At 40.3% G+C, this 72,089-nt stretch overlaps 2 protein-coding genes across 4 annotated transcripts; both read right to left on the reverse strand.

The window, feature by feature from the left end:
* Positions 1-587: 587 nt before the first annotated feature.
* lratb.1 (lecithin retinol acyltransferase b, tandem duplicate 1) lies at positions 588-27,629 on the reverse strand. 3 transcript variants are annotated; one of them, XM_034164135.1, is made up of 22 exons: positions 27,477-27,629; positions 27,223-27,310; positions 26,160-26,222; positions 22,593-22,693; positions 22,389-22,458; positions 21,744-21,874; positions 21,527-21,615; positions 19,018-19,117; positions 18,641-18,684; positions 18,467-18,544; positions 17,537-17,733; positions 13,188-13,252; positions 12,927-13,033; positions 12,744-12,846; positions 11,168-11,267; positions 10,023-10,062; positions 9,086-9,137; positions 8,425-8,533; positions 6,514-6,597; positions 5,861-5,978; positions 4,854-4,944; positions 588-3,341 (listed from the first exon to the last, which is right to left on the reverse strand). In XM_034164135.1, exons 1-22 carry the CDS (start codon positions 27,504-27,506, stop codon positions 3,267-3,269), a joined length of 1,935 nt encoding a protein of 644 aa, XP_034020026.1. In that variant the 5' UTR covers positions 27,507-27,629; the 3' UTR covers positions 588-3,266. The 3 variants fall into 3 exon arrangements, with proteins under 3 accessions (XP_034020026.1, XP_034020028.1, XP_034020027.1); XM_034164137.1 differs by lacking the exon at positions 26,160-26,222; XM_034164136.1 differs by lacking the exons at positions 26,160-26,222; positions 27,223-27,310; positions 27,477-27,629 and adding an exon at positions 23,563-23,986.
* Positions 27,630-29,010: 1,381 nt separating this feature from the next.
* Positions 29,011-38,456, reverse strand: LOC117504639. Its single transcript, XM_034164138.1, has 9 exons — positions 38,320-38,456; positions 35,227-35,294; positions 34,749-34,837; positions 33,604-33,831; positions 33,450-33,530; positions 30,583-30,688; positions 30,385-30,508; positions 30,178-30,226; positions 29,011-29,248 (listed from the first exon to the last, which is right to left on the reverse strand). The coding sequence occupies exons 2-9, from the start codon at positions 35,273-35,275 to the stop codon at positions 29,156-29,158; spliced, it is 819 nt and encodes a 272-aa protein (XP_034020029.1). The 5' UTR covers positions 35,276-35,294; positions 38,320-38,456; the 3' UTR covers positions 29,011-29,155.
* Between the last annotated feature and the right edge of the window lie 33,633 nt (positions 38,457-72,089).

The following is a 72,089-nucleotide window of genomic DNA, read 5'->3' on the forward strand; positions in this document are numbered from 1 at the left end:
AAAAAAAAAAAATACAGTAAAAATTTTTGCACAACTGTTCATATTAAAGAAATCAGAATTGCACTTGTTTGCAAGGAATCATTTTTAAATTTGCTGTCTCGTCAGACATCTTTAAACTTTTATTTTTTAAAGCAGCAACTTGTGGTTATAAGTAGCTTTGAAGTGAATAAAGATGTTCCAGTCAAAATTGTGGCTCAAATTTCGACCATCTGAAAAATGCTTTTTGTGTTGGGCACGGCACACTTCATCTCAGAGAAACAGAAAAGCAAAGGCTCAAATAAAGCCGCAACAATCAGGGGAAGAAAAAGAAAAAAAAAAAAAAGAAAAAAAAATCTCAGAGCAGGCCACTTTTTTTTTTCCTGTCACTTTATCCGTCTGGTAAAATTAGCATTTAACTCAGTATCAGCTGGAGTTTAATACATTAAACATTCCATTCCTAACAGAGATACAGCAAGGCACTAAACAAGTTAACCATAGTTTCATGAACAATGCTGTTTACTTCTGTCAAAATGTTCCAGTGACAGTAATATTCCCCATTTTGGATTTTTTATTTATTTTTTTAAAGAATGTGTACAATGTTTTTGGAAAACTATCCTTTTTATAGCTTCTGGCCTCTGTTCAGTTCTTGTATGGACTGGGTTTTGGCTAACACTGACGTCCAGCGTCTTTGGCACCTTTGCGGAATAAACGGATACCTTCATTGCAGCACTTAGGGAAAACTGAGTGAGGAATTTGAGTGTCTGGGTTTGTGACAGACCTGGATCAAGACCAAGATCCAGGCTTTTGATGACTTCCTGCAGTCAACCATCATTAGTGTATCTGTTCTAGCCTGACCCTTATACTGGATGACTGATCATATCGGGCAATATGCGCCTTTTACCAACATAACGGCATTGGTGTTATTTTTGCCGATAATGAAAACTTTTTTACAGAACAATGCAGAAAAATACTTCAGCTGTCAATTTGTAGTAACCGTTTACATGGCTGCCCCCCAACATCACCTTCTGGTCACGTTGGCGTCAAGAGACAGAGGCAAAGCAGCCAGTTTATGGGCATTTTATAGCGACAAGTTGTTGCTATGCCACCAGCTAGATGGGGTTAAAATACTTTAGGAGTTTATTTTACGCAAATGCCGAGTGATGCGTCATGGCAACTGCCAATCCAAGTGTTGGCAGCATGATGTATGTTGGTTGATTGTTGGGTATATTTACAGTTATTTACGTTTAAGCTGTAAAACATCAATCCACAGTTACATTTCTTTGTCATAAGGGTTATATAATGAAATGTTAGGAATTAATGCAATTTTTTAGATATATCAGTATTTTTTTTTTTTTTTTTTACACCCCAATAGTGTGTCTGCCCCCAAGGAACCCACATTGGTTGGGTTCTAATTGTGGAGAAACTGTTGAAAGATTCACGATGACTTCATGTCTCCTGGTTGTCAACACGAACCAGTGGCCTAACGTGACGACTGGGTGTATCCGATACTTTGTCTCTTCCGAGGATCCTTGGGGACTTAGAATGACTGTCAAAGAAATGGTTACTTAGTGAGACTCCGATGAGGAGTATTACTTTGCACTGGTGAGGAAAATCAGTGATATTTTTGTCCATGTTATGTGTTTCTCTGGTCACAGTGTTCACGGCTCTAGCAGCCGGAGAAGATCAAGGTCAGGACATTCCCCCTTTTCACCTGGCAGCAGTAAATACACTTACTTTGGAGAGGTTTCCATCCAGGATCTAAGGCAGTTCTGTCCAAGACCCGACTTGGACTGGAGACTTTCCATCCTGGCAAACTCATAGGTCACATATGTGCTGGACGACACTGAGGTCCGTCACCTCAAAGGTCTTGGAGATAGAAGTTGTATCATTCTGACACCAAATCAAACTAAGTAAATCCTGTTTTCTACTCTGCTGCCAGGATTATTTCTGCTACTGGAGAGAAATAAATCACACGTCATGGTTTTAATTGTGTGTACGAAACTGATTATCAAGGCGACGGCGTTTTCGCAAACGCCATCAAACTTCAGAGGAATTTTAGATTTTACATTTCTGACTCACAGTGGAAATAAAGATGAGAATCTCACTCTGAAAATGAGTTTACAAGTCATCGCAACAGTAGCTGAAAAATGCTCCAGGAACCTACGTAAGTCCAAAGCGCCAGGAAAGAGTCAGGTTTATTCGTGGGATGCAGCGGGGCGGGAGGAGGGTTTGGTGAATCTGAGGAGGAGGTGCTGTCAGTTTTCAGCCACTGCAGCGGGAATCTGTTTGCAATTATGGTTCAAAACAGTCCAAATGGAAGCCAGAACACCGGTTTGGTGGAGGAATATAACATTCCTGCGGCCCCGGTGAGCGCCAGGGTCGGGTCGGAATGAGGTGAACACTCTGGTGGACGACGCCTCTTAGGACTTGCAGCCCCTCTGATATGTGATCAGACCCTTTGTTTATTTCAACTCTGATCCCAAAAACCCTCAGGTCAGGAGCCGCATCAGACTGAAAGTTTTCAGCTTCCTTTTGGGGTCAGGTGACCAGCAGTCAGTCCAGAAATACAACAGTGTTCTTTTATTCAGCCACCAACTTGCCCAAATGTAACTGGCTGTAACAGTGATGAATGACGCTGCATCTTTCACTTTATGCATGTTTTTTTGGAGATATCAATCTTGGAGGTGGATCAAGCTAAGGGGGTGGAGCCTGGGCATTTTTAAAAAACATAACCCAAGATGACTATCCAAAATTTGTTAAAATTAAAAAAAAAAAAAAAGTGGGTGTGCCTTGTGCGGATTGGTCAGTTGCATCTCCTTCCAGGCTGGTGCTGATCATGCTTCCATGTCATATGATCTTTTTGGAGGACAGCACATTTCATCCAAACCCAGAGTGGCTGCACCAACTCCAAGTGGCCTTTCCAGCCTGGTCCAACAGGGGTCATGTGACCCCCACGTGATCAGTCTGCAGCTAGCGGACAGACTGAGGGTGAGAACTTATTTTTGTTCTTGTCACGCTTCCTTTTCAGATTTGTTGCATTTTTTGCCATCCTAGTTTAGACTTCCAGTTACCTATTCCCACTTGGCTGGATCACAGCTGATTAGTGAATTTGTTGGAGTAGATGTTGGCCCACACACCTGGACCTGTTAGTCCTGTCAGCTGTGTGGAGCCGTGGGTGGAATAGATTCTTGCACCTCTATGACAATCTCTAGTTTGTGTCCAAACAAAGTTTTCCTCCATAACCCGCTGAGGATCTTCACCTTCCTCAGATTGTTCCTCTACGTCTCTCAGTCCACCAGTGACTTGAGGTCCGGCAGTTCTTCAAACTCCAAATCCAGTAACATCTGGCCGTAAGCTTTACCCTGCAACAAAACAAGGGTTCAAAGACCTTCAGCCATGAGAAATCACGCCACTGTTAATCCTTCAAACCTGCTTCTCATTTAAGGTTCTTTTACAGTTCTCTTCAAACACTTAAAAGAAAAACTTTTTTTTTTTTATTGATCACAGCTGAAAGAGACAAAATGAGAAAATTAAAATCAGTTACTCATTTCAGCCATTTTTGTTTCAAGGAGAGAGAAGAAAAAAAGTGATGATTTCTGTGAATTGTTTCGACATGTCTAAAAGGATAAACTGGTTTAAGGAAGCAATTAGACATTTGTTAAGTATGATAAAACTGTTCTTAATCAACTCAAATTTCAGCGGGATTAGATCACACTATTGTGGTTTTGATTGCTGCAATGATGAATGTCTAGTTTGTGGTTTAATGCAGATCAAAATCCAACATTAAACCTGCTAACGCTGAAAATTAACTTGAAAAAAATGTTAGAAGCTCTTCCGATTGGTCACCGTTGCTAAAACGGGACGTAATCGTCCTGGATGTTAGCGTGTTTGAATCGCCACGTTGGGGCTGAAGTGTTTGAGGCGACGGATGTGTTCCTGGTTCTTTGATGTGGCACAGATTCTAGCGAGGTGCTAAGAAACTTTACAACAGCCGCTCCACGGCGGATGGAAGAAAAAGAGGAGGAGGAAGCACATGGGTGATGAAGAAGATGAAAAGAACCACATGGTGGGAAGACCCGAGCCGGAGGTCGTCAGGAGTCCCCCTCAGTTCCTCAGAACGCAGCCTCAACTCTGGAAGAGAGCTGGTTTCAATTTCAGGTTTGGGTCACATCTTGCTTCATCACCATGTTTGATCTTGTACTTCATCAGAAAATTTTTCAGGTCATTTATGGAAATGAGGGATTCAGAAGTGGAAGAACTCTGGACTGAACCCCTACAAACACACACGTGCCATCTTGTTTACAAAAATTTTAATACAAAAAAAAAAAAAAAGCCAGACTCTCCATTAGAAGTAGATTTTGTGCACTGATTTTCCACATTATGTCAGACAAATCACATTTATGACCATCACTGACATTTGTCAAACAGTTTCTCAACCTTACTGGCTCCTGAAACTCTAACGGGGTCATAACTCCTGAGTAATGGCAGCAGAGGGCGTGGCTTAATGTAAATTCTCCTCAGTATAAGTCAGCAGCATTTCACTGTGAGTAACAGCAGACACAGCACATGCTGCACATATGCACACAACAGCATGTGCTGTTAATTTACAGCAGGATTTTTAAATACCAAAAACAAGGTAGATGGCGAAATAAACAGTTAATAGTGAACGTGTTATTTTCGGAATATAAGTGACACCGTATAAGCCCCAAACTTCCTAAATAGTTAAAAAAAGATATATTACTGTATTTACCAGAGGCACCAGTTTTAAGCCAGATGGCCTCCATCCAGATGTGGAAGGAGACTGGGGCGTGGACAGGCTGGTTTCCTTTTTAAGCTTATAAACAGTGTAACTTTGACATTAACATGCTGGTTACCTGGGGGTCGCTGCGTAGAGATGCCACCCCGCCCCCGCCCAGTGAGCTCTGCAACACAAAGTTGAGCCCGTGGATACCAGGAAGAGAGTATCTACAAACACAAAACACATCTGTTACTATAGCAACATGTGCCACCATGTGCATCTGATTAGATTAGACAGAACTTTATTAATCCCTTGGGAGGACTCCCTCAGGAGGTTCCAGCTGCACTGTATAGCAGCACACAGGGCAAGAAGCACACAATCAAAAGTATATAAAAAAAAAAAGGCTGCAAAATACAAATACCAGAATAATCCTTGCTGTTGGCTTACTGGCTACTACTGTTCCTCTCCTTCCTGTCCCCTGTCTTCCTGTTACTCCTCCTCTGTCTGAGTTTAATGAGATGTTGCTGAGCCCTAGCGAGGGTGGCGGGGGGCTGGAAGAGTCTCAGATCTGTTTGTCCAGTCAGAAATCTCAAAACATTGGACCAAAAAAAGGGGGAAAAAAAAGCCATATTTATTTGGACATTGACAGTTTTTGGTGTCAATAACAGCATAATGGGGTCTAAATCCCTGGTAGGACGCAATGTTAAAAATATTTAAAAAGAGAATTTGAAGAAAAAAGAAAAGATGTAAAAGAAGAAACTGCCAGAGCTGCAGCGGTTAAAGCGTGAGCATGTTTCCGTCCGTGTGTGCTCATGCATCCTGCAGGTTTAACGAGCGCTGGAGGTGCTTTAATGATGGCGCCGAAGTTTCCTCACCATCAGTACTATAATAGCAAACACGCCACACGCTGAGTCACGGCTGAAAAATGTCCGTCGGCGGTAATGGAAGCGGTTCCGAGCACGACTCCACACAATGTCCACCTTCACCAAAAAACCTGCAGATTATAAAATGGAAGCCACAGTCCGCCCACAGTCATTGACACATTAAGTAACTTACTTTAAACAAGCTGACGTGTGCGCCTCGTCTTACACCTGGATGCAAACTCCCTCCACCTACAATTACAACAGATGGCGTCTCACTCACCTGGTGACGGCGTTCTTCACTCCCGGCTGAATGAGGTGAGCAAAGTAGTCCTCCACCACAGAAGAAGTCAGATATTTTTTCAGGTAGGGGAAGAAGAGAGGATGGCGAGCAATCACTCCTAAAGAAAAACAACGTGCATGAATGCGTTTATACTCATTTCATGAAATCCCCAGAAGCTGTTTGAAACCACAGAGATGGTTGGGACCTCTACAATCTAAAACTGAGGCCAGATTCTCACATGTGCCTTCTAGCAAAGTGTAGTTTTTCTCCGTTACATTTGATCATGATGGTGTGACAACAGGAAAAAAAAAAAAAAAAAGTCTCCCCAATCAGCCACTGAAGCCTATGTCTCCTTTACAGTTCTGGAGTTCTTGGTGGCTTCCCTCACTTGTTTCAATCACACACATTTTGCTCTTGGCAGTTACCAAACTGTCAGTTTTTAATGAATGATAAAGCTTAATGCCGGTGAAGTAATGAGGTATGAGCACACACCCAGTAAGGAAGCAGCTCAGCAGGAAAACTGTCCCTTCACAATAAGAGCCCAGTCTTCCTCCACTCGTTACTTGATTTCAGTCTAATGCCCCTCTAAAGCTGCCGGTCTGCAGGAACAAGTGTCCTAATATATTTGATCTTGACTGTTGTCAGTTTCTCACCGATGTTAGCGGTGTCACCTTTGTCGCCGCTCCTTGTGTAGGCGAGCTCCTCCAGTCTGTAGCGGTGACGTCCGCTGGGCAGGTCTGCAGAAACCACCACAAGAAATCAATTTAAGTTATTTATTCCTTTTTTTTATGTTTGGACACATTTTTGTTCTCAATTCACTGGGAAGACAACTCCTGTCTAGGCTATGTGCCAACTGTAGCTTTGGACATAAACATATTAAGTACCGAGGCCATACTTCTTAGTATGCAATGTCTTTCAGTCTCGTTTTTGACATGCACTATAGAGCAAGGTAGGAAACCAGGTCTCCAAAACATTCCAGAATAGTGTTTTGCATAAGCCACCAATAATTTGCAGTATAGACAAAAAGTAGTGGTACCATCCCCAGCCACACGTTCTATTCTTTCTACTCTAATTCTGGTTTTACTTTTTCATCCTGCTGTATGTTGTGTCCTGCATCATGTTTCCAATCATGGTTGTTGCTCAAGAGGCAGACAAACTACATTGTAAATTCAACCACAGCTGTTCGTAATGTACCATAATCCATCCAGCAGGTGGCAGACAGGGAATTTCTGATGAAAAAAAGAAAAAAAAAAAAAAGCTTTTTTTATATTAGATTAGATGAGTGAGAACTAACGGTCTTTTGGGAAGACTCCCTCAGGGAAATTGAGGTTCCAGCAGCATTGTGTAGCAGCACACAGGGTAAGAAGCACACAAAGTATCAAAAGTTGTAAATATGAATACCAGACATACTGATCAATACTGGTTACTACTGTTCCTCTCCTTCCCGTCCTCTGTCTTCCTGTTACTCCTCCTCCCCTGTACATGTATTCACATTTATTTCATGTTGGACCTCAAGAATACATGTGGGAGACCGGATCCTAGTTAATTTGTTGTTGTTTTGGTAAATTCCATAAAGCAGAATAAAAAAAAAAATCTCAAAGCACAAAAGATATTACAAATAATGCTATTTGGAGGTTCTATTATTAGCATACTTTTTAAAAGGCACCATTTCCCGGCGATTCACTCTGAGATAGACAACAGTCTGGATTTCAATCAGGTTTAAAGTGCAGATCACCAGGATTGAATCGGCTCCATGACAAAGCCTGGAACGGTTTTGGGTTAAGAGTTAAAATCCGGCGTCCTGCCATTTCGGTCCCAGTAAGGTTTTACTTCTCCCACTGGAACTGTCAACCACAAAGTTTATCGTGAATCAAAGCAAACTGAGTCGTCGGTTTGAAAAGCTGGAGGTAAACATTTAAATGAGGCTTTTTCTTCACAAGGTTTTGGGTCTGGGTTCTGTGGTTGGTCTGTTTGAAGGACCAGAATTCAGCTGGTGTTCTGGTGTTTTCAACTGGCACTCAGAAGAAACTCATTAGCGCGACTTTGAGAGCGTCTGAGAAACTCTGAAGAAAAGCCTGCGTTTGGTGAAGAGCCAGAAGGGGGCGGGGCCACCCACAGTGAACAAAGTTTTAATCCAGTCTGCTCCTCACAAGCGCCATCTTTTAGCATTCCGTTTCATTTCCTCTCTCACCACTTCATGCTTTTCCCCCCTTTTAATCCGCATTCTTCTCCATTTTCCATTACATGCTATCTTTGTGGCAACAAACCGTCAGAACATTTCTGTTCCTTCCCGTGTAATTGATCTCAATCACTGGATGAGCACAGACTGATAAATGTTCAGTTTATATGAAGATTTCTGGTCCATTTGAATTTTTTTCCCCACCCAGTCAGCTCAAATCTCTCACAAACACAGCTGGCTTGCTCGCTAACATGCTACTAGCATGAAATCAACAATGGACTCATACATGCTTTACAAGAAAGTGATCCAAGTGGTTTAAGTGCCATTTTATGTTTAGAATTTGTTGCATTGAACGGACCCTTTGCGCACCTGTCTGCTAACTTACCTGTGTCAGGTAAATCCTCTGTTAAAGTGGGAGGGGCTTCCTGCTCATCTGTCTCTGGCCCCGCCTCTGTAAGCGACTCCACCAGCTCTCCATCAATGTGAATGTCTACCTGCAGCCACGTCACTGATGAATACTTTTCGTAATTATGATGAACGCCTGAATTCTCCATTTACCAAATGGAGATTCAGAACTTTAGTCCATGAGCCAAGCAGGTATTCGGTGGTGCCGAAAATGATTAAATATCACAATCAGTCTCCGTAAACCAATGCCAACAAAAATGTATGATAACCATTTGTTGTTACCTTGTAGCTCAAGTGTTCAAAATAGTCAAAGTTATTATTATTATTATTTTTAGATGCCGATTAACTCGACCTATAATTTGCATCATGCTTTACCAAAAATGGAGCCAATTTCATTTTTGACACCTGGACACATTGTCCCAATTATCAACAGGACTGAAGCATTTTTAACTTTCAACCCTTTGTCATCTTTCGTAATCCCCCATCTGGCTCAGTCATCATACCTTTTTTTGTAGGCCATGGATAAATGTGGTTTACCCACTTTAGTGGGAACAGACTGGATCCAAATTAGCTACGGGCTCATGGACTATTTGGAGTTGGTTTACTTTTTTAACAACAGCTCTAATCCAAACCATGTTTACCTTCAGCTCAGACTTTGGGTGAAAAAAGAAAAACGGCTTCAGGACGGGCGACCTGGAACCATCAACAACAACATTATTTCTGGGAAATATAGCCAATAATACAAAATAATTCGATTTTTACACAGTGAAAACTGAAAACACATTAAAGAGCTTTAGCTGGTTAACATTACCATGCTAGTATACAAAAATAGCATATTAGCAGCTATGCCGCTTCTTCCGCAGATCGATCTCCAAATGCAACATTTTATAACAATTTATTAAACTAAAACTAGCTGCATTAGCACATTACAATGCTAACATTAGCATGTTAAAGCTACATCATAAATGTCTGTAATGAAAAATAACACTGATTCACTGGCATTGGGGTGAATGTGAGGCATTATTGTAAAGTGCTTTGAGCGTTTGATGCAGATGGAAAAGCGCTATATAAATGCAGTCCATTTACCATGCGACGCTACACATGCGCCGATTGGCTCATTACTGGTCAAATATTTTCCCATATTGGACCGATTACCATGACAATTGGTCCACAACGCATATTTTTTGTTGTAAACCAGGATTAGAAATACCAAGTCGGACATGGATGTACTCCATAAATATCTAAACCGCATCGGGAAAAAAAACAGATTGAAAGCTTGTTGAGATGTTGAAACATAAAGGGTGATCAGTGGAAATAGGATGCACCTGAGATCAATGGCAAAGGCTGTGAATATTTGATTGATTTATTTTGTTTCTTATTTATTTTTGTATATATGGAAAAAAAATCTCAAAAACTTTTTACATTGTCATTATGGGGTATTGTGTATAGAATTTGGAGGGGGGAAAAAAAAAGTTAAATCCATTTTGAAATAAGACTGCAACAGAAAATGTGGAAAAAGTGTATATATATATATATATATATATATATATATATATATATAAAAATAAAAGTACTCACACTTTAGGTCGCCCACCTACGATGCCGGTCAGTCCAGGAGCTGCATGAACAATGACAAAGAATAAAGAGAAACACGATGGGAAAAGTAAACATGCAGTAACGTAACAAGCCTTTTTTATTTCATTAAACCACACAAGGAGAACATTTGTCATCTCAGTGTTTTGAGGTCTGTGCTACTTTCCGTTCAGACTTATCAGAATAAGAAAGAGCAGAAACAGTCAGCGAGTCACATAAGGTTCAGCAGCTTGTGTGTGAACGGGACCAAACCCAAGACCAGTTCATGAGGTCGCAGCTCTCCTGATCTGCAAAAACTCAGGATTGAGACACACTGAGTGTGCACATGCACAGACTACTTACATGTTTAGAAAACAACAAAACTCACTGAAACCAAATTTAGACCAGAATTTAAAACAAACTGGTTTAAATTCTTTCCATCTCTCCCTTTTTCTGCTCGTCTTCTTGCCACAGCAGATCAGATATGGATCTGCATGTTGATTTGGCACAAATATCACACTGGATTCCTTCCAGACACAACTCCACATTACATGGAGAACAGGCAGGAGTGGTCTTGAACCAGGAACCTTCTGCCCTGGAAACAAGCACACTGACCACTCGGTCACCACACTGGCTTAAAAACAAAACAAACAAACAACAAAACATTAAAATATTTAAAGTACTCTGATTAAACAGCACTCAAGCAATAAATTGGATTCAATTAAAACTACTCAGATGTTGATCATTTTTAAAACTACTGCAAATCAATGACAAGCTGGTTTCACCTGAATTCAAACCAAATTTGAAATGAAAGACAAAGTGGTTTTAACTATTTATCCACGAATAAAACCCGGATTTAAGGTGATCTGAGTTTGAAATTTTGACAGGAAAAACATGAAGCTCCATCAGGAGGATCGTTGCCCAAACAAATGATTAAAATTGAGAGAGTTAATAGAGTTGATCACAACAATCGACAAACGGTAAGTTAATTGCACCCGCCGTCAAATCATTTTCATTTTTTATTTTTAAGTGAGGCATCACTTTCTCCAAAGTGTTTTTCCCGAGTCCAGCAGAGCCGTTGGGTTGAATATTTTCCAAACCCAATCAGTCTGTTACAGCGGTGGATAATTAGGTGCGCGCGTCTCTCGTACCCATGCCGGTTCCTGCTGGGGCGATTTCCCGAGTGAACACTTCCAGAGCTTTCTTCTGTTTGTGTTTGACGGCCAACCAGATCACTGCCTCTCTGGAGCTCTGAAACAGAGGGAGGAAAAAAAAAAACACAAACAAAATCAAAACAAACAGAAATCAATTAATTGCTGTGAATGTGAGGAGCTCCAAACATCTGCAGGAATCACAGAATGTTCTCTCGTGGCACCAGAAGAGCCTCGATCCTGCAGACGGGGACGGTGGCTGCTGAGGAACAAACGTGGCGCTGCCGCGCGAGCTCAACACCTGCAGAGATGCTGCAAAGGATCCATTCAAGCTGGCTGCACAAAATCTGCCCACAAGCTTTTGCTCAGTAACGATCGTTGACTCACTGCACAGGACGAAGCAGGTTTCATACTCAAAACCTTTGCTGTGCCTCATTGTAAATAATAGTCTACAGCCCAGAATCAGAAAACGCCAGGATAATGGGAACCATGCTGATAGAAGACCGGTGAGGGAACTTTACAAGCATACCTTTGTCTTTTTAAACTAGAAAAACTGTGCAAAATAGATGATTTTTAGTGCTCATCTTGCTTCTTTTGTGAAACGTTTGGTGTCCGTGTTAAATGCAAATCAGCCAGAAGGTGCAATCATGCAAAATGGTTTGAAATAAACGCAGTTTGACGTTTTTGTAGCGAACTCGACAACAGCATCAAAGTAGATTTTTTTTTGTGGTATCAAGAGGATGTGAACAAAATATTTCACCACTGAGGCATGAATGAAGAAATATGTCTGACATTAAAAAGTTTACAAGAAGGCAGAGAGTGGGAAAGGAAAAGGCTGAATGAGAGGGAAGGAGGGAGGGAGGAGGCGTGGAACAGGATTAACTGTGACCCTGACCCACTTTATGAGCAGAGGAAAGAAGGATGGAAAGAAAGAGACTGAAGCAAAAAGGAACAGAAAGTTTGAGAGCTTACAGCCATGAGACAAGCTTAACTTCACCCCCCCGACAAAAAGAACGATGGCTGGATGGAGGAACGGAAAGACGAAGGAAAAGAAAAAAAAAAGAAAAACAGAGACTGTGCAAAAAAAAAAAAAAAAAAAGTGTGAAACCAAACAGGCTTACTTCAACTTTGACCCCATTTTACAAAAACAAAAAAAAAAAGAATGAAAGATGGGCTCAGGAATAAATAACAGGTGTAAATATTTCTGCAGATGGGCAGCAGATTGACTGTTCAGAAAGATTTTCTTCAAACGAAAATGTTACAGTTCAGCTGCCTTTTGCGAAAAGGCAGACGGGGAAACTCCAGCCTAGAAGTCGACCTGTTTTCTTGTGTTCCACTGTGAAGCTGTACAAATGGTGTTAAAACGCACAAAAACGGCACTGAAACCCAAACTCCTTCAGAGGTGTCAGGATGTGTTGGTGGCTTCCCTCACTTGTCTGAAGTCACATTCATTCACTTGGAAATGTTCTTGTATCCTCCCCCGGACTTTTCCAAAGAAAAGCGGCTATGAAAGCGATGATTTGCATGAATAATAATCCTTATATTTAGTTTGTCCAGTCACGTATGGGTGTTCTACCTTGTTACGAGCACTGGCGCCGTATGTGTCCTCAGCTCCTAGGATCTGGATGTTGAGGGAGCTGAAGTCCTCCAGTCCTAACTGCTTGAACATTCGCCTCGTCCTGCACAGACAGAGCAGATTTCCTCAGAACTCTCATGGATGCGACAATCATCATATGTAAGTCGTGCATCATCTGCAAACCGTTTGATGATGGCGTCTGCGGTGCGTCTCGCCTTTTCTGCTGCTCGCGGGCCCCCTAGTGGACACACTGCAGTGGCTCTGAAACCATCCAGGTAGGTGGCACACACCTGGGGAGGAGGAGCAGGAAGAGTGATAAAAGAAATAACGTTCAGGAGAGGATGAGGAGCAAGTGATGGATGCATCGAAGAGGAGGAACAGAAAAGACAAATGAAAGAAGGATGATGTCAACTTTCCTGATCTGTAAAAGTTGATGTTTGTTACCTTGTAGTCTTGTGATGGAGGAAAACCTTTCGCGCCCGTCACTCTTACAGCTCCTCCTTCTACACCTGAATAAATGGAGCAAATAGTTTGTAACTGAAGGCTCGTTAAGAACATACATTCAAATGTTGCAGCGAGTTAAAGATCCCTGGCTCCGCCCCTTTGATTGGACACACGTAAGCAGGTTTCTCCAAACCTGCTCCTGCACATGTTCCATGTCTACCAGGTTGACTCACACCTGATTAGTTCAATTTGGCATTTCCTGGTTTCTGATTGGCTGAGAACACCTGGCATTAATCAGCAGTGGGATGGTCCAGAGGATCCTTGGTTCAAATCCCAACATGACAAGAAAATCACCATGGACCCTTAATCCCCTAGTTGCTCCCGGTGTGCAGTGGGCGCCTTGTATGGCAGCACCTTGACATCGGGGTGAATGTGAGGCATTATTGTAAAGCGCTTTGAGCATCTGATGCAGATGGAAAAGTGGTATATAAATGCAGTCCATTTAGATGTGTTAATTGATTAGTTATTTAGGGGTGGAGCATGGAGAATCAACGAAACTAGAATGTCTACTGCCCCTACTGGCTGGTATGTTCACCACACACCTGAATTAAAACAAATAAAAGTACACATGGACATTTTTCCCTCTTAATCCAATTCATGTAATTTTTTTTGTACTTTATACTTTTTGAAAATTTCAATTTTTGATAATTTCTGATCAGTTTATTTCACAATTTGTGCCGGCAAAAAAAAACAAAACAATCAAAATAATTCAAGCTGATACTTATTTTACACACACACACACACACACACACACACACACACACACAAATAAATAAAAAATACCAAATAATACCAAGTCCTATGTAGTAAAATAATTTGCAAACATTATGTGAAAAAAAAAAAAGTTTAAATTGTGAACAATCTCTCAAAACGATCTGAATCAAAATCCATCAAGAGCTGAATAGTGCAGCAGATAACAGAATATTTACAGAGGAATCCTTCAAATAGTGATACAAGCACCAAATTTGGCAAAAGTACACCTTAGATATTACTTTTTTGAAAAAAAAAGACGGGCCACTTGAATTTTCAATAGGCGGCCATGTAGGGGTCAATTGAAGAATTACATAGGGGTCAAAATATAAAAATGCTCTGGTCATATTGAAAATTATACCACATTGTCTGATCATGAAGATTCCAAAAAGGTATAGTTTGGACTATCTATGACTGAATTCTATAGAGTTATGGGGTAAAAACAGCAAAAATGGTGATAAAGTTCAGTTTCAGTTTGTACAGGGGTCAAAAGTTAGAGTTACTCCAATTTTGTTCAAAGGTGATGCAAATTATTAGTTAACAGGGTTTCAAAAAGGAATAGTTTGCACCATGTGTCATGCTTAGTTATGTTACGGGGTAACATACGAGGGCTGTCAATAAAGTATAGGTCCTTTTTATTTTTTTCCAAAAACTATATGGATTTCATTCATATGTTTTTACGTCAGACATGCTTGAACCCTCGTGCGCATGCGTGAGTTTTTCCACGCCTGAGCACTCCTTGTGGGAGGAGTCGTCCAGCCCCTCGTCGGAATTCCTTTGTCTGAGAAGTTGCTGAGAGACTGGCGCTTTGTTTGATCAAAATTTTTTCTAAACCTGTGAGACACATCGAAGTGGACACGGTTCGAAAAATTAAGCTGGTTTTCGGTGAAAATTTTAACGGCTGACGAGAGATTTTGAGGTGATACTGTCGCTTTAAGGACTTCCCACGGAGCGAGACGTCGCGCAGCGCTCAGGCGCCGTCAGCCTGTTTCAAGCTGAAAACCTCCACATTTCAGGCTCTATTGATCCAGGACGTCGTGAGAGAACAGAGAAGTTTCAGAAGAAGTCGGTTTCAGCATTTTATCCGGATATTCCACTGTTAAAGGAGATTTGTTTTAATGAAAGACGTGCGGACGGATTGCAGCATCGGCTCGCAGCCGCCGCGACGCTCCGCCACAGGAAAAACACCTCTGTTGGAAGCCTTAAGGACAAGTTGGAACATGTCCAACTGTTCAACAATTTCTCATATACTCACTCCACTGAAAGCCATCAAAAGCCGCCTGGATTTTACAAATGGTTATCAACACGGAGGTGTTTTTCCTGTGCCGCCGCACCGCGCTGGCTGCGTCCCGACACGCGCGTCTTTCATAAAAAAAAAATCTCCTTTAACAGTGGAATATCCGGATAAAATGCTGAAACCGACTTCTTCTGAAACTTCTGTTCTCTCACGACGTCCTGGATCAATAGAGCCTGAAATGTGGAGGTCTTCAGCTTGAAACAGGCTGACGACGGCGCCTGGGAGCGCTGCGCGACGTCTCGCTCTGTGGGAAGTCCTTAAAGCGACAGTATCACCTCAAAATCTCAGCCGTTAAAATTTTCACCGAAAACCAGCTTAATTTTTCGAACAAAGCGCCAGTCTCTCAGCAACTTCTCAGACAAAGGAATTCCGACGAGGAGCTGGACGACTCCTCCCACAAGGAGTGCTCACAGGCGGATGACGTCACCGACAGGCGTGGAGAAACTCACGCATGCGCACGAGGGTTCAAGCATGTCTGACGTAAAAACATATGAATGAAATCCATATAGTTTTTGAAAAAAATAAAAAGGACCTATACTTTATTGACAGACCTCGTATGTCACAGAATTCAATGGACGTTAACATTATTTGAACTTTAGAGACCAAGCATTCAACACAGTCAAAACTATTCCATTTATTAATCCAAGTAGCTCAATCAACAATTTGCACCATTTGTTTACTAAAATTTCAGCAACTTTAACATTTGACCCCTGTACAAACTGAAACTGACCTTTGTCACCATTCTTAAGGTTTTTACCCCATAACTCCAGAACATTTAGTCAGATAGTCCAAGCTATACCTTTTTGGAATCTTTATGATCAGACAAATAATGTGGTATAGTTTTCAATGATTGGAGCATTTTTATATTTTAACCCCTGTGTAATTCTTCAATTGACCCCTACGTGGCCGGCTACTGAAAATTCAAGTGTCCCGTCAGTTTTTTCAAGGACAATTTGTGCTGGATTTGGTGCTTGTATCACCATGTGAAGTATTGTTTCAGTTATTTGCTGCATTAGGAGAAGCACGTTGGGTGAATTTCACAAGTTTCACCACAAAAACTCCATATTTTCCCCTCAAATTTCAAAATTTTGCAAGGAAGAATTACAAACAGTGCTCAGAAGACAAAGAAAACCATCAGCTTCAAAAGCCATCAAGAACTAAAGACATTCTCTGAAATGTGGATGGATGGCAGGTTGATTGGCCTGTTGGCTCACATGAGGGGAAAAATAAAGTTTGGACAAACAAATACACCATAAATAACCAAATATTTCACAACAACAAATAAAATGTGTCAATAAAATGATCTATCATTTTTGTCTTCATAACCCCGCCCTCTTTCTAAGTTTGTCTCTGTCTTATCTGCTCACGGCGTGTCCTGGAATCATCACCAGATGCTTCTTTGCCCTCAGCTTGAACTGGACTTGAAACAACCTCCACTTCAACTTCAGCACAAAGTTACAGCTCGGTGGTGTTAAAAACAAACTGATGAGTGACGGGTCACATGCCGGTCAACTGAGGACTCCATTAGACTCAAATATTTGTAATTTTGGCCAACACTGATACAGGAAAACCAGGTCAACATCGCCTTTTAGACGCGAGAGAATGAGTGGGAGGGACTCGGTCAGAGGAAGCAAATTACCTCTAAATATCTGATTAGCTTTTCCAGTTGTACCATCCGACATGTTGCAGTCCTCCCAACAGTCACAAGTCCAAGAACAGGCATCAGAAACTGTCAATTACTGCAGATGCCCTGCAAATCTGGATCTCTGCAACAAGAGCAATGGCGAGCGCGGCCTATACCCTTGCCAGAGAAAATTAATGACCGAAGTGGAAGGAAAAAAAATGCATTTCTGTTATTATCAGCAAAGAAGAGTTCAGTGGGGGTTCATGGGGAGGGCTGGAAGGGTTCAGGCAAGGGTTAAACAGGGTTCTAGACTGGTTCATTTGGGCTGATGAAGGCGTGCTTTAGTTTGGAAAAAAAAGTAGATGAATGACTTATAGGCGATAAAGAGTTTATTGGCGGTTCAGAGGAGGGTTACGGGTTCAGTTTGGGGTCAAAACAATGATCTAGAGACATTTGTTTAAGGTTACCAGATGGATGTTTAAGGGTTACAACAACAGTCACCAGTTCAGATTATGGTCAAAAACTCAACATGGGATGTGTGTGTGTCTGGCTCTTGGTCTGGATTTGTGAGGACATGGTGGCTTTCAGGTTTAGGGGGTTCAGGTTAGTCTTTGGTACCTGGGATCTCTCGTATGACCACCTGGCTGAAGTCACAGGTGACGTCGGGCAGCAGGTACCGTCGTGGGTCGGCGAGCTCGTACACTAGTTGCTCTGCAGCTGTGCCAAACGACACCAAGCCGCCGGTTTTTGGTGGTTTGGAAAGAACGAAGGAGCCGTCGCTGGAACATTCCACCACAGGGAAGCCGATATTATCCCTGAGAGAACAAAAACAAAGTGACTCACCCTTTAACCAGACATGAAGTTCTATTAGACTATGTCTCAGTGGGGTTGTTAACTCATATCACAGAGTAAACCCAACTTTATCTGAGATTTAACTGGAGTTAATCTAGAGTTAATGAAGTTCCACATTACTGCCAAGTTTAATATAAATAGATATTTAGCTAAAGTTAAGATGAAGATTACCTGACCTCCATAACACAAATGTGATTACGTCCTAGAACTAATGTCAAATCAAACTTTATCTAAATTTAATTTTAAAAAGTCTTTTGTTCCCCTCGTAAAATAAAAGTTTTCGTATTAGCAAAAACAACATGTTGGTGAAAGTCTTGTATCGGCCGATATATCATCACTAACTATAATAACTAGGTTTCAAAACATGGTTCAGCCTGTCTTGGGTTCTGTTCAGTGGAAGGACGGAAGCTGATTGTAAACAACAACAAAGTCTGATTATCAAACTAAATTCCAGTTATTCAAACAGTTTGTTACGAAGCAGATACAAACTGATAGATGAGTCGAAGGTTAAGTCAGGCTTATCTGAATCAGAGCAGATAACGCACTAATGGCAAATAAAAGGAAGTGAGTGCAGAAGACAAAGTGAGCTGCAGAGTTCACAAATGTTCATGTCCTGAGAATCACATCGGGTATTTTTTTTTTCCCCTCTTAAAAAGCTAATCTCAAAGTTGTCCAGAGCTGACACTTCGGTCTCACCAGTCGGGAACCTGGTGCCAGTCGGTGAAGATTCCTCCAGTACTCTGAGCTCCACATTCAATCAGATGACCTGCGAGACTGACAGCAGCAGCAGTTTTAACCCAACCGTGAAGGTTTGACCACGAGTTCACCAACATCACAATATTTCCTTCAGATATAATGAAATGTGTTTACCTCCCAGCTGCCAGCAGGTTGTAATCAGCAGCTTTCCAGCCAAACTGGAGAAGAGAAACAAAACTACAGAAGAGTATTTCAGCAAGAATCTCAAATTCACACCAGTTTCATGGTGTTGCAGATGTGACAAAGTGCATGCGCTTAGTACAGACTTGACAAAATAACCCAAATAACTAGAATGACCAAAACAAAAATGGTGGGCACCATGCGTCCCAGGGAGCATACATTTATTTCATTGAAACTAAGATAAATGACATTTGAAATTAATTTAGGTAGTTTTTCTTTGAAAAAGAAAAATTTTTGTGGCTTATTTGCTATTTTACATGTTCGATAAATTTTACATAAAAAAAAATAAAAAAAAAACCCCAGACACTTACAGTGTGCATGAGCGGCCCCAGAACCACAGCGCTGTCCACACAGCGGCCCGTTATCACCACGTCTGCCCCGAGATCCAGACAGCGCTGGATGGGAATGGCCCTGCAGAGAAACAAGTCGTAGTCCAGATCCACATAAGTGCATCCACAAAGTATTCATGGCACTGCACATTTTCCACATTTTTTTTTATTAAGTTCCAGCCTAATTCCAAAATGTATGAAATTATTTTTTTCCCCTCAAATTTCTACACACAATACCACATAACGACAATGTGAATTTTGTTTAGAGTTTTGCAAATATATTAATAAAAATAATAAACTAAGAAATCACATCTATAAGTATTCACAACTTTTTCCATGAAACTCAAAACTGAGCTCAGGTGCATCTTGTTTCCACTAATCATCCTTGATGTGTCTACAACTTTACTGGAGTCCACCTTGTGTAAACGGAGTTGATTGGATATGATTTGGAAAGGCACACACTTGTCTACATATAAGGTCCCATGTTGGAGGAAACCAGGCACCATCCATACAGTGAAGCATGGTGGTGGCAGCATGTGGGGATGTTTTTCAGCAGCAGGAACTGGGAGACTAGTCAGGATTGAGGGAAAGATGAATGCAGCAATGTACAGAGACATCCTGGATGAAAACCTGCTCCAGAGCGCTCTTGACCTCAGACTGGGGTGACTGTTCATCTTTCAGCAGGACAATGACTCGAAGCACACAGCCAAGATATCAAAGGTGTGGCTTCAGGACAACTCTGAATGTCCTTGAGTGGCCCAGTCAGAGCCCAGACCCGAATCTGATTGAACATCTCTGGAGAGATCAGAAAATGTCTGTGCACCGACGATCCCCATCCAACCTGATGGAGCTTGAGAGGTGCTGCAAAGAGGAATGGACAAAACTGCCCAAAGATAGGTGCACCAACGTTGTGGCATCATATTCAAGAAGAATTGAGCAAAGAATTGAGCAAAGTACATAAGTATATGAATACTTATGTACGAGGTCTGTCCAAAAAGTATCAGACCTTTTTATTTTTTTCAAAAACCTTATGGATTTGAATCACATGTGCTTGCATGAACCTTCGTGTGCATGCGTGAGTTTTTTCACGCCTGTCGGTTGCGTCATTCGCCTGTGAGTAGGCTTTGAGTGAGCACTGGTCCTCCCCCCTCGTTGGATTTTCATTTCGAGGAAAATGTCTGAACGATTGGAGCAGCGCTGAATCAATTTTTTCCAGAAACTGAGAGACAGCCAGGTGGAAACCATTCAGAAGATTCAAACGGCTTTCGGTGGCTTTTCAGTCGAGTGAGTATCCGAGGAATTGTGTAAGAGCTGGACATGTCACAACATGTCCTGTGAGACTTCCAACTTCCGCACGTCTTTCATTACAAAATCTCCTGTAACAGTGGAATGTGCCGAAAAAGTGCTGATGTCCACCTCTTCTGCAATTTCTCTGGTAGTCAGACGACATCCCGGATCAACACAGCATTCACTTTGGAAATGATCTGGTCGTTTCAGCCTGTCGATGGCCGCTCGGAGCGCGGCGCACCCTCCGCCATTGTGCGCCGTCTTTAAACCGGTTGTAACACTCCTTAATCTGTGTGATGCCCATAGGATCGTCACCGAAAGCCGTCTGAATCTTCTGAATGGTTTCCACCTGGCTGTCTCTCACAGTTTCTGGAAAAATTTGATGCAGCAAAGCTCCAAATCGTTCCACCTCGCAATGAAAATCCAACGAGAGTGGAGGACCAGTGCTCACACAAAGCCTGCTCACAGGCGAATGATGCAACCGACGGGCGTGAAAAAAATCACGCATGCGCATGAAGGTTCAAGGTTGGCTCATGCAAGCACACATGATTCAAATCCATATGGTTTGTGAAAAAAATAAAAAGGTCTGATACTTTTTGGACAGACCTCGTACATGTATATATATATATATATATATATTATTATTATTATTATTTTTATTTTTTTTAAATAAACCTGAAAAAAAATCATGTCATTATGGGGTGTTGTGAGTGGAATTTTTGAAGGGAAAAAAAAATAGTTTACTCCATTTAGAAATAAGGCTGTTACATAAAATGTGGAAAAAGTGAAGTGCTTTGAATACTTTCTGGATGCACCGTAAAAATGGAATACTTATGTGATGACCACTCAGATGTTTTTGTGAAAAATAAAAATCCAAAAAGTCAGAAAATAAACTATTTCTTGCTGTTATGTCATGCTGTAATTATACATACACTGAGTTTCTAATTTCTTTAATTCTGAGTTATTTTTTCCAGCACAATTTTAAAATTTTCACAGACTTGCGAATATATTGCAGAATATTTTTGCAAGCAATGACTGACATTTACCAAGAGTGGACAGAGTTGCACCACAAGGGTTTTTTGTTTTGTTTTTGGCAAATATTGCCTCCAAACCTTTGGGGAAGAAAATAAATAAGTAGGCCAACACTTTTTCCCGTTTTTTTTTTTTTTTTTTTTCCTCTGTTTGGTGTGGTAGCTGTTCTTACCCAATGTAGGCATTCATACTGTGGAGTGTTTTTGGCAGTTGCTGCATGCGACCGTCATCTGCCACTTTCACCTCTGCCAGATGGTTCATCTGGTTTTATAAAAAACAAAAAGTCATAAAATAAATAAATAAAACAGACGCATCAATAAGCAACCAGTTATAATGTCTGGCATAACACAAGTCTGGTGTTTTCACGCTGGGTTGGCATAGAGACTCACATGAGGCATGAGATCATCACCTGTCACCACGGCAATCTTCAGGTTTAGGCCCGCCTTTTTGACAACTTCCTGTATGGCTTCAGCACAAGCCAGAGGATTGACACCGCCGGCATTACTGACTATACGAATCCCTGCAAAGAGTTACTGAGTTTAAAATCACTGTGACAACAGAGCTGAGCAGGTGGGTCAGTGGAATAAGGAGTTGGCCTACAAATATGTAGCCCTTGGTTCGATTCCCGCTCATACTACTACATAATCCGAGGATAAGTAGTGGCATCAACAAGCAACTTTGAAGTTTCCAGCACGCACCTGATGATATGATCGCTTAGTGCTACAAGACCAGTCATGTCCAGCAGGTGGCAGACAGATCAAAGTAAATTAGTTTTTTGGACTAATGTGGTGCAGTGATTTTAAATAATGCCTCACCAGTTTATCCTCATTATATAACCTTCTAATTTGGTGAGTTACAGGATAAAGGCATTTGTTTTTTAGGTGTGTCAAGAAACTGGAGTCTCGAATTTTACAGGGTATATGTCCAGACTTTTCCAAAGTCTTGGAAAGATGTCACAGAAATTTATCCGGAATAAAATAGACAAATAAGTTAAAAACAACAACAACAACAAAAAAGACATTGGTGTCACTCACCTTTTTTATAGATGTCATTAATGAACGGAGCCACGGCCATGTGGACAAAGTCTGGAGCGTAGCCCATATTCTGAAAGACGATAATCAAACATCAGGTTCAGATTTCTGTGAAGGTCTGAACAACTAAAACAATAATGGAAATGGCTGAGGGCTGCTTGTGTTTTTTTGTTTATTTTCTAAAGATGACTATGGCGTGGAACTCACTGCGGTTTTGGTCTTGGCGGCGGTGAGCAGAGACATGGTGATCTCACTGAGGTAATCAAACACCAGGACATCCACATTCCCTCCATAGATGAGCTGAGGAACTACAAACACGAACGGACAAAACACGCCAACATGCTAACCCAAAGATACAAGACTCAAGTTACTTTTACTCTTAACTTAAAAAAAAAAAGGTTTTGTTGACTAATGATGTGAAATTACAAAAACCTGAATTATTTTAACTCGTGTTAATTAGTTTAGTGGCACATCAACCCACTTAAATCTACGGAGCGCCGAGCTGACATTTCCAATTAGCATCGGCCTGATATCAACTAATGTTACTGGATTTGATATCGGAAACTAATCATCAGTATCTTATTGGACGTGAAGGGAAAAAAAAAACAAAGCCTAAAATACAAAACAACTTTAATTTTGCTTAACTAAATCCAGTATGAACATTTTTACTGTGTGGTTACAGCTGAAAACACTAAAACTAAAATAAGAGTTTAAAACCAGTTTGCCATTTATTGATGATAAAAACTGATTTCAAGCTGATTTACATTAAGGTGAAACACGTGTTTAAAAAACACGTAAATAAAAGCAGTACACGTATGTACATGAGCATGCATGTACAAAAACATAATTAAATATGGATTCACATTCCTGAAATGTCCAGAAGGTGGCAGACACATCTACGGGACATTACATAGACTAAATAAAAGTTGTTTTTCCAACAGACTCAGTGCATGAAAATTCACCAGACTTCAGTTTATCTTCATTATGTGGCATTTAAGCCTGTTGAATTACATGATAAAATTGACTGATTTTGAGTCATTCAATGTAAAAGCTGTCAAAGCAGAAAAAAAATTCAGACATATATATACATACATATATATATATAAAATAAAACTTAAATGACAGTGAAACTAGTTCTATCATGTAACTAATCGGTTAACAAACACTACTTAAGTACCTGAGGCGGCCGTGTCCCCCCAGAATCCAGAGGCGCAGCCGATCCGGATCGGAGGACTCTGGGTCCTGTAAAGTCTGCCGCACACGACCGCGCACGTTCCGCGCGACAACCGTAAGAACGATACCGCGTGCGCATGACGGAGAACGCGCGCAGCAACTGACATTTTAAAAACGTAAGAAAAAAGTAAAACAAACAATTTCTCCTGCTTTTGTAGCGAATCTGACAGGGTCAAAAGTGAAAGGTCCGCCCAGAAAAACAGTCCGAGCGGAAACAAGCACTCATTCTTCGACGCTCTTCTGATCGGCAGTAGGCAACTACTACAGAGCACTACTGCCACCGACCGGTCGGAAGTATCTATCTCAAATTGATTAAAAAAAGATTCATAATCTGCAAGTTTTATTTAATCACATAAAAAAGCTCTGAGTAATCCTCCTATGAAAAAAAAAGCTCTAGCTGCTCATTCACTTGTGTTTTATTATGTTTCAAACCCAGAGGAATGCTTTTGTGTGACATAATGAAACCCTAACCGTGACTGTTCATACAGACTCCTGAATAATGTTCCAAAACACGGCTGTTGCAAAGATTTGGAAATGTTACCAGTGTTTTGAGTTTCCCAAATTTTTAGTGGCAACAAAAAGTTTTTGCATCATCCCCAGCCACATGTTCTATTTATTCCGGTTCTACTTTGCAGTCCCATATTTGCCAGTGTAGTGGGCATTATGCATCTCCCTGCATTTGTTAGCTTAGCATGGTAGCAGATGCTAGTGGGTGCCAATGGGCGGAGTTCATGGATGAGCATGCCACATGCAGGTTGCACATGAACTACATCCAAGTACAACCACAGGTGTTCCCAATTTGCTATCATCCTTCCATCATCCAACATGTGGTAGACATGTCCATGAGGTATTACATGGGCAGAACAAAGTTGTTTTTCCGCTGATCCGGTGCATCAAAGTTAATCACAGTCAAAACACTTCAGTATCATTATCTGCTCTTTTAATGTGCTGAGTTACAAGATGATCATATTTATTATTTGTGAGTTATTGTTTACACAAAGGATGGACTAACTCACTCATCTACATTTTAGCTCTACATAACCTCATTAAACAAACAAACCAAAAAATTATATCTTCACACAAAAATACACAACTTAGGAAAAACTAAATGTGAATGAAAACAATGACAAGTAAGATTAGTATATATATATATATATATATATATATATATATATATATATATATATATATATATATATATATATATATATATATAATTATAAAATGGTACAAAACATTGCCATGAGATGTCGATGTCTTATCAATGTCATATCCAGATGTTACAACATCAGGAGATTAACTGTGGAGTAAAATAGATATCTTGTCAATGGATGGCAAAATGTAAAAATAAATAGATAAATTAATTTTCTGTGCCCGCTGGGTTTAATCAAAGTTGCAAAACTTCACTATATATTTCACACATTGACCATTTTGGAACCAAATAATGTATTTGATTGACCATTTTGGAACCAAATAATGTATTTGATTGGTATTAAACAAGTCAACATTTTGTTTCATTTCAGTTATTTTTATTCTTGTTCTCTGATTCAAAAAAAAAAAAAAGTTTGCCTTGTCACAGTAAACTTTCTATTTTCCACAAGGTGGTGCTATCAGGCAAAAATGTCATCATTATTAGCACCTATTAGCTAGATACATACATACATATATACATGTGTATGTAAAAATATGTATCTTTTTTCTCTTTTTATTTTTAAGTTCACCTATTTGGACTTTTCATCATACACCTTTGTCCATTTATGGCTAACCCACAGTTAGCTTATTGGCTAGCATAGCGCTAGCTGCTGCTACATTCAGCATTCAGTTAACGCTCACTGCTGTCATCCGTCTTATAAAAGCATATTAAATCATCTGTGCAGTAAAAACAGTGGTTCAATTTGGTACTAATATGTGAACAAGAATGCTTCTAAAAAAAATTCTGTACAAAAACTTTTGTTATAAAATGGATGTTAGGTTTTCTGAGTCACTGAAACTCTATGACATCACTGTGCAAAACGAACAACTTATAAAAACATGAAGTCTCCGGTGATGTAATTTGTTGAGTTTTGTCGTATCAAAATGTCAGGGTGTACAGTTGACCTTTGACTTCCAGCCCGCCAGAATGTTGTTGCTACAGTGTTCACAGTCTCTGGCGTAAGCCTCCAGGAAGTGACAGTGGCTTAGCCCGCCCACTGCGGGAGATTTACATAAAGTGCTGGTGCAGGCGGTGACATAGGGCCAAGGGTCAATGTCACAGGAAGTGAACGGCGCCCCTTTTAGGAGATTACACCTGTGGGGAAATTTAAGGCTGACTCAGCAGAATACAGTAGCGATGATATGCTGACTCATTGTTAATGGCTAGTGGTTATATGGTTGACAGACACATAAAAAATAAGGCGCAATGAGCTTTGATTGTTGTGAGATCGGCCCCCGGTGTACGATCTGAAATTTTGGTGACAGACAAAGTGTAATCGTATCACATGACATTAAACGCGTAATATGTCTGCTAGCACTTTAGCTGCTGTACTGCGTGTTTGCTCTCACCGTTCAGTCGAGATGATGCAGGTGATTGTTCTGTTAGGAGTGACCTGATATGGCTTCTTACAGCTAGGGTGCGAAAAAGAGCATAAAAATATTAATGAGCCACTTTCTGCTGGTCTGTCAAGTTTAGTTTTTGTTTGTGTGTGTGTGCGTGCACGCTAGTTCATTGCTAACTAAGCTAAACATACTAAATAAATACAATTTTATAACTGTTGCCACTTTATCGAAAAGAAATGTCAAAAACAGACGCGCTTGCTCCAAAAATGTGAAATTTTGTTTCTTTTCTCTTTTAAGATGAAGTGGTTTTAAACTGTGCTGAACTTTCAAAATAATGCATTTTAAAGTGACTGTAACTGAAGGACCAAATCGAGTTCCACCTTCATTTGGACTTGAAATAATTTTAAATAGATCAAAATGAAAGAAAAACTAGTTTGTACTGTACATGAACAAAAGTACAGTAACCGTTTTAAATCTGTTTCTGGTTTGACACTTCAGTTTCAACTTTATTGTTGTTTTTTATTGTTGTTGTCACGTTGTTTTTTTCTTCGTCCCGTCACAAAATGATTCAAATTTTCGTGACAGTTTTTTTTTTAACTCACTATTACTAACCCTACTCCTACCCCCAACCCTAACCATAACCATACCTTACTCCTTACCCTAACCATAACCACCCGACCCCCCCCGCAGCTCATCCCACGCTTCCCTATCATCAGTCAACACAATGTTAAACTGATTAAAACCTATTAAAAATGTTTTTACTAGATTTTTGCAGATTATGAGCCACTCCAAATTACTTTGAAATGGGATTTAATGGTTGTTGTTGTTTTTTTTTTTGTTTTGTTTTTTTGATAAATAACATGAATGTGAGTCCTTTAGTTTTAGGTGTTTTACATTTTATAAATAATAAACATACCAGTTAATAAAGAAAAATAAAATAGTTTTAACCATAATCATAAAATTAATAAAATCTATTGAAATACATAATATAAACATGTTCTGATCCAATCTCAGTTCTACGTTTTATTTCCTCCTAAAAATCAAACTGTTGTAGTCTTTGAAGTGTTACCTGAAGTCGCTGTATTTAGAGTGTCTCCACAGATTCCACGGACTTCTGGAGTCAGAACATAAACCTTGCACTGATGCTGCTCCAATTCCTGGTTCAGTGTCAGGAAAAAAAAAATGAAGAAAAACATCTGACTTTTGTTATAATAAACTGGATCTGCATCAATGACAGCTTTCAATCACTGAGTAGCTCCAGTGAACCTGACCACAGTTACACATATGATACAAATATGAAAGTGCTTAAAACGGTTCCTGTACCTCTGACATGGATCTGTACCATGTAGCCATTAAAGAAGACAGAAATGGTGTGATTGGTAAAAGACACTGTGGCGGTCACTCCGCTGTGGTCCTTCGAGAGGTCCACGCCATGAAGCTGCTGAGGCTTGCTGTTGAGTACCACCATGTGGTTGTCCACCTGCATTGCAATATAAGATGACCCAATTTTTCCCCAAGAAAAAAATAAAGCCATCATTTTATATTCAGGGCTTCCTTGTGGTCTCCTCTGTCTTCTGATTTAATTGGAATCTCTGTTGCTTCTCACACTTGGAGCAGCCGAATGGTCTTTCTCAGTTTTGGCAGCATGCGAATGTGTTCACTTTTTGGGGTTTTATTTTGGTTCACCTTGTCGGTTTACTTGTTGGTGTGGCCACACTATAGAAACCTGGCTTCTAGTTCTGTGTTCTTTGTGATTTCTACAATAGATATGTTTCCTGAGATTCTCACTTATGCATAATAACTGTTTGCCAAACAATAAGAATTATACCAGTTTGTGGGAAACTTTGTCAGAACATCTCTGACTGAGCCTGATAATTCTGGACTACTTACTGTGAGTTTACAGTGTTTGTTCTTCTGATTAGCAGTTTTAATAGTAAGAGACTATTTTTGTTTTCCATCCCCATGTCCTCAAGTCTTCCCTCCTGAGTTATAATTTTGAGAATTGAGGACTTTTTATGTTAACATTTTGCTTAACAGCTCTTGTGCAGTAAAGAATCTCTTCTGGTTAAACAACCGTCATCACTTAATCCTAGTGTTCCAGTGTGCTTCTTTGAATGGTTCTCCTGCTTCTAAGTGTTTTAAGTGATTCTTGCTTGTGACATATGACAGATACAGTGATCAGTCTGAAAGAGTGTGACTTAAAAGTGGGGTAAGTTAACCAGCAACTGATGCATAACTTGAAGCTCATGATTAAAATGCAGCAGAATTATCAAACAACTCTCAAGCAACCATGAAATACAGTGCAAGTGTAATGTTAAAAGATGGTGAACTCAAAAAGACAGCCAGAAAAGTTTATAATGGACCTAAAAGTAGCACTGTGTCAACATGTGGTTAAAAATGAAAATGAAATAAAGAGCTGCCCATAAAATATGCTTTCATAAGTGTAACAGAAGCCAGCAAGTGTCGCTGTGCAGATGTAGTTAGTAAACCTCACTCCCAACAGCTCAAAAGGATTCTCTGGTCACAAGGCCAGAGCCCTGGGTTTTAGCCTTCTGGTTAGAGAGTCCGACTCCCATGCCGAGGATTGTGAGTTCGCGTCCCGAGGGGAGCGAATGGGCGGAGTCATAACAACACAACGCAGAGTGCAGCCGCTACATAAGCATTATTTTCAAATAAAAGCATTGTTTCTTTAAAAAAAAAAGAGAGCTGGTCTCCAGAAAAGCAAAACAAAAAGCAAAAAAAAAAAGACTTAAATAAGGGGATGTCTTATATTCAAGGTTGATTTTAATTCAGAACAATATAGTATGTTCAGTGAGGAGAACAAGATCGACTATGTAATACAGTGTCTTACCCAAACTGTCCCACCTTGTTCCAGATAAATATGAACGTGTGGCTCATCCAGTTGCAAAATGACTCCACCCACTGCGGTGGCATCTTCACGATGATGGTTGTGGAAGTTTGCAACCACCTGAAAAGCTCCCTGTGATGATGGGGACAGGAGTTCATACGCGCAGCAATCCTGGACAGAGGTCACTTGTCCCTGAATATCGATAACTGTGGGTCCAATCACAGTGCACATCGTCTCCAGCAGGCATCTGATGGAAGTGAAGAACCAAATGTTTCTGTGATCTTAAACACGTCACAAAAGGTGTGATAGGATGTTGTCAGATTACATTCAAAGAATGTTGCAAGGTGACATTTCAGGCGCTACTCCATGAGGCACTCGATGAGGACAATAACAGCTCCAGTGAAATTCTGAGACTGTGATGTAGCACATTAATAAAACTAGTTGAATAAAATATCAGTTTGTCCGTGAAGCCATTAGGCCTGCACGTTGATTCTCTAAGCACCACCAGGTGGCACAAGCACCTAATATGCTGCAAAACAGAAGGTTCCTGCTTCAAGTCCACCTGTATTTATTGTCCTTGTAATGTGGAGTTGCACCTAGTGTAAAATCAACCCGTTGCGATAAAAAAGCAATAAAAAAATAGATAAGCCAAAAGAAATGTCTTTTAAACAAGTGTGTGAATGCAGTTTTACACCATCCTCTGATAATACTGCAAAAAAGTGTTTGAGGCCATAGAAATTTCCGTTGTAACTATGTTCTTATGCAATGTTGTGGCACCACATATTGGGTAAAAAAAAACAAAACAAAAAGAATTCTGCAAGATCCTCAAAGGAGCAACTATGAGACTGAAATCACTAAAAGAAAATCACCATTATACATATATACACACACACACACACACACACACACACATATATATATATATATATATATATATATATATATATATATATATATATATATATATATATATGTGTATATATATATATATATATATACATATGTATATATATGTGTGTGTGTGTGTGTGTGTGTGTATATATATATATATATATATGTGTGTGTGTGTGTGTGTGTGTGTATATATATATATATATATATATATATATATATATATATATATATATATATATATATCATTTTGCTTGTGTTTTTGCTTTCACAGACCAGTTTTACCTGTTTAAAGTTGTTCGTGATACAAAAGCCTTCTAAGGTTTCCTGTTGCCTGTTACACAATTAATTATAGATTAGTGTCAAAACGTGCACTGACAGTGGATCTGTTGGTTCAAACATCCAGAAATAAAGTCGTCTTTGTCTCCGAGGCTGTGTAGTCACCTTCAAACTTCATCATATTGCCTTTGTCATAAACAGAAACATATTTACCCGTTGCCATGGCAGTGCCCTGTTGGGTCACAAAGGCGGATTCTGCGGAGGACGGCGGTTTCGTCACAGTTTACCCTAGAACACCTTTCCAGGCTCAGCAGTGTGTTTGGTCTGAGAACTCCACCTGAAATGTGTCAACACTTAAAACATAATGACTTTAAAACATCAACTATTAACACTAAAGACGAATTTACCAACCTGAGTAGCGGCATCCGCTAATATCATAAAAAGACCCAGATTTTGTATGATTGTTACTTATATTTAGTTGCTGAATTGTTTCACCGTTAACCAGAAGATCAACCAGCTGGAAAGGAACAAGCAAAAATAAAGTTAGAATCACAAGTTAAAAGTGATGGTAAGTACTAATTATTTTGACCAGCCCTCATCACTAGAGCTTTATGACATCATAAGGTGAGTTTTTCAAAAAGAGCAAAGAAATAGGGAAAGAAAGTGAGAACATTTTTCAAAGAATCATCTGCAACACAATGTCACTGAAGTTGACAGACAGTCTGTGGGCGGAGAATGAATAGTGAAACAATAAAGGGTCACATTTGTGCCAAATGTATGTCAAGTTCTATATTGAACTAGTGTCAACTAGTGGATGAGTAACCAGATGCTGTGACCTCATACATCCGCGTCTGTGAGGACTGCTGCTTTCCATCACGCACCACGGTGAGGTATAACGACGACAAACCCTGGTTTAGTTCTAACTCAAGACAGCTGACACTGCAGAAGGACGGGACCTTCAAGAGTGGGGACAAGGTCAGGTTGAAAGAGTCAAAGTACAGCTGATTAGGGAAGCTAAAAACTGGATGCTGAGAAATGTCAACATCAGTTCTCAGCCAATGACTCTACTTCTGTTTGAAAGGGCTCAGACAGATCACCAACTACAAACCAAACCTCCTCCACTCTGCCAAGGATTTTCATCTGGCAAACCACCGCCTCTTTTGCACAGTCCCATTCCATTACGTTATATTTATTTAACAGTGAATATAGTTTTGCTTATCTGATGCTTACTTCTTACAGAACTGTTTTTTTTTTTTTGTGCATCGATAATACCAGATTAAAGTCCTTGTATGTGTGAACTTACTTGGCAAGAAATTAGATTCTGAACCGGCTTTTCCAGTTTACTTCAGGAGCCTGTATGAGGCAAGAGGGTGGAGTTTTTCCTGAGGCTCAAACAGTCTCCTGTGGGGCCCCGTGTTGCTCTCCAATATCTCTGAAACACCAGTCCCCAACCCCACAAACTGTGGTCTTGATGTAAAATAATCCATAATCCAAGAAGTTAAGGAGGGGGCCACACCCATACTTTCAAGCTTCTTTGTCAGTACAGGGGGCTGAATGGTATTAAACGCACTGGAACAGTCAGAAAACATAATCCTCACATCGGAACTAGACTCCTCCAAATAGGTACCCGGTGTACCATATAGAGTACAGCATCCTCCATTCCTGTATGTTTCTAGTATGCAAACTGAAGGGGATCGAATTCCAGTGTTACCTCTGGCATTACTCGTATGTAATGGAGGAGAAGCTTTTCTAGTAATTTCATAATGTGTGATGTCAATGCCATTGTCTGTAGTTGTTTATCTCCACTAGATGTCCTTCTTTGGGCACTAGTACAAGACAAGATGTTTTTCACATCACTGGGACTCTCTCCATCTGCAGACTCACATTAAAGAGGTTCTGTAGAGGTTCGGCTAATTGAGCTTCACAGTCCTTCGACATTCTTGGATATACCCCATCCGGACCCACTGCTTTCCCTGAACACGGCCCTTTAAGCCCTTTAAAAACAAGGGGGAGGGAGGCTGGCTAGGTACAGAGGTGGTGGTGGTGGGAGGGAGAGTAGATGAGGGTGTCCCAGATGAAGCAGGATGAACCCAAACCTTTTAGAAAGCAGGTTGAAGTCATTGGCTTTATCTACATCTACCTCCATAGCCTGGATATTCCTGTTCTTCTAGCCCAGGGGTGGCCAAGTTCGGTCCTCGAGAGCCACATTCCTGACACTCCTAGTTGTCTCCCTGCTCCAACACACCTGAATCCAATGAAAGGCTCATTAAAAGTCTGATAACGAGTCTTTCATTGGATTCAGGTGTGTTGGAGCAGGGAGACAACTAAGAGTGTCAGGAATGTGGCTCTCGAGGACCGAACTTGGCCACCCCTGTTCTAGCCAGTAATGTTCCTCATCCCTCTCCACACTTCTTTCATGTTATTCTGCCGCAGATTTCTTTCCATCTTGATTTTCTAATCCACCTTCACCTGCTTTATTCTCCTCAGGTCATGTTGGTACAGATCTCATCTCCTCTTTGTCCCCATCCTTAAACACTTGCTTTTTCTGATACAGTAACTTCTTAATTTCACTAGTTATCCCATGGTTTAGTATTTGGAAAACAGCATATAGTCTTTACAGGCAGCACAGAATCATATCCACTTTATCGTCAATGTTCATGGCCATGTCATTTTCCTGTGACTCCAATGGATCCATGACAAAATCCCAACAGACAATATCCCAGTGGACAATATCCCAACCCCTTATTACAAAAATGGACAAAATCCCAGTCTCATTCCAAAGTCCCATTTCACTTAAACCCTACATTAATGTAGTACACAAACCCCAACTTGATTATATTTCATATTTATTCATGAGACTGGGATTTTGTCCACTTTTGTAATGAGTTGGGATTTTGTCCTGTCACCGACTCCAACAGCACATCCCACTCTGTGCATTGCATTCAAACAGTCCCTCTGAGACTCACTCCTCTAATAACCATTCTCTAAATGAACAAGTGGTAGCAGGCACCTTCAAAAACCCCAACTGTGACCTGATCTACCAATCGACGGTAGAGGTACAGCCCTGTAAGACCGACGAGGAGGTACAAGCATGATGGCTTCCTTCTTGGCGGATAAGGTCCAGCTGATAAGGTCAATCACGGGGTATAAGTGATTTCATGTCTCTGCACTGGTCTCCTTTTTATTAAACATTTTTTTTACCTACTTTCTAATGAATGTTTTGCTAGTTACAGCTGAAATAATTCTTATTTTGTTAGATAAGTGTTAGAAATACTCACCAGGACACCATTAGGGTGGTCAATTGTTTTCATGAGCCACATGACTGCTTGTGTTCCAAAGTTGAATAAAGTTAAGAAAATCTGAGACAAAGAGAGACACCATGAGGATGCTACCTCACACAGGTTTTTGAACAAGCGCTTCAACAGTTCAGACCTCCGTTTCTGACGTGGAACCCATCGCTACATCTATGAAACATGTTCCTTCAGTTTTAACGGTTGGCACCTGCTGGTGCAGTGGTGATCCAAGACGGAAAAAGTCAGTCCTGATGTCAGACTGAAAAGAGTCTCCGGTTACTCGAGGTACCACAATACAGTCCCCTGTAGTTCCAGGTTTGACATGGCCGGTGAAACAAACAGTAAATGCGTCATGTGTGGTGTTCACCTTTTAAATTAAGCAGAAATATAAAAATATAAAGTAAATTAAAACTTTTAGTCAGACAGTCCTGCAAAATGTAACTACAGAGAAATTTACATACATACATGACAGACAACATCTACGATATACATAGCTTGGATGCACAAAGTCATGAGCAAAAACAGGTTTCTACAATTGGATTATTTAAGAAAAGTTAAATTCACTATATAATGTTGTCATTAATCCAGGAAGACTTCAAATAAGACATTTTTAAAAAGGCTTGTGTTAGCTAGCTGGCTTGGAGAGCCAACAGTTAGGCTAGGCTAACTGGCTAACTATCTCAGATACTTCATGGCCAACAATTACTTGCCATTTGTGAATTTCTACTAATCGGTATTTGCTGATAACCGACTGCAAACACCATCAGTTTAGTTTGGGCACCATTTATCCTCCAGCACAACACAGATATTAGTTTATGTGAGCTGGCTAGCCAGTATGAACACTAGCAGAGAGAATTGTTTTTCTTTATTTTACACACAAACTAGGAATGTAATGTTTAAATGATAGGTACAAATTTTAAACCCAGTTTTTGGATGAGGTTGACAATGTCAAACCTGGTGGTGACCAGTTATGTCAAACCTGGTGACAGTTTGAAGTCAGATTGTTTAGATTTCAAACAGCAAAAGTATAGTTTGAGCTGTTTGGGAATCTGTGAAATGTGTAACTATTTTACAACAGGAAAAACATGTCTTTATGTGTTCTTGTCACAGAACAAAATAATGTCATCTGCATAGAAACTGACTTTCACGTGGGTTTTGTAAGTATATATGAACATGTTATATTTACAAACACTTTTTCTACCAGAACATTAAACTGGTTGGATCAAAACTGAATATGAAAAGTCAAATCATGGGAAAAACAGAAGGATGTTTCTTCCTACTCACCAATAGCCGCTCATATCTCTGTCCATAAAAGGTGATGGGACAGGAGCTGATGTCCATCAGTCCAGACTTAGTTATCACCTGACATGTACCTAAAAAACAAACAAACAAAAAACACCTTACATGACTACAAGTGATCCCAGAAGCTCATTACATGTACTGCTGACAATAATAATGTTGAACAAAGCAATTTAAAAATGTTAAAACTTAAAGGACAATAGTTTTGTGAACACTGTAAGGTGACGGCCACATGAACATTTTTATTGTAAACTTTAAGAATAAATTTCAGGTCATTGTTATTTTCCATGCTCACTGAAGTTGTTTGAATTTACCATCTGGACAATCAGCACACAAGGTAGGTGTGGCTATCAAAGATTTATCACTTGCACTGTCCGCCCTTTAGATTGTCAAAATAAGTCCTTCCATCTTTTTTTTTTAAATTATTATTTTAGTAATTACAGTAATAAATCCGATGTTCTACCTGTTCCCAGCAGGATCAGAGCTGTCAGGGACTTCAGGAGGCGGAACATGTTGGAGGAAACAATTAACCTGACAGGAAGTTGGAAGAGACAAAATTCATGTGCAAATGTCAATTTTTCTCTGTTAACGAAACTGGCTTTTTAAACGTAAATCATTTGGAATATGTAAAAATCAAACAAGGCAATAAAACAGAGAAAAAAATACTTAGAGACATGTTCAAAGTTAGAGTCAGGAAATTTTGATGAGTTATGGATAAATAACATGAATTTTACACTGAAATTGCAAACACTGACAAAAGCTTCCACGTGGAATATGGGATTTATACATTTCGTGGAATAGAAAACAACTGCAGAATCATAAGCATGTGTATTGTAACCTCACATCTTTAAAAGTGGTTTGTGTGTTTCGTCAAAATGATGAAAAATTATCTTTTTTGTGAGATATACTTTGTGCTGTTGACTCATTATACAATGTCAGGATTTTGTTACATAAAAATCCAAGAATCACTTCTACAAAAAGCAATCCACACACAATAAAGACACACTCAGCTATCACAAAAACAAACCGGATGGAAAAACATTTTACCTCAAAGTCTGACCTCAACCTCATTTTCGAAGAGGAAAGTGTCATTATCCTGCCCTTGATGGGCTTCCTGTCATACGTTTTGTACTGATTTCTGCTTTCTTGTTCAGTACATCTGTATTTGTATTCTTGTCATTCCCATGTTATCATTGGTTTTGTTTTCTGTTCATCATTCGTTTATTTGTGGTCTTCTGTCAGTGATTGTGTAGTTTGGTCTTAGTAGCTGTTTTGCCATATTGTTTTCATTTAATTGTTACCTTAGTCACTTCAGTCTTTGGTTCTGTTTATCTCATTTCTTGTATTATGCTTTAGTCACTGATTGCATTATTTGTTTGTTATGCTTTAGTCGGGCTTTTCCTGTGAAGCATACTTTTGTCTCTTGGGGTTGTTTCTGTTTATCACTTATTTTTCTGTTCAGTCATTTTTTGGCATTATCTGTTATTCTGTAGTCTGGGTTTGTTTTCTATTCAGTCTATAGGTTGTTGTGTCATTTTGTTCTTGTTAGTTTTTATTCTTTAGCCATGGTCAGTTCCGTTCTAGTTTTGTCTTAGTCTTTTATTTTCTGGCTGGTCTGTTCACCTTAACATTTATTCGTTTTTGGTCATTTCTTTCCGTTGGCATGTTATGTTGTTCACTGTTGTTTTTTTCTCTGTTTTCATTTGTCTCTATATTTTGTCCTTTCTGGGTTTTTTCTCTTCATCAAGATTATCTTTTGGCTTTTGCTGTTCAGTCTTTTTGCACTTAGTCACGCCTAACTGAACTTCCCTGTTTCTTCTGTATGCCACGCCCCCTTCCTGATTCTTCTGACACACCTGTTCTCACATTCGTCATTTCCACCCTTGTTTTTTTAAGTCCTCTGTTTTCACTTGAGCCTCACCAGTTTGTTGATTTTCACAGTCCTCGTACCAGCCTTTGTCATAGCTCTGCCTTGTCTTGCCATGTACCAACCCTGTTCTGTTTTTGTGACCTTGCCTTGCTACTGATCACGTACATTGTCTGCCTGTGTAAAGATCTGAGCTTGCCTTTTTGACAACGACTTTGCCTGCCAACTACCTGTACCTCTTCATCTTTGACTGTCTAACTGTGTACTGAATCCCTGCTTTTTTTTTTAGCCCTTCCATTTCCCTCCACTGTCTTGTCAGTTTTTGCATTTGGGTCCCACAACCTTCATGTCAGAAAGTCAATTTAAACAGTTGACATATTGCTGGAAATTTGGGCTTTTTCCTTTTTTGGGATCCTTGATGTCAAGATGCAGGTTATGGCAACCTGCCCTTCACATATCATGCCTAAATAAAATGGAAACACCCGCAGATTTAATCCTTATGAAACAATATGATAACAATTATTGTTTATCACATTAAACTGGAGGGAATTAACTCCTTCATTCATTTTGTTTGTTTTCATTGTTTTTATTGGGATTTTCTTTTTTCCCATACAACATAAATTGTTTCTAAATAAACAAAAACTTAGAGAGAGAGAGAGAAAAAAAAACTATATATATGCCATACTGCAGTATGCCATATTCTGATTGTCCAGATGTCCATCCCATTCATAGCTGTCCTTCAGGTGCATCACAGTCCTTTTAATAAAGCCAAAGAGGAGCCCAATCAAATATAATCCAAAAAAGGACGCCATGTTCTGTGAAACTGGTCTTTATTATCATGTATAATATTGGAGAAGTAAAGGGAGAAGATCAAAAATCATTTTACGCCAGCCACAAACAGAAGGAGACTTGTCACTAACCCACTGCAAAAGAATATTTTTCCTCACTGCAAACATTAAAATATTATAGTCTTATCAGTTACTGTTTTTATTAATTTGCTCACTGCATTTTACATGGTCAAAACCATCTTATTTCTGAGCAAAACAAACTAACAATGTTTGTTGCGGTAAAAACAAACAAGCAAAAAAAAAAAAAAAAAAAAAGTGAAACAGCGGCCATTTTAGGCACCATCTTGAATTTTGACAAAGCCACAACAGACATTTTTGAGGACTTTTAGGAATAGGCGACCCAGGTTACAAATATGCAACATTCAGGCTGCAGTCAGAACACAAAAAATCTCCATAAATCTTAATGCGAGTACTAAATTCACATCCCACACTTTTGCGCACTCGGGTGGACACACACTAAATTGTATATTCATGAAGGTAAACGTGTTAAATGGTCAGTATGTGCTATTTTGCAATCCTAAGCAAGAAAGTTTTATATGTATAGCGCCTTACAAGATAAAAATCACAAAGTGCGTTATAGTAATTTGAGAAACACAGTCTTGACCTTGGTAGAACCAGCAGGTTCTGGTCTGAGGACCTCAGAGACCTGCTTGTCACATAGTTATTGATGTTAGAGTGGTGCAACAGAGTTTGTGCATGTTTTTACACATGTAATCTTTAGTAAATCAGGCCTTTAATCTGTATAGTCTCAGACTACCAATCTGTAAATGGGTACCAGCCTTGGCTGGGAATGTAACCTGGGTTGGACCGGCGTCCTGTCCATGAAGAGTTGCAAACTCACCGGCACCAACGAGTCTTATTTCTTTCTCCACTTGTCAAAATCCACCTCAAAACTTTAACATCTTGTGATCCAGATACAAAGCAGTAAAAGCAATTATTTCCCCAGCAAAATTAAAAATGAATCAAGAACATTTTTTGAGCCGGAGTAATGAGGTGAGACAGTGTGAGGTGCCAAGAGGTGGAGTCTTACCTTCTGCAGGATATGAAAGAATCCAGATTCTGAAGATTCATGAGGTTATGCGCTCCCTCGACTTCCCTGCTCACACCCAGAATTGAAGAGGTGGAGGTGAGCAATACTGCCACCTGGTGTCAGTGTGAATTCAAATATTTGGCCAGTCAAAGCAGTGTACCTTCCTCATCGTGGTGGCACTGCTCTTCCAGTCTGTTGGGCTTCTGGTTTGTTCTGGCTTCCTGTTGGGCAACACGTATTTGTCAAGAAGTCACAAATGCATTTTGGGTTGTTTGCTGTTGTTGCTAAATTCTTGCAGAATGGACATCATTCTTTTGAGGGTTGTTTATAGTCAGTTGTTGGTTTCTAGCTGTTCAGATATTACTTCCAAAACAAGTGTGTATATATGTGGTCACATGTTCCTCACTGACTGAGTGTGTGTGACTGTGTGTCCTGGTTTTGAGCAGTCGGAGATGTTCCAAATACCAACTCATCATAAAAACAATGGGCATTTTACAGCAATGTACGAGCCAACAATGTACATGGCCAGTCTGGATGCCATCACAATATTTATGTATATTCTTTTAAAAAATAATTAATAGTATTGTCATCATCATCATGAAAAAATGTCTAAAATATCTCCAAAATGGACCTTTACTCTAGGGGCTGTTAGCACCCTTTGCCCCTCTGCCTACGTCCCTGCACAGTCTCTGTGAGCAGTAAGACAACAGACATGATGAGAAAGTGGCTTTTATCATTGCATTAGCTACGCACAACAAAACATGGCAACTGATGCACACTGTTGAAGATTTGTGTGAATAAAATAGATTCATTGTAAAGTTTATGTGAAGCAGTGCGTGAATGCACTTATAAAACATGCACTGCATTCTGCTGTGTGATGATCTCCATCTATCTATCTGTCAGCTTTGATTGTTATAGGCTACATCAAAAACAAAAAAAAAGTATCTCAGAATATTCAAATATTAGGGACCTTTTACGCATAGTACAAATAAGTACAAATGAGGGCAAATCACAGCAAAACAGCTTGTACGAGCGAACCACAAAAACATTGCGCTAATGTTGAGAGGGACACATGGTTGGGTAGGTGTGCACAATCCCACTGCAGTGAGTAGTGGAACTGTGAGGGCTTAAATAATGAACTGACTAATCAAGGTGATGTGAAGCAGGTGCATGGAAGGTTCTGGAAAGAGGTGCAGTTTTGTGAATCAGAAGAGGGGAGAAAGGCAAGAGTGCGAGAGGGCAAAACAAAGTGGTGCAAAGAAAGAGAAGTAAGTAACAGAAAAACTAACTGAAAAACATAAAGTGCTCAAGACAAACAAATAACATGAGCAAAACAAAAGGGGCTAAGAACTAACGTGACAAGTCAAAAAGAGGAAAACAAGAAAACTAATGATTATAACTAAAACTAGAATGGAACTGATACTGATTGAGACATAAAAGTGAATACAATAAATGATGACAAAACAAACTATTAGTAAAACCAGTGATTACAGAATAATGCAATAAATAAAAATATAACCGATAAACAGAGAATGCAATAAATGACAAACGGAACATAAGCACATCACATCTGATAAGCAAGACTGAAGATGAATAATAACCAAAACCTGTGACTAAAGCAAAATACAATAAATGTGATAACTAATCTAAGACTAAAGTAACTTAAGGGACCAAGAGTGAAAGAATACAATAACCAACTACAGAATAAATGATAACCAAAGAATGAACCAGTGATGAAAGTGAAACACAAAGAAAAGCAATAAACAGAACCAAACTGAGATTTACATGACAAAGTAAAACCAGAAAACCAAAGGGGAAATAAGGCAAAGAACTGACCTAAACCCTGAGCTGGGGCCGAGCATGACAGCTGTATAATTAGTGAATATCACTGGGTTGATATAAATAATACATAAAAGGGGACGCAATACAGAACCCCATGGTGAAATAGCCCTGGTTAAATAAAAAATAAATGCCATTCATGGGATTCAAACCTGAAAGCTCTGATTACCAGACAGAAAATTTACCACTGCACCACAATCACTGTCTTATAACAGAAGTATGAAATGGCTAAAATCAACAAGCAGATAAACGTATTTAAAAAAAAAAAAGAGCCCGTCGCAAAAACGACATACGTTTTTATGAATTTCCACGTGAGGACAGCAGGCACAGACACATGCCTCATGGAGGAATGTTGTAAGTTCAAGTCCTTCTAAACACAGTAGGTGTTCTCTAGCTGGGACGTCCAGGAGCACAGATCACAACAGCAGCCGCACCCTGTCCATTCAGCGCCCAGACCATATCTCTGTGTTATGTGGTCCAGCACCTCCCCGTGCTGTGTGCACTCAGACCTCGCTGTCTGGCCCCCATGTGATCAGATTTGTACATACATATCAGCATTTTATGCAAGTGTGCCCCAAAACATCTCTCTGAAACCTGCATGTCTTTGGATGTGGGAGGAAGTCGGAGTAACTGGAGACAACACACACAAACATGGGAGAACATGCAAACTCCACACAGAAAGGACCAGGTGGGAACCGACTCAGGACCTTCTTGCTGTGAGGCAACAGTGCTTACCCATAATCCACTGTGCCGCCTCCTCCATACAAGCATAAAGAAACACAATGTCTAAATCTGCAGCACACTCCTGAGCAGAATTATTTCATGATGCTTTTTCAGTCAAATGTCACACGTAAGCAGTGCTTCAAAGGGGAGAAAAACAAGTCAATCAAACCTCAATCAAAGGTGATTTTGGGACCATGTTTTCCTTCCATTTTGACCTTTCTCCAAACTCCTGAGAAATCTAATCACCTCTCGATATCAAGTACAAGGGGCCAGAAAAGGTCAGGTATGGTTCTCCATCTTTTGCATTCTGAGAAGCCAACATTTCTTGACAACGTGCAAAATTTTGACTCACCAGGTGCAATGTTGAGAAAGTCTTCACACAAAGTTTGATCCATCTTGGCTGTTTGGTTGTTGAGATACACAATGATTTACTTTTTGTATTTTAAATGCCATGAATTAATTCAAATGCATGAAATACCAAGGGGTATGAATACTTTTGCAAGCCATTGTAAGATGCTATTTAATCAACAGCTGCCTACTCATTTAAAAATCACTGGAGACACATGCATATATAAGGCAACCCAAATTAAAGGAGAAATGCCGCTTTTAACAACCTGGACCTTATTTCTGGCATCAAATATGGTCGTTTACTCACCAATATAACTTTGGTGTCATTATTAGTCCATGGGTCAAACGACGTGTTCAGTTCAAATCTGAGGCAAACATTTTTCTTCTTTTACTAAGGTGGATTAGAACCTTTTGTGGTACCCAGCACCAACTACTGGACAGGAGGAACCTCGCAGTCAATGTGACTCACTGATTTCAAAATGCAGCTCTTTTCAGACGTGCGGTGCCGTGACATGTCAATCATCTGTGTCCAATCAGATTTCAGGGAAGTCCAGTGCAACCCTGGCCTCCGCTCAAGCTCCACCCATGGCAGGAAGTATTTAACATTTGACCTTTCCTGTTTCACTGTGGACTCAAAATTTGGCACTTCCTGTTTCAGTGTGAATTTGCCATGAGTTTCCATGGGATCTCCCTTGTCAATCCAGGAAGTGTTTGACATTTGACATTTCCTGTTTCACTGTGGACTCAAAATTTGGCACTTCCTGTTTGAGACTCCCTGTACCATGAGCGAGTTTCATGCTGCTGCACTTTGCTCATAATACAAGGTCTGTCAATAAAGTATAGATCCTTTTTATTTTTTTCAAAAACTATATGGATTTCATTCATGTGTTTTTACGTCAGACATGCTTGAACCCTCGTGCGCATGCGTGAGTTTTTCCACGCCTGTCGGTGACGCCATTCACCTGTGAGCACTCCTTGTGGGAGGAGTCGTCCAGCCCCTCGTCGGAATTCCTTTGTCTGAGAATGAAAGACGTGCGGACGGATTGTAGCGTCGGCTCGCAGCCGCCGCGACGCTCCGCCACAGGAAAAACACCTCTGTTGGAAGCCTTAAGGACAAGTTGGAACATGTCCAGCTGTTAAGCAATTTCTCATATACTCACTCCACTGAAAGCCATCAAAAGCCGCCTGGATTTTACAAATGGTTATGAACACGGAGGTGTTTTTCCTGTGCCGCTGCACCGCGCCGGCTGCGTCCCAATGCGCGGACCCGTCCACACGTCTTTCATTAAAAAAATCTCCTTTAACAGTGGAATATCCGGATAAAATGCTGAAACCGACTTCTTCTGAAACTTCTCTGTTCTCTCACGACGTCCTGGATCAATAGAGCCTGAAATGTGGAGGTTTTCAGCTTGAAACAGGCTGACGACGGTGCCTGGGAGCGCTGCGCGATGTCCCGCTCCGTGGGAAGTCCTTAAAGTGACAGTATCACCTCAAAATCTCTCATCAGCCGTTAAAATTTTCACCGAAAACCAGCTTAATTTTTCGAACCGTGTCCACTTCGATGTGCCTCACAGGTTTAGAAAAAATTTTGATCAAACAAAGCGCCAGTCTCTCAGCAACTTCTCAGACAAAGGAATTCCGACAAGGGGCTGGACGACTCCTCCCACAAGGAGTGCTCACAGGCGAATGACATCACCGACAGGCGTGGAAAAACTCACGCATGCGCACAAGGGTTCAAGCATGTCTGACGTAAAAGCATATGAATGAAATCCATATAGTTTTTGAAAAAAATAAAAAGGACCTATACTTTATTGACAGCCCTCTTATACAAACCCTGGCAAAAATTATGGAATCACCGGCTTCGGAGGATGTTCATTCAGTTGTTTAATTTTGTAGAAAAAAAGCAGATCACAGACATGACACAAAACTAAAGTCATTTCAAATGGCAACTTTCTGGCTTTAAGAAACACTATAAGAAATCAGGAAAAATAATTGTGGCAGTCAGTAACGGTTACTTTTTTAAACCAAGCAGAGGGAAAAAAATATGGACTCACTCAATTCTGAGGAAAAAATTATGGAATCATGAAAATCAAAAGAACGCTCCAACACATCACTAGTATTTTGTTGCACCACCTCTGGCTTTTATAACAGCTTGCAGTCTCTGAGGCATGGACTTAATGAGTGACAAACAGTACTCTTCATCAATCTGGCTCCAACTTTCTCTGATTGCTGTTGCCAGATCAGCTTTGCAGGTTGGAGCCTTGTCATGGACCATTTTCTTCAACTTCCACCAAAGATTTTCAATTGGATTAAGATCTGGACTATTTGCAGGCCATGACATTGACCCTATGTGTCTTTTTGCAAGGAATGTTTTCACAATTTTTGCTCTATGGCAAGATGCATTATCATCTTGAAAAATGATTTCATCATCCCCAAACATCCTTTCAATTGATGGGATAAGAAAAGTGTCCAAAATATCAACGTAAACTTGTGCATTTATTGATGATGTAATGACAGCCATCTCCCCAGTGCCTTTACCTGACATGCAGCCCCATATCATCAATGACTGTGAAAATTTACATGTTCTCTTCAGGCAGTCATCTTTATAAATCTCATTGGAAAGGCACCAAACAAAAGTTCCAGCATCATCACCTTGCCCAATGCAGATTCGAGATTCATCACTGAATATGACTTTCATCCAGTCATCCACAGTCCACGATTGCTTTTCCTTAGCCCATTGTAACCTTGTTTTTTTTCTGTTTATGTGTTAATGATGGCTTTCATTTAGCTTTTCTGTATGTAAATCCCATTTCCTTTAGGCAGTTTCTTACAGTTCAGTCACAGACGTTGACTCCAGTTTCCTCCCATTCGTTCCTCATTTGTTTGTTGTGCATTTTCGATTTTTGAGACGTATTGCTTTAAGTTTTCTGTCTTGACGCTTTGATGTCTTCCTTGGTCTACCAGTATGTTTGCCTTTAACAACCTTCCCATGTTGTTTGTATTTGGTCCAGACTTTAGACACAGCTGACCGTGAACAACCAACATCTTTTGCAACATTGCGTGATGATTTACCCTCTTTTAAGAGTTTGATAATCTGTTATGTGTCGACACGGGTTGAGGAGTGGACCTGCGTCTGACGGAACCCAGCACTAAAACAACCAGAAAGCGGTTCCAATAACAAAACGATTTATTTTCCCCCTTTGGTGCATAACAAAGTGTACAAACAAAAACTGCGTTGGTCTGGCGGAGTGAAGGACGGCACGCTCTCCAGCGCACAAAAGGATCAAAGCCCGGCGCTTCTGGACCCACGTTCACCGCCAAACACTCCCCAGGTGGACACGACAAACCGACTCTGCGAAGGATAGAAGAGGTGAGGTAAGTCAGCAGCTACAACTAATATCCTTCAAAAGGCACACACTATCAGCAACACATTCAGGTCTGAATTCAAGCTTTATGTAATGAGCAGCTTCTCACAACAGGTGGAGGATCATCAGTCCGCATGCCACGGCAGTGAGAAGCAAGCTGCACAACTCTCATCAAACTTCAAATATACTGCGTAACAAAATACCAAGTTACTGTTAACAATTATTCAGATAATCAATCACCTCTGATGTGTGCTGACAGCATGTGTCCCTCACCCTTCCTCCTTCACAGGCACAATGTGTCAAACCCAGGCGCGGTCCTCAGCGTCTCACAAACGAACATCACAAGGTCGAGTTCCCGGCAATTCTGCTTGAATCACACATGACTTAAATGCAGAACGCCATCTCATTATCTGCTTCAGCTGAAAGTCTTTAAGGTTGCACGTGAGCACCATCCACAGGTGCTGCACATCATGTTGATGAGGGTGAAGGACTCTTCTGCCAGCACCTTCTCCACAGACAATAAATCAGTTTGCATACCACCTGGAGAGCAAAGAAAAGAAAAGAACACCAAAATGTCCAGCCACACCCCCCCAACACACAACAATAATCCTCTCCTTTGTTTCAATTGACATCTCTTGTGTTGGAGCCATGATTCATGTCAAGTCCACTTGGTGCAACAGCTCTCCAAGGTGTGATCACTCCTTTTTAGATGCAGACTAACGAGCAGATCTGATTTGATGCAGGTGTTAGTTTTGGGGATGAAAATTTACAGGGTGATTCCATAATTTTTTCCTCAGAATTGAGTGAGTCCATATTTTTTTCCATCTGCTTGGTCTAAAAAGTAACCGTTACTGACTGCCACAATTATTTTTCCTGATTTCTTATAGTGTTTCTTAAAGCCAGAAAGTTGCCATTTGAAATGACCTTAGTTTTGTGTCATGTCTGTGATCTGCTTTTTTTCTACAAAATTAAACAACTGAATGAACATCCTACAAGGCCAATGATTCCATAATTATTGCCAGGGGTTGTATTATTTAAACTGGCCTCAGATCACTTAATTTGTATCAGTCAATATGAATTAGAATTGTTGGCACCTGTCATCTTTAATATTTATTAAAGTGAAACAGTTAACATCGCTGTGTAATTCATAAATAATGTGATGATGAGGAACAGATGTTAATTGTAAATCTTTGTTGTGCAGTGTTGGAGAAGTCTGTTTTAGGTTATTTGTGTTCTGATAAATACATTTGTAACATACTGACATTCGGGTATCAATAATTATTATTTATAAATATTTGTTTTTGTTGTGTGTAGGTTGTGAGATGAAGGAGAAAGAAGATTTCTGGAGTGTGTTAGATGAGGTGGTGGAGAGTGTGCCCAAGCATGAAAGAGTGCTGATAGGAGCAGACTTCAATGGGCATGTTGGTGAAGGGAACAGAGGTGATGTGGAAGTAATGGGTAGATATGGTATCAAGGATAGGAATGGGGAAGGACAGATGGTAGTTGATTTTGCAAAAAGGATGGAAATGGCTGTGGTGAATACCTACTTTAAGAAAAGGGAGGAGCACAGGGTAACATATAAAAGTGGTGGAAGGTGCACACAGGTGGACTACATTCTTTATAGGAGATGCAAGCTAAAAGAAATCAGACTGTAAGGTGGTAGCAGGAGAGAGTGTCACTAGACAGCATAGGATGGTTGTTTGTAGGATGACTTTAGAGGTAAAGAAGAAGAAGATGTTGGGAAAGTGTAGTGACACAGACCCACAACAAGGAGCGCAAATGAACGGTCAATAGATGAGCCAAAAAGTAACAATTTAATGTTGTGAATGTGCACAACGAACATACAGACAATCACAGAATATCATAACAGTCAATACACAGAGGTGACGTGTGGGCAGGCTCGAGGATAGAAGACGTCTGTCCTGAGAAGAGCCGGAACCACACGATTTCCGCCGCCACCGAACCTGGTGAATACTGGAGCCGCCAAGTCCCGAATTCCCAGGTGATCACCGTCCCCGACTGTCGGATCTGGTACTGCTGGCGAAGAACAAAGACAGTCAAGTGTGGGTGTGTGTACACCCAGTAACAACAACGGTGGGAATGCCACCTCCACCTCTCATTCAATATGTTGCAGCGGTCTCAGCTGAAAAGGAGCGCCGTCTTGCACAGCCTCCTCACAAACGACCGGTTCTCCTGCAAATTCTCACAATAACAGAGTTACAAATCTCACAAAAAGGCTGAGAGTATTACCTCCTATGAAGTATGATATCTCGGCGATGAGGTGGAGATGACGTCTGGTCTTTATGGAGTGCGATGATGAAGAATGTGTGACAGCTGTCAGGAATTAATGAGTGACAGCTGTCACTCCCGGCTGTGTCCGTGGCGGCAGCGCCCTCTCGTGCCTGAAGCCCGCACTTCAGGCAGGGCGCCCTTTGGTGGTGGGCCAGCAGTACATCCTCTTCTGGCGGCCCACACAACAGAAGAGAGTGAGAGCTCAACAAAGGATCAGATGGTGGAAGCTGAATGAGGAAGACTGTTGTGTGAAATTTAGCGAGCAGGTGAGAGAAGCACTGGTTGGAGGGGAAGCAGTTTTGGACAATTGGAAGAGTACTGCAGATGTGGTGAGGGAGACAGCTAGGGCAGTACTGGGTATGACATCTGGACAGTGGAAGGAAGACAAGGAGACTTGGTGGTGGAATGAAGAGGTCCAGGAAAGCATAAGGAGAAAGAGGCTGGCGAAAAAGTTTTGGGATAGTCGGAGAGATGAAGAAAGTAGACAGGAGTACAAGGAGGTGTGGCGTAAGGCGAGAAGAGAAGTGGCAAAAGCAAAGGAAAAGGCATATTGCGAGCTGTACAAGAAGTTGAATAGTAAGGAAGGAGAAAAGGACTTGTACCGATTGGCCAGACAAAGGGACAGAGCTGGAAAGGATGTGCAGCAGGTTAGGGTGGTAAAAGATGCACATGGTAATGTGCTGACAAGTGAGGAGTGTGTGCTGAGAAGGTGGAGGGAATATTTCGAAGAGTTGATGAATAAAGAAAATGAGCGAGAGAAAAGGCTGGATGATGTGGTGAGAGTAAATCAGGAAGTAAAAGAGATTAGCAAGGAAGAAGTGAGGGCTGCTATGAAGAGGATGAAGAGTGGAAAGGCAGTTGGTCCAGATGACATTCCAATGGAGGCATGGAAATGTCTAGGAGAGATGGCAGTAGAGTTTCTAACCAGATTGTTTAATAAAATCTTGGAAAGTGAGAGGATGCCTGAGGAGTGGAGACGAAGTGTGCTGGTTCCTATTTTCAAGAACAAGGGTGATGTGCAGAGCTGCAGTAACTACAGAGGCATAAAGCTGATCAGCCACAGCATGAAGTTATGGGAAAGAGTAGTAGAAGCTAGGCTTAGAAAACAGGTGAAGATCTGTGAGCAGCAATATGGTTTCATGCCGAGAAAGAGCACTACAGATGCAATGTTTGCTCTGAGAATACTGTTGGAAAAGTACAGAGAAGGACAGAAAGAGTTACATTGTGTATTTGTGGACTTAGAAAAAGCTTATGATAGGGTGCCAAGAGAAGAGTTGTGGCATTGTATGAGGAAGTCTGGAGTGGCAGAGAAGTATGTTAGGGTAGTACAGGACATGTACAAGAATAGTGTGACAGCGGTGAGATGCGCAGTCGGAATGACAGACTCATTCAAGGTGGAGGTGGGATTACACCAAGGATCAGCTCTGAGTCCTTTCTTGTTTGCAGTGGTGATGGACAGGTTGACAGATGAGATCAGACAGGAGTCCCCATGGACTATGATGTTTGCAGATGACATTGTGATCTGTAGTGAGAGTAGAGAGCAAGTTGAGTCTAGACTGGAGAAGTGGAGATATGCTTTGGAGAGAAGGGGAATGAAAGTCAGTAGAAGCAAGACTGAGTACATGTGTGTGAATGACAGGGAGCCCAGTGGAATAGTGTAGTTACAAGGAGTAGAAGTGGTGAAAGTAGATGAGTTTAAATATTTGGGGTCAACTGTTCAAAGTAATGGAGAGTGTGGTAGAGAGGTGAAGAAGAGAGTGCAGGCAGGGTGGAGTGGGTGGAGAAAGGTGGCAGGAGTGATTTGTGACCGAAGAATATCAGCAAGAGTGAAGGGGAAAGTTTACAAAACAGTAGTGAGACCAGCTATGTTGTATGGTTTAGAGACGGTGGCACTAACAAAAAGACAGGAGGCAGAGCTGGAGGTGGCAGAGCTGAAGATGTTGAGATTCTCTTTGGGAGTGACAAGAATGGACAAGATTAGGAATGAACATATCAGAGGGACAGCTCAGGTGGGACGGTTTGGAGACAAAGTCAGAGAGGCGAGATTGAGATGGTTTGGACGTGTACAGAGGAGGGACTCAGGGTATATAGGGAGAAGGATGCTGAGGATGGAGCCACCAGGCAGGAGGAGAAGAGGGAGACCAAAGAGGAGGTTCATGGATGTGCTGAGAGAGGACATGCAGGTGGTTGGTGTGACAGAGGAAGATACAGAGGACAAGGTGAGATGGAAACGATTGATCTGCTGTGGCGACCCCTAACGGGAACAGCTGAAAGACAAAGAAGAAGAAGTTGTGTATTTGTTCATTCATGCAACACATGATAAAATGCTGCAAGACAGATTGTCATCATGCAAATATGGGATGAGTTTGTAATTTTTATTTTATTTTTTTTGATAGAGGACAAAATTTGCTTTGTGTAATTGAGCATAACAGAAGCATCACAGAAACTTCGTTGGATTTATAATATGTAAATTGTCGAGCCACAGCTGTGACCTCAGCATGACATCTGAACACAGCCATTTGAGTTGTTGAAATGTTTGTTCATGCAGGACGTTTAATCATCTGATACGCAGATTGTTTGCATTCATGTCATTTTAACATCATTTTTGAAGGCAAGAGAACAAAAATAATTTGCATCATGTAATTGAGCGTAAGATGTTTTGTGGAAACTTTGCAAAATGCAAAAAGGTGACGGCCCCATACGTTCAGAGCAGAAAGGAGCGACCAGACGCACAACGAAGGCGATCATAAACTGCTCAGGTTGGTGTTTCCATTATTCACATTAAATCATTTTTATGCGGTGAACAGGAACATGGAGATGATTTTTAAAGAAAGATTTTTGAACTTTATTTCCAGTTTTGAACTGTTGATATGTGATGTTTTCAGGGTATGACATACTACTGTCAGACTGATTTTATGCTTAGATGGATGTTTTTGCACTCAGTGATTTACAACCCCAATCAGACCACAGCACACTTTTCCACTTTGCGTCTCTCCATTACAAATGAGCTCGGGCCCAGAGAAGGCAATGGCATTTCTGGATGTTGTTGATGTTTGGGTTTTGCTTTGCATGGTAGAGTTTTAACTTGCACTTATAGATGTAGCGACAAACTGTGTTAACCAACAATGGTTTACTGAAGTGTTCTTGAGCCCACGTGGTAAGATCCTTTACACAGTGATGTCGGTTTTTAATGCAGTGCCGCCTGAGGGATCGAAGGTTACGGGGATTCAAGGTTGGTTTTCGCTTACAAGTAGAAAGTTCTCCAGATTCTCTGAATCTTCTGATTATATTATGGACTGTAGATGATGGAATCCTTAAATTCCTTGCAATTGAACATTGAGAAACATTGTTCTTAAACTGTTGGACTATTTTTTTCATGCAGTTGTTCACAAAGTGGTGATCCTCACCCCATCTTTGCTTGTGAATGGCTGAGACTTTTGGGGATGCTCCTTTTATACCCAATCATGATGCATCCTGATGCAATGGCTAAAGGTTTGGTTGGTGTGTAGGGATTTTGTGTGTGAATGTGGGGTGGGGGTGGTGGTGGCCATGGTTATTGTTGGTCTGGAACAAGTCAACAGTGGACATATGTCTCATGTTCATATATAAGGTACATAATAATTGATTACTTTTAATTTATTCTCAGTGGTGGCTGGTCCTGGGGGTCTCAGCAGGAATGTATATTGGACTGGGACATTCCTACTCAAAGGTCAAACTTCAGGTTTCACAGTAGTGAAGGTTTTCACTGTTGGTGTCCATGCTCTCCTTCACTGTTTCTCAGTCATTGCAGTTTTTGGAAAATGTGGAGATATTCATCAACAAACTGTATCAGACCTCTTTCTAACCATGAATAGAGATGAACCCTATGATTCATACTCATCTTTTTGCCATCTTTCTCTTATCATCTCTTCTTTTCTCCTTTGCCTCTCTTCCTCATCTCCTCCACTTCAGGCTTCTGTGTGTGAAAACATGTCACTCAACTCATCTTCTTCCTCCAACTCATCCTTCTCCCAGTTCACAGAAAAATGTTTCAGCTATAACACGAAAATCATCATCATCATCACCTGCTTGGTCACCTTCACTCTCTTCCTCGTCCCTCTCTCCATCCTCGTTTTTTTCGTGGGATATCAGCGATGGAGGAAGAAACGCTCTGCAACAAGTCACTCAGACATCTTCACCTACAATATGGTTGCCATGGATTTGGTCAGAATCCTCGGGATTGTTTTTTACTGTTGTGGTGTCTACATTAGTCTTGAAATTCTGGTCTATGCGGGAATAATCGTGAGTAATGCCTCTTACTGCGGCCAGTCTCTGTTTCACTGTCTCACCTGTCTGGAGCGATACCTGGCTGTTGTTCACCCCATCACCTACATGAACTTGAGATGGAAGGGCGGAGTCAGAATCAGAAACATCAGCATTGGTTGTGCTTGGGTGCTGAGTTCAAGTAGTCTAATTTCATTGGATTACTTTATTTTGAGCACCATCAACATTTTACTTTTCTCAATCGTCTCCTTAACCATCGTCTCTTTCTGCAGCCTTTCTGTTCTCTGTGTTCTGATTCGTTCAGGGCCGGGGGAAGTGGGCGGGGACAGGAAGCAGGTTGACCAAACAAAGCACAGAGCGTTTAACACCATCGCGGTCATACTGGCAGCACTGTTGCTGAGGTTTGGGGGGGATGTGATTTTAGTTGCGATTACTGTTAGAAATGCGATGTCCAGTAGTTGGTGTTCTGTCACTTTTTTGTCGTCATTGTTCGCATTACCCAGCAGTTTGGTTTTACCCCTGCTGTTTCTGCACAGAGCAGGAAAACTAGGCTGCAAACACAAACCCGAATCACGATGAAGAGTGTCGTTCTTTTTCATTTTCATTTAGTCTTAGCAGTTTTCTTTTCCAAATACGCTGTTCTTTTGCAATGTACCATCTTTTGTTCAATTTTTAAAAGGTGTATTTTCACTATAGATTTGAAAAGGTTATAAAAACACATTTCTTCTTTTCAATTTAGAGCTATATTTTGTCTTTTAACCAGTGTTTTAGACAAATATACGTCTCACATTCAGAAAGCTTAGATTGTTTTGAACATTTTGATATGCCACACATCACACAACAATAACAACAATAACAACAGCAGCAACAATTTCTTGTAAGAAACTTATTTTATAGTATGTTATCAAGCAAGTAACAAAACTGGTGTTTTACCAAACGCTTTTGGAGATTTTTGGAAAATGTTACTTAATGAAAATGTTGGTTGAAAAAAATATTGAAATGTTATTTATTTATAGGCTAACTGTAATAATTCAGTTTAATAACGTATCATATTTCAGTGTAATTGTCACAGAAGTCAGACATTTCACTCTGTTAATCTCTTCAAACAATCATCAAATATTTTGTCTGTTTTTGAGTTTTCTGAGTATTTGTTTGATATTTTGACTTTTCATATATACTGAAAGGTGTATTTGAAGATTATATCCATTAAAGCTTTTTTATGTGTTGTTTATCTAAATTACACTTACTTTTATTGTATCACCGTTTGATTGCCATGGTGACACTATAAGGGTTTTGTGTGTGTGGGGGGGGGGGGGGGGGGGGGGATTCGTCATGCTCTGGCTGCTCAACCAGAAAAACTGATGTTGTAAATCTATTGATGATGTACCAATATCAATCTGTGTGAATTATATCCTGTTTTGATCCAATCAACAATAAATTTGTTATGAATATTTCTTTCTCAGATATCCTCATATTTCTGCTTTGGTGTTAAAAAAAAAGGGGGGGGGGGGGGTGAGTGAAGATCCTCAAAGATCTTCTGCCCTGAAATGGAATTCCGCTGATCATCAACCAAATGGTTCAGAATGAGAAAAGTACACCAAGGCCCCAAATTAGTCAAACAGACAAGACACTGTAGAAATGGTTGTTGAAATAACTGCTAACAAAGCCGTTGTAATAGTACATACTGTGTTTTGTCATTACCCATAATGCAATATGGCATGGCAATGAGTGAGACTGAGACTCAGACCTGGATTATAAATGTAGTCTAAAAGGACAAAGTTGATGCTGAGTCTAGTTCTGCTTATATAGCTATTTATATTTTTAAGTTTATATCAGGGGTGTAATGATTCGTTTTAACAATGATTTGACTCATATCATGATTCATGGTTGCCGATACAATTCAAGGACGATCTTCATTTAGAACCAAGATCACTCCAAAATGATTCAGTGACTTGAAATCGATTCAGAGATTTGTCGTGTTGCAGTGCTATTTTACATGACGTCACAGACAGGCAGACTAAACCAAGTCACGCAAATCCAGCTAATAATGGAGCAGACAAGTTTGATTTTTGGCCAGAATTGTTCACTTGGTGATACAAGCATCAGATTTGCATGAATGTTCTTCAAAAATCAGTGTTTAAGAAAAACTGCGGGCCACTTGAAAATCCAATAAGACGGCCAGGTAAGGGTCAATGAAGAATTACACAGGGGTCAAAATTTAAGAATACTCCAATCATATTGAAAGCTATATCACATTATGTGTCTGATCACAAAGATTCCAAAAAGGTATAGTTTGGACTATCTGTGACTGAATGTTATGGAGTTATGGGGTAAAAACAGCAAGAATGGTGACAAATTTCAGTTTGTACAGGGGTCAAAAGTTAAAGTTGCTCCAATCTTTGTAACATGTGATGCAAATTATTGGTTGTGTTAATAGGGTTTTAAAAAGGAATAGTTTGTGCCATGTGTCATGCTTAGTTATCATGTTACAGGGTAACATATGTCACATGTCACAGAATCCAATGGACTTCGACATTGTTTGACCTTTACTTTGGAGCCCAAACATTCAACACAGTCAGAACTATTCCATTTATTAATCCTATTAGCTCAACCAATAATATGCACATTTGGGAGGGGGGGCTGAAGACTACACCAATTTCCTGTTGTGCTTTGGTTGACTTGTTGCCACCATCCTGACGATGGCTCCACAGTCACCTCAATAAGCAAATGAGTGAAGCTTCGTGATGCAGCACACTGTGATGTTTGAGGTTCGTCACAGTCACGAGTTGAAACTCGTCCATGAAGCGCTGGATCACGGATCGCTGCACTCTGACCTCCTCTGCAAAGACTATGGAAAATGAAAATTTGCCTTGTGTAATTGAGCGTACAAAATATCATTGAGACTTTGCAAGATGCAAAAACGTGACCCACGTTAATGTGTGTTTGCAACTTGGAGGGAAAAGCAGTGAGTTTGTAGACGCAGGACGATCATGAAGGAACTCTGCTCAGGTGGGTGACCTTTAACACGACATTCACATATTTTCGTTATGCATGGCCTCTTGTCAAAGGTCGAATGTCAGTTTGCCCCCACGCAGCCTCTGCTTCTAATTCATTAACAAAGTATTTAAGTGAACATCTAATCAGGGGTCAGCGGTTCAAAAGATTTAATCTGGATGAATGGTAAATGGACTGCATTTATATAGCACTTTTCCATCTGTATCAGATGCTCAAAGCGCTTTACAATAATGCCTCACATTCACCCCGATGTCAGGGTTGTCATGGATAAAACTGATCTGGATTTGGGAATCCATTTATTGCTATCCAGGATCACATAATCCCTTTTACTTTTAATGCCAGTTTTTAAAAGCAACATTGTATTGGATTACTCTAATCCAAATGCAGACTTTTCAGGATTACCAAAGATGGATAAAAAGTGATCTAAAAGAGACTAAATATTATACAATATGCATGTGTACAAGATGATGTTGTTCTCAGGATGTGTGAACAATTAAATCCACCTTAGTGCTTGGTTATGTCATGAACAATAATCTGAAAATAACATTAACACTTATAAATGAATAAAATCAATCTTAATCTTATCTTTTAATATGGAGATTGCAAACCAATTTTACATGCGCATCCATCTATTTTCTAAATTAAATGCATCCAAATCCTAAAAAAATTAAAGAACACAAAAAGAAGGTTTGAGCCAAAACAAACGCAAGATTAGATTATGTGATCTAATCAGATTACAGAATCCCTTTTATTCTTTTGAACAACCCATTTTTAATCTGCACCTCCTGCTCCTCTTTCTCCAGCCCTTCATTGATATAAGCATGTCAGTGAACGCCTCATCCTCTTCCAACTCCTCCCTCCGTCCTTTGGAGAGCTGCTCTCCTTCTACAGCAAACACCTTCATCGTGTTGAGCTCCTCCATCACCAACATCCTCCTCCTCCTCCTCCCGCTCTCCATCTTCATCCTCCACCAGGGATACAAGCGATGGAGGAAACGATGTTCTGCAACGACGCACTCTGACATCTTCACCTACAATATGGTTGTCATGGAGATCATTGGGGTCTTGGGGTGTGGCTTCTTCTGTTGCGGTGTCTTCACTGAACATGTGCTGAAAAAAGTGGGGCTGTACCTTTTGTGCACCACCTTCACTGGTCAGAATCTGTTTCACTGTCTCACCTGCGTGGATCGTTACCTGGCTGTCAGTCACCCCGTCACCTACCTGAACCTGAAACAAGGGGGTGGAGTCAAGATCAGAAATATCGCCGTTGGCTGCTCTTGGGTTTTCAGTTTTGGATGGATGGAAACTGACAGCCTGCTTGACATTTATTTTTGGTGGGCTTGTCTTTTGCTGCCATCTTTTTTTTTTTTTTCTGCCTTTCTGTCGTCTGCGCTCTGATTCGCCCAGGGCCAGGCGAAGTAGGCGGGGACAGGAGGAGAGCTGACCAATCAAAGCAGAGAGCTGTCCACATGTGGTCATCGTGCTCATCATGGTTGTGTTGTTTTTGAGGTTTGGTGGGAGTATGGTTTGCATCTGGGCTTATTTTACATTACTGCAGACAAACAGCAACGTGTGCTCGCTGTTCGCGACAACGATGTGGCTATCGCTGCCCAGCAGTCTGGTGTTACCGCTCCTGTTTCTGCACAGAGCAGAAAAACTGCCAAACTGCAAAAACAAAGCTGAAACAGATTGAGAATCAGAACTGCAGTATTTTAGGGCAACAATTCTGATTTGGTGTTGTATGAATAAATTTAATTGATGACAATTAGGTTTTTTGGTCTTGTAGTACTACTGCAACATCTTTTTGCAGGAAGCTGAGGGCTTCCATGTCCATCTGACATTTTCTGTTGACTGAACTACATCAAATAACATCCAATACCTTGTCTGTCTATTACATATGTTTTTAACCCAGCAGGTTTATTTTTGCAATTTAAAAGTCCTTATGTTAAGTAACAGCACATACTGCTGTGTGCACATGTGCTACACTGAGCTGCTGTCTATAGTTAAACTTACCTCCAGGAAAATGCTGTGTTAAAAAGTGAGGTGTGACTTTTTTTTTTTTTTTTTTTTGACAGGGGGAACTTGTACTCTGGAAGTTATAGTAATACAATGAGTTGGATTGTTTTGTTCCTGAACTAAGTGCTTTGAAAAAGGTATGGCCTGAAATAAAATCGTATGTTCTCTTCATTAAGCTAAAGTTTTTATTATCATTGTAGAACCCAAGAATTTCCAAATGCGATGCCAACACTCACGAAAAACCCTAAATCCTGACTTTTCTGTGGCAGTGTTTCACCTCAGGGAGCTTTGGTGGCCACTGTTCCCCATTGTGTCCTGGCAGGCTGGCACTAATCTGTTAAGCTACTGGAAATTCTTTCCCTTGTGCCTGAAGACTGCACATTTTATTACAGTTGTATTGCCAGGAACATGACAACATAAGATCATCCCAGCCTAGTTTCATGCTTTTGAAATGAATCACAATTTCATGACTGTTGTGTTTTTATTTTACTATTTCTAACCCTAACCATAATAGCCCCATTCGTGATACCGTCACAAAAAAAAAAAAAAATGCTTTTTGTGACAGTATCACGAACCATAAATTAATTTACTTTTTGATCACAAAATGGCACGAGACTGGGTTGGGTCATCCAGCAACAAAATTATTGTAAAAGTATTTAAATTCAACATGCATTTCTGGTAATTCAATAGAAATTGATGAAGTGTGTTTTTTGTTTGTTTGTTTTATAGTTATGCAATTATGTGTTTTTTAAGAAACAATGGCTATGCATGTTTCACATTGAAACATGAGGTAACAGTTTGTGATTATCTTTTGTGACAAGTAAGTGCGCCTAAAACTTAGCATTATTATTAACTTTAGCCAGTTTTAGAGTGAACACAATTTGTTTATATTATGCCAAGTCACAATGCAAGTCATCTCAAAGTGCTGTCTACCTACACTCAACAGCTTGGTTATGATTGTGTCTCACAGCAGCCTATACTCAAGGTTCTTGATAAGGAGCAATATCTCCACCTGGTGGACATTTACCAATAATGCAGGTACAATAAAATGTTGCCAAGAACTCCAGTATATAAAGAGCACACAGAAACGCAGCAATAGCAATGATAAACTCCCCATTTTATTATTTGTTTGTTTGTTTGTTTTATTATAGGAATAAAGCCTTTATCAGCCATATTCATCTATGTTGTGGTTGTTTGTGTTTGTACAGCTGAACGTCCAACTGAAATAATTGTATTGCTTGATGCACTGACTTTCTTGTTTAAAAAAAAAAAAGCTTCATGAATTTAATTTCTGTAATAACAGTCTTACGCTCGTAAAGGACAATAGATGGATTTAGGTCAGCGTCAGTTTATATATAAACATGGTTATGGACGGTGACAGCATTTGAAAACAGAGGTGTGCATACGGTCAGACTGAGAAGATGCAGGTGTTTGATTTGAATGAGGAGCGCTTTTATTTTCAGCTCATTTGACTCCCATGGACAGACAATATGAAGCAAGACAGAATGGTTCAAATTAAACGATGTTTAATTAAAGAATGCATTGATTTGTGTGTCTTGTTTTTGTGACATCTGAGAAGTTCAACTTAAAGTGTGCATTTCTAGGGTATTATAATGACTGCAAAATAGTTTACTATAAGAAAAATGTTCCAATTATAATTCCTGCTACTGTAGAATTGCTCACTTGTGACATTCAAAGCCAATCAGCAGGTGCTCCTTCAGGCTACAGCAGACGTTGACAGCTGCTTTATGACGTCATAAAGTTAAAAGGCAGAGTCCTTCAGCAGCAGCATCTCAACAAACCAAAGTAAAAGCAACTTTAGGCCATAAGGATAATTTAAACACACAAAACATCCCCAAAAAGGTTCAAATATATTTAATTTAAACATTTCAAATCATTTAATGTTCTCAAATTATTTGTCACTTATAACATTTTAGCAAAACAAGTGAGTGCAAAATGTAGAGAGCAAATTTGTCGTGGAGAGCTGAAATATGGGCAGAATTTGCTGTCATTATAATTCCGTTTCCATAAAATTACCCTCTGTGATGAAGATATGACCAATAAATTTGTTTTTCAAAACCCAGGATGCACAGCTGTCTGTCACAAGGCAACATGAAGTGACTTTTGTTGGTTTGACAACATGCAAAAACGCTCGGCGCGCTGCACATTACATTCACACTGACAGCAGAGCAGCGAGGACCGCCGCAGCAAAACTAATCGCAAGGTAGGTGACATTTATTTACATAAATATTAATTACAGTGTAATAATACAGTCAGCTTTCAATTCAGCGAATACAAACAAAATCTATTTACAAGTTTCTTCACTGTCATTTTTAAGATATAAAATGTGCAACAAAAATTTACTTTACATTTAAACTTTTTTACACATTGTAAAACAAAATGCAAACGAGAAAACCTTTTAATCACAACAAAAAGCATCTTTACAACAAATATGTTCACATATAAAATCATAATAAATGTGTGGATTGTGATGGATTGTTAAAAAAAAAAAAACCTCTGGAAGGTTTTATTCTACGCTGATCAACAAATTAAAACAGAAAAAACCTTTGGTGCATTGTATAACATTACATAACATTATTATATAACATGTTTTTGAAATATATTTGACGATTAATATTCATTCTGTTCAGAATTGTATGTGACACTAAAATTGGGCAGCTGTCAAAAATGTTCTCCAAAAACACAGATTTTAAGTCGACTTCAATCAGTTTGAAATAAACTCATTTCATTTTTCATTATTTCCACATACTCATTTATTGGTCTTCTGTCTACCTTTTTTTTCAGTCATGACAAATGACTGAACAGATGAATTCTTCAACTGCAATTATAAAGTTTTGTCTGTTGTTTTAGGTACAGCTCCTGTTTAGTATTTAACAGCAGTGTTAAAGAACACACAAAGCAGTAGACCCCCTGTGCAATTATTATTATTTAGTAATGATGAGCAAATATTTTGATTATTAATATGCGCTTGAGATGTGAGAGCTCTTAGTGAAAATCTGTTGTATCTACATTAATGATAAATGTCCACCAGGTGGAGATATTGCTCCATTTTAAGAACCTCGGGACATGATGAAGACCAACCTGTTGCTTATAATAGTAGATAATATAAACAATACCCTAATGTCATGTCTTCACCAATGAACAGGGCAACAAATACTTACAGTACGTCCGCCAAGGATGTAATAAAATCATTGCTGTTAATTTGTCTGTCTATCTGTTACGTCAAAACTACTGCATGGATTTTGACAAAATTTGTACCACAGATAGATATTACGCCAAGGAAGACTCCATTAAATTTTGGAGGTGATACAAATCCAGATTGGTGGATGTCAGAAATCATGGATTGCTCTTGTTTAAGCGGTGTAAATGGAGTTACTCAGTAAAAAGAGTCACATCTCTTCCTGTTGTCATCTGCAGAGACCTCCATGACAAACATGTCACTCAGCTCCTCCTCTTCCTTCAACTCCTCCCTCTTTCTTCACCTGAGGCTGTGCTTCCACCTGAAAACGAGCATCATCATCTCCACCATTGTCATGGTTACCTGCATCCTTGTCCTCCTACCTCTCTTCATCATCGTCCTCTACGTGGGATGCCAGCGATGGAGGAAACGACGTTCTGCAACAAGCCACTCTGACATCTTCACTTACCACTCCATTACCATGGAGATGATTGGGGTTGTGGGGTCCATTTTGTACTGTTGGGGTTCCTACACCGAGGAGTTCATCATAATTTCCTTGGGAACAATCACCATCTTAATCATCTCAAATGGACAGACATTCTTTCACATGCTCACCTGCCTGGAGCGTTACCTGGCTGTCATTCACCCGGTCATCTACCTGAAGCTGAGGCAGGAGGGCGGAGTCAGAATCAGAAATATCAGCATTGCATGCGTCTGGTTATTGAGCAGCACATCCATAATTCAGGTGTTTCAATTGAACATTTACATCATCGTCATCACAGCTTTATTCTTCATAGTCTTGCCTGTGATTATGGTCTCATTTTGTAGTCTCTCTGTTCTCTGGGTCCTGACTCGCCCAAAGCCAGGGGAAGTGGGCAGGGATAAGGAGCAGGTTGACCAGTCAAAGCAGAAGGCTTTCCAAGCTATCTTGGTCATAACAGCTGTGCTGGCGTTGAGGTTTGCGGGGAATCTTGGTTGTGGTTTGGTTTACATTTCAAACAACATACAGGCAAGTGAAAAATGTCCCGCGTTGCTTTTATTGTTGTGTTTCTCTTTACCCAGCAGTCTGGTTTTACCGCTGCTGTTTCTGCACCGATCGGGAAAAATAAAATGCTGCAAACACAAACATGAACAAGGATGTGGATCAGACCCGAATGGCGTCAAAACAGCCACTGAGAAATGCCAGAAAACTAAGACGTCAAAAGAGTCAAACAGGAAGGACCCAAAAGACCCATAGAGAGCAAAGCGAGCATCAACTATAGTTTCTATAAGGGTGACGCCATACCATTTTGTCATGCCAAATATGATACCATTACCGATACTCGAACTTTCAGTATCTGCTGATAGTGATACCCATTCCAGTATGTTTTCTATGTCTGAAAAGAATGAATCTGTAAACATATTTGTCTTTATGTATTTTATAAACCAAGCCATCTAATAAAACATGATCTCAAACTGTGTAACAAATATTTTACTCTGCAAAAGGAAAATATACTACATAGCCAACACCATGACTCAGATGTGCAAGACAAGACTCTGATCAGATATTGCTTTTTTAATTTCCGACATCTGATCCAGTCATTTTCCATAAAATTGGACTGATACCAATTCAAAATATCGGCTCAGCACAGCCCTAGTTTCCATCCAAAACACTTGCCCCTTTAGTTTTCACATGGAGTCCAGACTTTAAATATGAGTTGAAACTACAAATTGCAATGCAGATAATACACTGTTAAAGGAGAGCTTCAATATTTAACCTTGGTTCTATTTATACATGTTTCAATTTTTATCTTTTTTACTCAGGACAAAACAAAACAAAAAAAGCTTAATTGGTATAGTATTGGTGCATAAAATAAACACAGTCATCAAACTGAATTCAAAAATCACAGTTTATTTAGAACCGAATTAATTCACACAAGGAACTGAAATAATCTTTTTATCCATCAATGTGCAGCCACAGATTTGAATAAAACACCACAAGCCTCACAACAGACTGACAATCAGGTGTGTGCAAAATGACATTCATTTCCATAAACTCCAACCTGTGTTGAGAAGTCATTTGAATCAATCAATCATTTGAACAGTTTTTAGCTTACTTTCGCAGGTGACGCATTTCAGTGTGGACCCTTCCATTTATTCAGGAACAAGTTAGATCTCATGGCGTGTTGACCAATAATGGTCACTGAAGACATCCCATGATACTGACTGAATTTTTACACAACACAGTTGATATACGGAGATTTATTCCAATGTCTAAAATGTGTTTTGAAGCAAGAGGAATCCAGCCAAATAATAATAACCCGAGTTAAACACCAAACATATTTTCAGTATAGCTCTGCCCTTTCCATACTTTTTTAATATAGGGATTGCATGTGGCTTACTGGTTCTATAGGAGTGTAAATAAGTCCTGTATAGGCCCTGAGGTCCACTGGGAACAGTGCTTATTCCTGGATAAGAGGAGACTCCAGTTAGTCGCAGGTACAGTTTACAGATGGGTGGACTGGGATTATGGGGATTGGTGTCTTTACAGTTTATGTCATTATATTTTGTAACAGGGATAGAAATTCTTAGAAAAATATACAAAGTTGAAATGAAAACCTGTAATTAAAGCATTTATATTATGTTGATGCATTCATTGTACTGCAATGTGTGAGTGCACATGAAAAAGATTTCATTTTTATGTCTAAAAATGTCTTTTCTCTAGAGCCTGGTCACTGTCAAAGGAGGAAAAAAATACTGTGGCACTCAGTAATTAACACTCATATTAACTAATTTGTACTTTCTTAATTTTAAAAGGTACGTTCATTAATTTTGTGCAATAAATCTTAATGTTTCTTGAAAATAAACAACTGCTGTTAGTGACAAATAATTTGGAGCACATTAATTACAATTTTGGAATATCAAATAATTAAAGTGCACAAATTACTTATTCAAAAATCACTGTTCATGCATGTAAATATGCTTGCCATTTTTTCGGACTTAGGGGAGGTGATGGTCTAGTGGTTAAAGCGTTGGGCTTGAGACCAGAGGATCCTCGGTTCAAATGTAAGAAAATATAGAAAAAGTGAAGCACTGAATACTTTCTGGATGCACTGTAATTCTGTTTAATTTTTGAAATAAATGGACTGCATTTATATAGCGCTTTTCCATCTGCATCAGACGCTCAAAGCACTTTACAATAATGCCTCACATTCAATAAATTAGCAAAAATCTCAAAAAAGCTTTTCACATTGTCATTATGGGGTATTGTGTGTGGAAATTTTGAGGAAAATAAATGAATTTCATACATTTTGGAAATAAGGCTGAAACATAAAAATGTGGGAAAAAGTGAAAAGCTGTGAATACCTTCTGGATGTACTGTAAATTTTAAGATTCATTTTTTCTATTTTAATTTTTAATTTTAAAATTAATCATTACTTCCATGTTTTCCAATAATAATTTGTGTGCACAAATGACTTGGTCCCTCCTCTTATTGATTTGTGCAGTCAGAAATGGTCATGAAACAACGGTTAAGCTTTTGTAACATCCATTTTCATTGTCTTCAAGGTGGAATTTTTATGCTGCATGTGCACTAATAAATTATACTTTTTTCCCCACTTTCACTGTGAAGCTTTTGGTGTTTAATTTCATCCACACTGCTGCCAGGCAAATCATAAAAAACCCATCACATTTACACTGTTTGCATAGCCTAATTTGAATCCTGTCGAATTTAATTGAAAAATACTCATAATTAAGCACTGATTAAGAGAGTTTTTAAATTCTGCACATTGTCGCTCAACAAATGAAAAATCCAAGTTAGAATTTATATGTATACAATTTATATTTACTGTATTTTGGCCCCTTTTTAAAAGAAAGTTGGTTAAATGCCCACTTGAAATTACAATCAATTACAAGGAACACATTTAATGAATAAGAAAAGGACAAAAAAATGGACACAAATGGTTGAGTTATTTGTGATTAAGTCAGACGTTTTATTAAAATGGGCATTCCGATGAATATACGAGGTCTGTCAATAAAGTATAGGTCCTTTTTATTTTTTTCAAAAACTATATGGATTTCATTCATATGTTTTTACGTCAGACATGCTTGAACCCTCGTGCGCATGCGTAAGTTTTTCACGCCTGTTGGTGACGTCATTTGCCTGTGAGCACTCCTTGTGGGAGGAGTCGTCCAGCCACTCGTCAGAATTCCTTTGTCTGAGAAGTTGCTGAGAGACTGGCGCTTTGTTTGATCAAAATTTTTTCTAAACCTGTGAGACACATCGAAGTGGACACGGTTCGAAAATTAAGCTGGTTTTCGGTGAAAATTTTAACAGCTGATGAGAGATTTTGAGGTGATACTGTCGCTTTAAGGACTTCCCACGGAGCGAGACGTCGCTCAGCGCTCTCAGGCGCCGTCGTCAGCCTGTTTCAAGCTGAAAACCTCCACATTTCAGGCTCTATTGATCCAGGACGTCGTGAGAGAACAGAGAAGTTTCAGAAGAAGTCGGTTTCAGCATTTTATCCGGATATTCCACTGTTAAAGGAGATTTTTTTTATGAAAGACGTGTGGACGGGTCCGCGCGTCGGGACGCAGCCGGCGCGGTGCGGCGGCACAGGAAAAACACCTCCGTGTTGATAACCATTTGTAAAATCCAGGCGGCTTTTGATGGCTTTCAGTGGAGTGAGTATATGAGAAATTGTTTAACAGCTGGACATGTTCCAACTTGTCCTTAAGGCTTCCAACAGAGGTGTTTTTCCTGTGTTGGAGCGTCGCGGCGGCTGCGAGCCGACGCTGCAATCCGTCCGCACGTCTTTCATTAAAAAAATCTCCTTTAACAGTGGAATATCCGGATAAAATGCTGAAACCGACTTCTTCTGAAACTTCTCTGTTCTCTCACGACGTCCTGGATCAATAGAGCCTGAAATGTGGAGGTTTTCAGCTTGAAACAGGCTGACGACGGCGCCTGGGACCGCTGCGCGACGTCCCGTGGGAAGTCCTTAAAGCGACAGTATCACCTCAAAATCTCTCATCAGCCATTAACATTTTCACCGAAAACCAGCTTAATTTTTCGAACCGTGTCCACTTCAATGTGTCTCACAGGTTTAGAAAAAATTTTGATCAAACAAAGCGCCAGTCTCTCAGCAACTTCTCAGACAAAGGAATTCTGACGAGGGGCTGGACGACTCCTCCCACAAGGAGTGCTCACAGGCGAATGACGTCACCGACAGGCGTGGAAAAACTCACGCATGCGCACGAGGGTTCAAGCATGTCTGACGTAAAAACATATGAATGAAATCCATATAGTTTTTGAAAAAAATAAAAAGGACCTATACTTTATTGACAGACCTCGTATACTTGGCCATGCTCGTGCATCAGCCCACCTACTCTTCAGGCAGAATCATTTTGCAGGGAGAACCCTTATATAACATTAAAATTTATTATCAAAGACACAAAAACCAATCACAGCATGTCAAAGTGCAGAATAAGTGAAGGAATTCATCAGATTGAATGAAAAAAATTCACAAAAAATAGGAAATAATTTTAAAAATGTGTGCCTGTCATCTCCGTTATAGTATAGAATGTTTAAAACACATTTTCCACAACACCACTCAATACATCTAATGATCCGCTGTCCCCTAAAAGACCTTTGCAGGTGCTGGAAAAATTACCACTGTTCCTGTAAACAACATTTCCATACTGTCATTTGAGCCACATGAAATCATGATGACTGGTTTATAAATGAACCTGCAGGCTGACAGTCATAAAAAATCACACAACGCTGGTGTGTCTATAAACCAGCGGAGAGCGAACAGGACGATTCTGCACACAAGGTGAGACTTCAAATATTCAGTGAATGTGTTGGAAACAACCTTTTGGCTTCATATATATATATATATATATATATATATATATATATATATATATATATATATATATATATATATATATAGGGATTCATTCACATGTGTAGATTTTATCATTGTTAGCAGTTTATTATGATATGGTGGTAATCCACTGCATTTGATTTATTCCCTCTCAAATTTCAGACATCAGACTAATGCTGTTGTGTCGTGAGCCGTTTGGGTGACTCTAATGTTTTTGCAGTTTTTGATGTTACCTTCAACATTTAGATTTTTTGCACTGTTGCAGAGTAAGTGATGGCTTCCACTGCAGGAGCTCTGCCTCGTGTTTTTCCGATATATACGTAAAAGTCTGAAATGTCCAAATACTTATGGACCGGAGTGCATGTCACTGCCGAGTCGGACAGGGAATGTCCAAATATTTACAGACCATACAAATTAAAAGTCCCAAAAGGTGAAGCTCTCAATCTATTGGTCAGACTTTGTTCGTACTCTCACCTATGGTCATGAGGGTTGGGTCATGACCGAAAGAACCAGATCGTGGGTCCAGCCTAGAGGAAATAAATGCATGAATTAGTTTTTCAGCATCACTCTGAGACAAGACCTTTCTGATTTTAGAGATATTGCGTAAATGCAAAAAAGCAGTCCTACATATTTGTTTAATATGCGCTTTGAATGACATATCCTGATCAAAAATGACTCCAAGATTTCTCACAGTATTACTAGAGGTCAGGGTAATGCCATCCAGAGTAAGGATCTGGTTAGACACCATGTTTCTAAGATTTGTGGGGCCAAGTACAATAACTTCAGTTTTATCTGAGTTTAAAACTCAAGCCCAACACCTTAACCACTAGACCATCACCTCCCCCACTAGAGCACGAATGCCGTGAGAATGAACATGGTGGTCTTTGCACTTTCAATCCAAAAGGTGGCACTGCTCTATGCGAAAATTTAAATTTAATAAATGAAATAAAACAGCTTTGCTGGACAGTGTTGTCTGTACTGGGGTCTTCCCCTTAAGTGTGTGTTAACATCAATGGTGCGCTAAACTCTAGCGAGAATCGATCTGCGTGTATGTGTGTGTGCTCCTCAACGTGTGCATGTTTGGAGTCCACAACACAGATGGCCCCCTTTTCACCCTTCACAGTATCCTCTTCCTCAGCACGAGCAACAGACGAATGTGCTGACTGCTGTACGAGGTATTCAAGCGCAATTCGAATGCAGCACGAACTGCATGAATGTCGTTTGAATGTCAATTCGTACGGCATTTGTGCTCTAGTGTGAAGGGGGTAATAAAGTTACAAAGATGAACCTCACTGATTTTTTAACACCCTGTTCTGTTTTGTGTGTTCTCTGTCCAGGCATCAATCGCTTCAGTATGTCAGTGAACTCCACCTCCAACTCATCCATCACACCTTTATTTCTATCCTGCAATTTCCTTCCAGATATATTTTATATCTCCTCTGCTTTTTACGGCATCCGAGCCTTCACCGTGCTCCCTCTCTCCATCCTCATCATCTACCTGACTCTGAAGCGCTGCTGCCGGCAGCACAGCTTCTTCACCAACTCGAACCACTTGGAAGTCTTCACCTTCCACTTGGCTGTCATGGAGATGGTGTGGCTTTTTGGGATTATTTTGTACTACTGTGCCAGTTACGCCAAGATCCAGCAACTAATGAAAATAGGGACTGACATTTCAGCCTTTTCCTACTATGGGGGAAAGATGTTTAACGTCTTGACCTGCATTGAGCGCTACATTGCCGCCATTCACCCCATCACCTACCTGGGCCTGAGAAAGGAAGGCGGGATCAGGATCAGAAACATCAGCATAGGCTGCATTTGGGTGCTGAGCTTTGGGTGGACAGTTTTCACTGGATTCTGCATTTCACGTGCTCAGCTCCTCCCTTTTTTGGTGCAGTTGGTCTTTGACGTCATTGTTGTCTCTTTCTGTTGCTTTTCAGTCCTCTGTGTTCTGATTCGTCCAGGGGTGAAAGAGGTGGGTGTGGCCAAGCGGCGTGAAGACCTAAAGAAGCAAAGGGCTTTCTGTGCCATGCTGGTTGTAACAGCTGTCCTGCTGTTGTGGCTCTCAGCGGTGCTTTTTTCCTACACGACGGAAACCTTCAAACTGCTGAGTGACTTTGACAAGTGTCGACTCTGGATTGCTGGAATCTGGTTTAGTCTGCCAGTCAGTCTGCTGCTACCGCTGCTGTATCTCACCAGAGCCAGAAAACTGCAGTTCAGCTGCAACAACAAGAAGTAAAGAGGTAGTTTAAGAAGTTCGAGCAGGTAGAGGTGTACCGAGTGGCAGCAGTGCTTCTGAGTGCTCGGTGGTCACTTCAGCAGCCGATATTGTGTTCTTTGTTCTTGCTAAAGGCCCTTTCACACTGCACACATTGAGGCCGTTTGACGCGTCGCGGATCGCTCTAAAAACCATCAATGAGCCACTTTGAGTTGCTGACGTGGTGCAATTGCTCAGCTTTTTCAGGCTGTGGAAAAGCCAAAGTGATCCCCTTAGCCGCGTCCGACGCAACACCTCTGACAAGATGCCTCCAACGCTTCAAACCCAAAAGAAGGCGTTATCTGAAGCTGATAAAGCATGCAATCTGAAAGGCTATTTATGCTTGCTAAGTTCCGAACAGTGTGTATGCTTTTGTAGAGTTTTAGCATTTAAACAAAATGGAATTTTTGCAGAAAAATGTGGAGAATCACATATTTAAAAGTTCTCAAAATTCCCCTTTATGGCTTTTCTGTTGTGTGTTGGGGGGTTTGGCTGGACATTTGGGTGCTGTTTTCTTTTCTTTGCTCTCCAGGTGGTATGCAAACTGGTTTTCTCTGTGGAGAAGGTGCTGGCGGAAGAGTCCTTCACCCTCATCAGAACTATTGGCTGCACCTGTGGAGGATGTTCACGTGCAGACTTAAAGACTTTCAGCTGAAGCAGATAATGAGATGGCGTTCTGCATTTAAGCCATGAGTGATTTGAGCAGAATTGCCGGGAACTCGACCTTGTGACGTTCGGTTGTGAGACGCTGAGGACCGCGCCAGGGTTTGACACATCGTGCCTGTGAAGGAGGACGGGTGAGAGACACATGCTGTCAGCACACATCAGAGGTGATTATCGTCTGAATAATCGTTAATAGTAATTTGGCGTTTTGTTACGCAGTATATTTGAACATTGATGAGAATTGTGCAGTTTGCTTCTCACGGCCGTGGCGTACGGATTGATGATCCTCCACCTGTTGTGAGAAGCTGCTCATTTACATAAAGCTTAAATTCAGACCTGAATGTGTTGCTGATAGTGTGTGCCTCTGAAGGATATTTGTTGTAGCTCTGCTGACTTACCTCACCTTTTCCGTCCTTCACAGAGTCAGTTTGTCGTATCCACCTGGGGGGTGTTCGGCGGTGAATCTGAGTTCCAGAAGTGCCGGGCTTTGATCATTTGGGCGCTGGAGAGCGCGCCGTCCTTCACCTTGCCAAGACAGCTGAATATTTATGTTGTACACGAATTATGCACATGAGGGGGAATAAATTTGTTCTTGGAACCGCTTTCTGGTTATTTAGTGCTGGGCCATTGTCAGATGCTGGTTCGGTTCTCTGACCCGCGTCAGCACATAACATTTTCAAGATCCAAGATGGTGCCCCAAATGGACACCATTATATTTTTACATATGTTTGCTTCTGGAAGCCAAATTTAAGTGTTTAAATGCATGTATTAAGGCATTATAAATGTTTTATAATGATAATCTGGAGGTTTTCAGTGTTTTAAATTTCAGAAATTGAGCAGTGGCCATATTGGAATCCAAAATGGCTGCCATTGTTTTTATTTTTGCCATGTTCTTGCTTCTAAAAAGGCAAGAGACTTGTGATTTATGTGTCTACGTCCATGTTTTCAGGAACGAGAAACTCTATGCAATCATTACCAGGAGGTTTTGACTTCTGGAAAGATCAGAAACTATTTACATGCTGTCCATATTTGAATCCAAATGGCCGCAATTTTATTTTTTCATCAACTTGCCTGTTGATATATCAGATACACGGCCATTGAGGATACATTTCTGTGACACACTAAACATACCTTGAAGCTTTCAGGCTCCTCTCCTGTGGAACCAGCTCCCAGTTCAGATCAGGGAGACAGACACCCTCTCTACTTTTAAGATTAGGCTTAAAACTTTCCTTTTTGCTAAAGCTTATAGTTAGGGCTGGATCAGGTGACCCTGAACCATCCCTTAGTTATGCTGCTATAGACGTAGACTGCTGGGGGGTTCCCATGATGCACTGAGTGTTTCTTTCTCTTTTGCTCTGTATGCACCACTCTGCATTTAATCATTAGTGATTGATCTCTGCTCCCCTCCACAGCATGTCCTTTTTCCTGGTTCTCTCCCTCAGCCCCAACCAGTCCCAGCGAAGACTGCCCCTCCCTGAGCCTGGTTCTGCTGGAGGTTTCTTCCTGTTAAAGGGAGTTTTTCCTTCCCACTGTAGCCAAGTGCTTGCTCACAGGGGGTCGTTTTGACCGTTGGGGTTTTACATAATTATTGTATGGCCTTGCCTTACAATATAAAGCGCCTTGGGGCAACTGTTTGTTGTGATTTGGCGCTATATAAATAAAATTGATTGATTGATTGATTGATTGATTGAAGTTATACGCATAAATACAGTGCATCATTGTAAGAAGACTGATCCTCTACTCGCAGTTATAGGTTCACTGTTGTTCCAGTCAGGTTGGGAACCTTTCCAGATGCAAAAAAACAGAAATGGCATTTTGGATGTTATCGTGGATTTTGAAAAAGCCATAAACAGGATTTTCAGGGACTTTAACCATTTAGCTGCTTCAATAGAATGTAGTAGATATCAGTATCCTCTACCAAATGATTGAGCTTTCCACTAAAGGTTTAACTATGTGCTTCTTCACATTTGTATTTGTTTTTTTGCTTGTGCCACAAAATTTCCATTATTTGGGCTAATGGACTTTGACGTTTTATGTAGTTGGTATAATCATTCTATTGACTATCCAGTGAGCGTTATTCATATAACTTTGTATAATGTGCACTTCCAATTTTGCTGATCTCAGAGCAGACAAAACTTCACAAACTCCCGTGATCATTGGTGACCACCTAGGGAGCCTTGGATGCCAAGTTGGGAAACAGTGCTATAGAGGATAGAGAGGTGGACTTATGACCAGAGAGCTACAGGTTTGTCTGGCTGCAGTGAAGCATTGGATGCCGAAACCTTTGCGATCATTTCTCCATCTCTGGGTGGTCGTGTGATTTAACACAGTGATATAGCTGAGAATCTCAATGTGAGCTGTGTGCTGTGATTTTCTTCCTATCAACCAATATGACTTATGTCATATGTGGTTAATGTCAGCTTGTGTCTTATCGTAATTTATAAGAATGTGTGTAATTTGGTTGATGAGGATGATTGAACAGTTATTAGATATATTTTTATTATTAGTGATTGTGTCCCATGATGATATGCAGTATTTTTGCAATTTGATTTTATGGTGAAATCGAAGGTAAATTTCCACAAGGTGGAGAGTAAAATTTTCAAAATCAGAATCTAAATTAAAGCCAGACTTCACACTGAGGGGGGAAAATATATTTATTTTCTTTATGAGCTTTCATATACATATACTCAACAAAAATATAAACGCAACACTTTTGGTTTTGCTCCCATTTTGTATGAGATGAACTCAAAGATCTAAAACTTTTTCCACATACACAATATCACCATTTCCCTCAAAGATTGTTCACAAACCAGTCTAAATCTGTGATAGTGAGCACTTCTCCTTTGCTGAGATAATCCATCCCACCTCACAGGTGTGCCATATCAAGATGCTGATTAGACACCATGATTAGTGCACAGGTGTGCCTTAGACTGCCCACAATAAAAGGCCACTCTGAAAGGTGCAGTTTTGTTTTATTGGGGGGACACCAGTCAGTATCTGGTGTGACCACCATTTGCCTCATGCAGTGCAACACATCTCCTTCGCATAGAGTTGATCAGGTTGTCAATTGTGGCCTGTGGAATGTTGGTCCACTCCTCTTCAATGGCTGTGTGAAGTTGCTGGATATTGGCAGGAACTGGTACACGCTGTCGTATACGTCGGTCCAGAGCATCCCAAACATGCTCATTGGGTGACATGTCCGGTGAGTATTCCGGCCATGCAAGAACTGGGACATTTTCAGCTTCCAAGAATTGTGTACAGATCCTTGCAACATGGGGCCGTGCATTATCCTGCTGCAACATGAGGTGATGTTCTTGGATGTATGGCACAACAATGGGCCTCAGGATCTCGTCACGGTATCTCTGTGCATTCAAAATGCCATCAATAAAATGCACCTGTGTTCTTCGTCCATAACAGACGCCTGCCCATACCATAACCCCACCGCCACCATGGGCCACTCGATCCACAACACTGACATCAGAAAACCGCTCACCCACACGACACCACACACGCTGTCTGCCATCTGCCCTGGACAGTGTGAACCGGGATTCATCCGTGAAGAGAAAACCTCTCCAACGTGCCAAACGCCAGCGAATGTGAGCATTTGCCCACTCAAGTCGGTTACGACGACGAACTGGAGTCATGTCGAGACCCCGATGAGGACGACGAGCATGCAGATGAGCTTCCCTGAGACAGTTTCTGACAGTTTGTGCAGAAATTCTTTGGTTATGCAAACCG

The sequence above is a fragment of the Thalassophryne amazonica genome, chromosome 23 (genome assembly GCF_902500255.1).
Source record: "Thalassophryne amazonica chromosome 23, fThaAma1.1, whole genome shotgun sequence".
Taxonomy (NCBI): domain Eukaryota; kingdom Metazoa; phylum Chordata; class Actinopteri; order Batrachoidiformes; family Batrachoididae; genus Thalassophryne; species Thalassophryne amazonica.

Excerpts from the sequence above, each read along its gene's own strand:
- lratb.1 (XM_034164135.1), bottom strand. The coding sequence starts at position 27,506 with ATGGCTACATGGTACAGATCCATGTCAGAG. Across the intron at positions 27,311-27,476 it reads GGTACAGATCCATGTCAGAG|GAATTGGAGCAGCATCAGTG; the intron begins GTACAGGAACCG and ends ACACTGAACCAG. Across the intron at positions 3,342-4,853 it reads CTCTACGCAGCGACCCCCAG|GGTAAAGCTTACGGCCAGAT; the intron begins GTAACCAGCATG and ends GTTTTGTTGCAG.
- LOC117504639 (XM_034164138.1), bottom strand. The coding sequence starts at position 35,275 with ATGTTCCGCCTCCTGAAGTCCCTGACAGCTCTGATCCTGCTGGGAACA. Across the intron at positions 30,689-33,449 it reads ACCACCCTAATGGTGTCCTG|CTGGTTGATCTTCTGGTTAA; the intron begins GTGAGTATTTCT and ends GTTCCTTTCCAG. Across the intron at positions 30,509-30,582 it reads TAGCGGATGCCGCTACTCAG|GTGGAGTTCTCAGACCAAAC; the intron begins GTTGGTAAATTC and ends GACACATTTCAG.